Here is a 72,089-nt window from a genome sequence, read left to right as displayed (position 1 = left end):
GTAGGGGTGATGGAGGTCGTGGATCGGTGCCTACCATGACCACTATCACGATACTACCCACCCACCCCGTGATACATGCCACACCCACACACACACCACATGGGTCCCCGGAGAGACCGCGCCACTGGAACCACAGCTGTGGAATGAAGCTGAGCAGCAGATGCCAGGACTACAGTGGAGAACGATTGCTACGAATACACCGCACACCACACACAAACGGGACTAGCCCAAAAGCATAGCCGGTCCCACCCTGGGCAACTTCCATGCTGGTTTTCATCCAGGCAGTCCTCATGGGATGACCTTGCCATGGTTTCCAGGACATGGAAGGGGCAGCTGACCCAGGGTGAGAGAGCTGGAGGGGTCTGGTATGGACAATGGACGACACCTGCCACGTGGCAAGCCCCAGGGCCACCCTTTAAAAAAAAGGTTCAATACCATTGCTGTTAAATTTCGATTTAAAGCTATCGTGGCTGCAAGGATTCATCTTCTTTGGTTCTTTTGGTAAAGTCACGTAGAATGAGAATAAAATAATACATTGATCAAATAAAATAACACAATAAAATTTTCACGACGTTTCGGCCACAACACAAGCGGCCTTCATCAGGTGAAGGGACGAGACTGTCTGGAGGAAAGCGCTGGAGCCAACACAGCCAAGCTCAGATCGCGACCTTTAAGCTGTGTGAGAAGAAATAGAGCGCCTTGACAAACGAATTAGCATAGAATTTAGCATTGAAATAGCTGAGTGATTAGCTTGTGACTGGTCACAGAAATGGCTATGTTAAAGTCAAAGCCTACACATCCACAGAGGCACCTAGTACAAATCAAACAGGAGAATTTAGCATTGAAATAGCTGAGTGATTAGCTTGTGACTGGTCACAGAAATGGCTATGTTAAAGTCAAAGCTTGCAAGCAGAAATATCCCTGTGAAACTCGCACAGACAGACACACACACACAGATGCGCACACAAACAGGCACACAGGCGCACACAGACACTACTGCTACTAACTACTACTCAGTACTACCACTGCTGCTCCTACCACTAAGCGTTAAACATTCCCATCGTGATTGTGACTCCGACTGGCCGTGGCGGCGCTGCTGCTGCTGCTTCTTAGATACCACAGGAGCAGCTCCAATGCCGCTTCGAGGTGCGAGAGAAGATTGGCGAGGGAGGGCAGGGAGTGGTGCTGCGGTGCGTGGACCACAAGACGGGATTCCTGGTGGCTGTCAAGATGCTGGCACTGCCCATCAAGTAGGTTGGGGCAGGGGTGATGGGGTTGGTGGTGGTGGTGTGGGTGGGTGCTGGTGGTCTTAACACAGCGGCCATGGTCATAATTATAAATGAATACAATAATAGATAATAAATGGAAGTAAATACAATATGGTTACAAAATGATGAGTATAATAGTAAACAACAATGATAATAACCTCTGCAAAACTATCTCTAACTATAAACTGAAACTATCTCACTAAAAAATTAACCGTCGTAAAAGTACTATGAACTAGAGACCCACAGAGACCCACAGAGACCCACAGACTTTCTGTGTGCACACAGCCCTACCAAAATGGAGATGCAGAGGATGGAGTTGAAGGTGATCACGGAGCTGCAGGGGGAGGGCAGTGCTGAGCTGCACAGCGTCATCCGCATCCTGCACTCGTTCCACTTCCGCGGACACAACTGTCTCGTGCTGGAGCTGTTGAAGTACGCATCATCACCATTGTTATTATTGTCATCATTATCATCATTATCACCATCGTCATCATTATCGTCATTATCACTATCGTCATTAAAATTGATTAACACAGAAGTGTTGTGTTCTTTCCTGACATTTATGCATAAGAACTGTATTCTGTGCTGAGATCTGAACTTGGAGACCTGGCTGAACACACTAACACATACTCAGTAAATGTTAAAGCGAGAATAATTGTATTATACTGATCGATAGTACAAAGTTAAACAACACAGCCGAGTTTAATCTGACATGCTCAAGTACCTGCATAACTGCATATGATTAATTGCATTATCTCGATTGATAACCGACCCTCGTCAAGGAGGCGGGGCCTAATTATCATAAGGGCTCGCAGTAGCATAATCACACATACACTAGCATAAATTAATACGATTATCTCTCGCATTCGCATAGTTTATGCGCATAAAATACACCAAATTAACATATTTTCGGATAATTATGCAAATTTCAAATTTCATTTTATTTTTATTATTTTCATCAAATTTTCATAACCTACATATACAACAGACCGCAACCTCACCTCAACCGTGACACGTGTCGGAGAGCCCTCATGTCGTTGTTGTTGACTCCGTAGTACAGGTTTTGTTTGGGTTAGATCGCGTGAATATATAAATGTTGTGTGGTTATACCTCGCCACCACCCGACATGGCCATCACCACACAGAGACCCATAGACATCGTCACCACACAGAGACCCACAGACTCACCACACTGTCAACCACAGACTCAGCCCCTTTACCGTATTCACCTGATTAAGAGACTCAGTTTTTTATGTTCTTGTTACAACAAAGTATGGTTTGCGTCCTATAATCCGGTAGTAGGATAGATCGGATTGATTTAACTCACCCGTTTTGGGGTGCGTCTTACTTTACACACTAAGCTATTCATTGTTGTTATGTTTGTGTTATATTTTAAATACAAAATGTTTACATTTGTGGGACCTCTTTGGCCCAGAATTACAATTACAGAATAAGGGATATGGTGTTACCACCTCGTGGAAATAGAAAAACTTCTTCAGCAAAAAAGGAAAAGGAGGAGGGAGACACAGGGAGGAGGGAGACGGGGGAAGGAGGGAAACACGGGGAGCAGGAAGGAGACCGGGGGAGGAGGGAGACACAGGGAGGTAGAGGGAGACAGGGGGAGGATGAGGAGGAGGGAGATGAGGGGGAGGAAGAGAAGGAGGTGCTGCAGCTGCTGACCGTCTTGACAGCGAATTTGATCGCCGGCTTCATGGCTCACCTAGCGACACAGACGGAGTGGCTGCAGTTGCAGGAGCAGCTGCAGCAGGTGCAGAAGGTACTGCAGCTGCAGGAGGTTCAGCCAGCACAGCTTGTGCAGGAGGTGGTCAACTGCCTGGCAGACCTGTTCCTCGTGCGGTTCAGAGACTCCGTTCTGGACTTGGTGAGCCAAACAGAGGAGCGGGTGGTGCACCGAGGGCCCCGCCGGCTGCTCGTGGACGTGGCCTGGGAGGTCCTCCGCGACGGCTCCGCGAGCTGGGGCCGCGTGGTGGTCCTGGTGGTGCTCTGCTCGCTCCCCCCTCGCGAAGAGGCTGGTGGACTGCTTACGTCTGAGCGACGCGGAGAAGACGGTGGCCGTGACGGACGCGGTGGCCGACCTGCTGGTGAACGCGTGCGGGGCCTGGCTCGTTGAGCAGGGAGGCTGGGAGGGCTTCCGGCGAGAATTCGGGCTGGGGTCGCCCACCTAGGAGAGCGGCCGCGGATGCCGAGCTCCGACGATTGGCGACGGTGGAGACAAAAAGAGAGGAGAGAGCGAGAACGTCGCAGTCGGGAAAAGAAGAAACAATCCGTACGGAGGAGACGGCGCGACCTCACCCTCACCCCAACCGAGACGCGCGTCGGAGAGCCCTCATGTCGTTGTTGTTGACTCCCTAGTACAGGTTTTGTTTGGGTTAGATCTCGTGAATCTCATAATGTTGTGTTGTTAAACCCGCCACCACCCGACACGGCCATCATCACACAGAGACCCAGAGAGATCGTCACCACACAGAGACCCACAGACTCACCACACTGATACAACAAAGTTTGGTTTGCATCCTATAATCCGGTAATAGGAGAGATCGGATTTATTAAGCTCACCCGTTTTGGGGTGCGTCTTACTTTACCCACTAAGCCATTCATCATTGTTGTTATGTTTGTGTTATATTTTAAATACAACACGTTTACGTTTATGGGACCTCTTTGGCCCAGAATTAAAAAGACAGAATAAGGACACCCTGCAAGCCTCGCAGAGTGCTCTGCTACTGTGGAAGAGGCGTGTGGTAGCATTCCACCTGCCACGGCCCCTGGGGGAGGCCACATGGAGCCAACCATGGGCACCCGACTCGTGGCCCCCACATGCAGGGCATGGAAGCAATAAGGGGGACTCGGATTATGACCTCCGTGTGGGTAGCGAAACCAGCCAGGTCTCAAAGAGGTCATCTTCGCGGGCACCATCTTCTGCCAGGAAGACCTGTGGAGATTCTTCGAAGAGACCCACAGGAAACCAAACAAGGTGATGGAGGCCTTGTCAGGATGGCGAGCCAGACGCCATAGAAGTCTCCCTCAGACGCATCCTAGGGGAGCTCCAGCAGGAAGGACAACAATTGAGAGACCTGGAGAGGTCCAGGGTAAGGAGCCTTCTCAGCAAGGTGACTGATTGGAACAGGCAGGCCACTCGCTCACAATGACACTGCGCATCGCCTCCCTGAACATGAATGGGTGCCGAGAGGCGCTGAGAAGATACTACGCAGCGTCCCTTGCAAAGCAGCATAATGTCTCTGTGCTGTTCGTGCAGGAGACCCATCTCGCCATGGACGATGAGGTTGCCTGGAGGACGGAGTGGAAAATGGGAGCCTTTTTTCAGCCACTTCAGCAACACCTCCTCAGGAGTAGCAACCGTGCTGTCACCAAACTTCACTCCTGACACCGTCAGCCAGGTGGAGGTGATCAAGGGGAGGGTCCTGGACGTCCCGGCGCAGGTCGGCGACACCGCCATCCACCTCGTCAACGTGTACGCTCCCACCACTGACAGTGAGAGACCCGGGTTCCTGCAACTTCTGCGGAACCACCTCGGTGGCATTCCAGAGGACGAGTTTGTGGTCATGGGAGGTGACTACAACTGCACGCTGGATGCTCTCGACCGTACAGGGAAGGGTCACTGCAACGCCAAGCTCTGAGGAGAGCTCCAAGCCCTTCTGGACCCCTCCGATCTGGTGGACGTGTGGCAGCTTCACCACCCGAGGCGGCGAAGCTTCACCTACACGAGGACAAGGGGCAATGAACCAGCTACCCAGTCCAGGATCGACCGCTACTATATCTCCAGAAGTCTTGTCTCGAGCATTCTGCCTGCTGACATCAGGGCTGCACCACTAACAGACCACAGCCTGATCCTGCTGGACCTTAGGCTGCGTGGAACACCAAGTGCTGCGGCCTACTAGCACTTCAACAACGCCCTGCTGGAGGACAGTACGGTCACCGACCTCTTTAGGAAATTCTGGGCAGGCATAGACGTTTTATCAGGAGAGAAGAGGTCACTATAAAATTCCCAGGTTATTGATATTATGTCCTGACTCTTTGTTTTATGAGTGGAGGAGGAGGAAGAAGAAGGTGAGGGGGAGGAAGAAAAAGGAGGTGCTGCAGCTGTTGAATGTCTTGACAGCGAATCTGATCGCGGGCTTCATGGCTCACCTAGCAACACAGACAGAGTAGCTGCAGGTGCAGGAGCAGCTGCAGGTCCAGCAGCTGCAGAAGGTTCAGCCAGCACAGCTGGTGCAGGAGGTGGTCAACTGCCTGGGGACCTGTCCCTCGCGCGGTTCAGAGACTCTGTTCTGGTGAGCCACGCAGAGGAGCGGGTGGAGCACCGAGGGCCCCGCCGGCTGCTCGTGGACGTGGCCTGGGAGGTCCTCCGTGACGTCTTCGCGAGCTGGGGCCGCGTGGTGGTCCTGGTGGTGCTCTGCTCGCTCCTCCTTCGCGAAGAGGCTGGTGGACTGCGTACGTCTGAGCGATGCGGAGAAGACGGCGGCAGTGACGGACGTGGTGGCCGCCCTGCTGGTGAACGCGTGTGGGGCCTGGCTCGTCGAGCAGGGAGGCTGGGAGGGCTTCCTGCGAGAATTCGGGCTGGGGACGCCCACCTAGGAGAGGGGCCGCGGATGCCGAGCTCCGACGGTTGGCAACGGTGGAGACAAAAAGAGAGGAGAGAGCGAGAACATCGCAGTTGTGAAAGGAAGAAACAATCCGTACGGAGGAGACGGCGCGACCACACCCTCACCCCAACCGAGACGCGCGTCGGAGAACCCTCATGTTATTGTTGTTGAATCCGTAGTACAGGTTTTGTTTGGGTTAGATCGCGTAAATATATTAATTTTGTGTCGTTAAACCCGCCACCACCCAACACGGCCATCACCACACAGAGACCCACAGACTCACCACACTGGCACCCACAGACTCAGCCCCTTTACCGTATTCACCTGATTAAGAGACTCAGTTTTTTCTATGTTCTTGTTACAACAAAGTTTGGTTTGCGTCCGATAATCCGGTAATAGGAAAGATCAGATTTATTTAACTCAACCGTTTTGGGGTGCGTCTTACTTTACCCACTAAGCCATTCATTGCTGTTGTTTGTGTTATATTTTAAATACAACACGTTTACGTTGATGGGACCTCTTTGGCCCAGAATTAAAAAGACAGAATAAGGACACCCTGCAAACCTCGCAGAGTGCCCTGCTAATGTGGAAGAGGCGTGCGGTAGCATTCCACCTGCCACGGCCCCTGGGGGAGGCCATATAGAGCCAACCATGGGCCCCCGACTCTTGGCCCCCACATGCAGGGCATGGAAGCAAGAAGGGGGACTCGGATGATGACCTCCGTGTGGGTTGCGAAACCAGCCAGGTCTCAAAGAGGTCATCTTCGCGGGCACCCATCTTCTGCCAGGAAGACCTGTGGAGATTCTTCAAAGAGACCCCCAGGAAACCAAACAAGGTGATGGAGGCCTTGACAAGATGGCGAGCCAGACGCCATAGAGGTCTCCCTCTGACGCATCCTCACAGAGCTCCAGCAGGAAGGAAAACAATCGAGAGACCTGGAGAGGTCCAGGGTAAGGAGCCTCCTCAGCAAGGTGACTCATTGGAACAGGCGGGCGACTCACTCACAATGACGCTGCGCAACGCCTCCCTGAACATGAATGGGTGCAGAGGGGCGCTGAGAATATACTACGTAGCATACCTTGCAAAGCAGCATAAGGTCTCCGTGCTGTTCGTGCAGAAGACCCATCTCGCCATGGACAATGACGTTGCCTGGAGGACGGAGTGGAGAGCGAAGCCCTTCATCAGCCACTTCAGCAACACCTCCTCAGGAGTAGCAACCGTGCTGTCACCAAACTTTTCCCCCGACACCGTCAGCCAGGTGGAGTTGATCAAGGGGAGGGTCCTGGACCTCACGGTGCAGGTCGGCGTCACCGCCATCCACCTCGTCAACGTGTACGCTCCCACCACTGAGAGTGAGAGACCCGGGTTCCTGCAACTTCTGCGGAACCACCTCGGTGGCATTCCAGGGGACGAGTTTGTGGTCATTGGAGGTGACTACAACTGCACGCTGTATGCTCTCGACCACACAGGGAAGGGGCACTGCAACGCCAAACTCCGGGGAGAGCTCCAAGCCCTTCTGGACGCGTCCGATCTGGTGGACGTGTGGCGGCTTCACCACCCTAGGCGGCGAAGCTTCACCTTCACGCGGACACGGGGCAATGAACCAGCTACCCAGTCCAGGATCGACCGTTTCTACATCTCCAGAAGTCTTGTCTCGAGCATTCTGACTGCTGACATCAGGGGCTGCAACACTAACAGACCACAGCCTGATCCTGCTGGACCTCAGGCTGCGTGGAACACCAAGTGGTGAGGCCTACTGGCACTTCAACAACGCCCTGCTGGAGGACAGTACTCTCACCGGACTCTTTAGGAAATTCTGGGCAGGCATAGACGTTTTATCAGGAAAGAAGAGGTCACTATAAAATTCCCGGGTTATTGATATTATGTCCTCACTCTTTGTTTTGAGAGTGGAGGAGGAGGGGGAGGAGGAGGAGGAGGGGGAGGAGGAAAACGAGGGGGAGGAGGAAGGTGAGGAAGAGAAGGTGGCGCTGCAGCTGTTGAGCGTCTTGACAGCGAATCTGATCGCCCGCTACATGGCTCACCTGGCGACACAGACGGAGTAGCTGTAGGTGCAGGAGTAGCTGCAGGTGCAGGAGCAGCTGCAGCTCCAGCAGCTGCAGAAGGTTCAGCCAGCACAGCTGGCGCAGGAGGTGGTCAACTGCCTGGGAGACCTGTTCCTCGCACGGTTCAGAGACTCCGTTCTGGTGAGCCACGCGGAGGAGCGGGTGGAGCACCGAGGGCCCCGCCGGCTGCTCGTGGACGTGGCATGGGAAGTCCTCCACGACGGCTCCGCGAGCCGGGGCCGCCTGGTGGTCCTGGTGGTGCTCTGCTCGCTCCTCCCTCGCAAAGAGGCTGGTGGACTGCGTACGTCTGCGCGACTTGGAGAAGACGGCGGCCGTGATGGACGCGGTGGCCGCCCTGGTGGTGAACGCGTGCGGGGCCTGGCTCGTCGAGCAGGGAGGCTAGGAGGGCTTCCTGCGAGCATTCGGGCTGGGGACGCCCACTTAGGAGAGGGGCTGCGGATGCGGTGTGTTAAAGTGTAGGTACTACTTCCTCTTCTGAAACATCTGCCCAGTGTGGAAGAGTAGACCAAAACATCGGGTAAAGGGGTTCTCTAGAACTCCGTCTTGTAGAAATTCTTCCTGTCACCAGAGGTATGAGAAAGCAATTGCGGAATTGTGCCACCACTCCACAATAAACATTTTTTGGCAGAGTATTCAAAGAATGCTGCTGCCCACGATACAGGTTGCTGCTTATGTATTTGACATGGGGGGTGTTTGGAGGCGGCTCAGTGACCCAGAGGTCATAGCACTGACCAGGCACCACGGAGTACTTGGGTTTGAATCCACACCGCCTGTGATCAAAGCAGGTTCTCAAGTCTAGCGAGCTAATGATCTCAGCCCAGTCGTCATTGACAGCACAAAATAAACCATTACATGGCTGCAATGTGGTTCTGCACTTATTTTGGATAAATTTCAATCGAAAAGAACGTTATGACCAACGTTACTCCTACTTAAAGGACAGGTGGGAGTGTGCTGCTCTTTACTGTGGACCAGAGGGCACTTGAAGGGTAATTAGAAGTAGCTCTGTGATATCAGCATCAGTGAGCCATTCTCTAACACCAGGCCTGCAATGGTCTGCTGGAGACACGAATTAATAATTGGTTCCAGGGCAGGATGGCGACAGCCCAACCCAGGTTAAAATTTGGGAAAAATAAGAAAATGCAGGTTGATGAATAAAATGCGTTGCAGTTGTATTACCACTGCAGTGGCTTTTCGGCATGGAGCACGGAGGTAGGGTAGATGTAAAGTTTCACGTCATTGTGTACCCCATGCTGTTTAACGACACAGTAAAGACTCGGAGTGAATGCACATCTACTGTCGTTACTATCCACGTACAAATACAGAACACATACAGTGCATGGAATTGTCCATGTCTCTGACAAGCTCGCAGGAACATTCTCCTGCAGCCGGTGCCTCGGATGATTCCTCTGCTGCATTCGGTCGGTGCCTAGGGCGACACATTCACGGTGGTACAGGTGTTCCACTACATGGAACAGTACATCAAGCGGAGGCGACTTTACGATGAAGAGAGGCAGTACATGGTGAGGTGTGGCAGGGACCCCCTGGAGGAGGTGTTTTGTGTGGAGGGATTCTCACTCAGAGATCTCAGACACTCGGTGGCAGCGCTGCTCATTAAGTTATTCTCCGTAGTGACGGCCGACAACAGGCGAGCCGGTGCCAGCGTCAACACCACCTCCACCACTGCCTCTCCTTCTTACACTCCAGCCGGTAGCGGTGGTGGATGGTGATGGTGTGGGTGGTGTGGTTGGTGGTGGTGTAGGTAGTGGTGGCATGGGTGGTGGTGCTGGTGGTGTTGTGGGTGGTGTTGTGGGTGGTGGTGGTGGTGTTGTGGGTGGGTGCGTGGTGTGCCGGTGTGAGCCACGTAGCTGCACGTTGGTTCACGGCGACAGCGACCACCTTGCTACATGCCGCCACTGCGTCTTCGAGTTGCAGCGGCGCGGCATGGCCTGTCCACTGTACCGCAGGGAGATTCACTCTGTGGTGCACACATTCCTGGTCTGACAGAACACACACACAGACACACACACAGACACACACCAACCGCCAACTTGCTGGGCTTTTGGTGTGTGTAAAAAACACTCTTTGGTTGTTTCGGTAAAGAAAAAAAACATAGTTCATGATTTAAGTTGTTGTTGTCACGTCTGCAGCGATCCTGGCTCTCTTCGAGCCGCGCCTGACCGAGCGCCAGGAGGAGGAGCTGGCCGACGTCTGTCAAGTTTGGTTTTTCTCTATGGACGAGGGCAAATCCCGCGGTGGCATCTACAACGATGGCTACGACGACCAAAAAAACAAATACATCCCTGTGAGGCTCACAGAGACCCAGACATCCATAGATACACCCATTGAGACACCTATAGAGACCCATAGATAACACCCATAATGACCCACAACTACATCCCTGTGAGGCTCACAGAGACACCCACAGAGCCCAGCGCCGACACTCTTCTTCTCAATGTATGTATATTTTAAATCGGTAAAATATTGTGTGCATTCATTATCTTTTATTATTACAACAAAGTAAAACACATATGTCTTAAAAGTGGTGACATAGACGAGGAATGGGGGTGTCTAATTTTGCAGAGGTTTCGTGGTTCAATTTCAGTGGCCACCCCAGTTAATACCCCGGCCTCTGAGAAATATAGATTTTGTGGAGAAGCGATTTTTCCACCAATGATAAGATCAACAAAGTGGCTTATTACGTGGGAATGTATATTAGCTAAATACTCTAAACGCGTGATGTTGATGTGGATGGAAAAACCGAAAGACCCGGAGAAAAATCCATGCGACCATGGAGACAGACACGGAAACTCCAAATATGCAGGTGTCGTGGTTGGGATCGAACCCACAACCTTCTGCATACAAGGCGAGGGAGCAACATTTCACAACTGCGGCACCAATTAAGAGTGGACCTTGTGTATGTATACTCTTTGGTTCTTTCGGTAAAATCACGTAGGTAGAAAAATAAAACAAAATAAAAGTAATATTTCACGACGTTTCGATCGCAACACAAGCAGTCGTCCTCAGGCTGAAAAAATAATCCAGCAGTGGAACTGCTGAACCAGCGAGAGAGCTGTTACAACAAGTGGTTATATATGTGGCGATGGGCAAGCAAGCGGAGTCTGAGCTGGAAAGCAATTCCATCCGCAAGCACGTCAGTTGTGTTAATGGGGGAGATTTTTTTCCACCTGAGGACGACCGTTCGTGTTGCGATCGCAATGTCGTGATATATTATTTTTCATTTAGTTTAATTTTTCTACCTACGTGACTTTACAGAAAGAACAAAAGAGTATGGTTTCTTGCAATCACGAAAGCTTCAAATCAAGATTGTGTGTATATGTTGAACTTCTTAGCCAACCATACTAATCGGAGGTGTAGGCCAACATGCTGGTCCAAGTTTTGGCACATTTCAGAACTCTTCCGAAATCACCTCATCAGCAGTGAGTGTTTGAACAGTGGCCCTCAGCGAAATCCTAATGTGAGGGTTAGGCGATCGGCATGAAGTGCTATGACATTGGGATTTTATTTCAGTGTATTATTTTCCTACTGCCAAAATTATTTCAGAACGATTGATTTACTTAATATGAAACAACTTTCCATGAATAATGATAAAATACAATAAGGTACATATAGTAATACAAAAATACATTTACAATTGTTAATGTTGTGGGTATAGGCTCCTACATAGCCCACAATATTTACAACTAACGACACATTGTAAATTGTTAATTTTGGATGATAAAGCTTGACAATGATGTTGAATGATTAAACGTTTAAACTAAACTATTGCATTTGCTATGGAACACCTTCTAAGCTAATCGCTACTTTTTAGAAGCAACCTGGTGACAAATGATAACTCAACGTCGAAGCTCTTCACGTTGAAATTTATAGCAGCCAAATAATCTAAACGCATATTTGTAAATGTATAAGGGTAATGTGAACAGCAAGAGAAGGTAGTTTACATTTTAATGGAGCAGCCTTAATCGATAGTGGAGGCGAGTAAAACGACACATTTATATTCAAGAGACCTAACCCAAAAAACCTCTATTATGTAAAACAATGGTCACGAAAGCCGACATGTTAAATGGAATAAAAACAAACATTTGATTCCAGTGTAAAATAAATGTGCCCATTGATTTAATGATTATCAAATTTGCAATACAGAGGTTTCGTTGATCAAATCTAGTGTACATTAGTAAATGTTTTTTTTTCCCCCCAAACGAAATAATTACTGTGCAGTGGTGCTTGTGACGTCACAGGGGCTTTTCTAACCACGTGTCATCACAGGAAACCTGTAACAATGCGTCACGGCCGGAACTGATGACGTCACCACTGGGAGTGCTCTAAGCACGCACGCTCGCACTTGGCACTCACACGCGGACTTTGACAACACGAGCGGCAAGATGCTGATGCTACTGCTGCTGCTGTTGCAGTTCTGCATCAAATTTGTCCGGTTCCTCTTCTCCCTCTTCGTGGGCAACAGATGCAAAGCTTCACATCTCATCCCCAAGCCACCATGCCCGAACCCTGGCACGGATTCACTGGCATGGACTTTGGTATTGCTCATGATTGGGTTGATGGTCATGACGGTTTTCATTCAGGTCATGAAGCGGCGTCATTGGAAACATGGTAAGTAGAAACATGCAGTGTGGGTGTATGGGTCTTGATGTGAGGTTGTGGATCTCGATACATATATATCTGTCTGAAAGTGCGTGTGTATGTATTTGTGTGGGAGTGCGTGAAGTTTCGTGCTTTTATTTTTTCATCACGTTTCCTTCGTTGATTAAAAAGAAATTTGTAATAAGCGGAGTTGAAAAAAATTGAGCATAGCTGTAAACACATCTCATCATGTGCTGGCAACGTTACCCATTACATGCTTTAATTGTAAAGTTATCTTCTATATTACCCGCTGATAACTCAAGACACTTCAAATTTCAAATTTTATCGAGGGTAACTTTTCCACTAGTCTGTAAACAGACGTGGAGATATGTCAAATACAATACAGTTGCAAATAAAGTTATCACTACATTGCAGAGAAAGTACATTTTATATTTCAGTCCCTTTCCTAATGATGATCCCTGTTTCACACTTTACAGCCTTGTCAACGTTTGAAGTGCACAACGCGATGCTTCGACAGCAGAACGAGAATCTGGGGCGGAGAAGATCGAAGCTGCACGAGGAAAACACGACGCTACGTGCAGGGATGGAGGTGACTCGTCAGGAGTTTGTGGCGATGCAAGCGGAGACGATGCTACAAGAGCGAGCGATGTGGCAACATGAGATGCTGCGTCAAGGAAATGAGAGGCTGCATTTGGAGAACGTGGCGCTGCTTCGAAAGAAGGAGACCCTCCTTCAGGAGATTGAGACGCTTCGTCTTGCCACTGCCGCCGCCACAGCCGTTACCAACGCCACCCCCGCCAACACCGACACCAATGCCAAGGAAATCACCGCCACTGCCACCAGCACCGCTATCAATGCCACCAACAGTACCCCTATGGCCAAGAAGAAAAAATCTAAATTTTCTTGGTTCAAAAAACATTTTCATTAATTTATGATGGGGGCAATTTTGGGAATAATTTAGTTTTAAAATTACCCATTTAAAAAGTCACACACACTTACACACAAAAACATCGACAACCTTCAGCATAAAATACCCATACAGGTGCTTTGTTTTCGTGGGGCCGTGTGATGGTTGAGGCCCCACCACTGAGTGAAACTCTTCAGGTTCATCCGACTGGGCATTTGCTCTCATTACGAGACACACAGAGATACGGATATAGACATGGAGACAGTCAAGGAGACACACACACGGACACGGAGATGAAGACAAAGGTCCCCTATAGCCTTGTTGTATATGTTGTTTTGAAAAATGATAATAATAAAAAATAAATCTAAAATTGTAATTCTATCAAAATAAAATAGTTATTGAAGTATGCAAATATATTCAAATTATATAAATTAGGCTCGGCTTCGTTGTCTCGGGTGTATTACCGATACAATGATTTTCGCTTTAACTTTTACTGATTATGTTTTAGTGTTATTACGTCCGGTCTCAGAATTCAGAGCTCGCCACAGGATACAGTTCTTATAATTAAGATAATTACGCATGAACTTAGGAAGGAACCACTCAGACTCTTCTGTGTTAAGAAACTTTAATATCTAAAAACACTCTAATTTCCGAACACACTTAATGATCGAAATTGCCACCACAGTACTCCTGTATATGTCCTACTCATCGATCCATACAATTAACCCTCAATGGTTGCGTTGTTAAAACTGAGCAATAGAACAATAGGCTAACTCCTCACAGTAGCACGTCAATACACGACGATAGAAAAAGTCCTTAAAATGACGGAACCGTCCTCAAGAAACATGTGGCCAATGGCAAAAGTGGACATCAATGAATTAATTTGAAAGATTAAGCAATTAACAGAATGTCTCTAAACAATAGTGTATGTTCGGCTGTGTAGGTTTGCCTAACAGATGCTTATCAATTGGCTAATGGCACATCAATTAATTCGCCGGCAATATTCTGTGATCAAAATAAATATCTCAAAACAATGGTATTCATGTGAGTGTGTAGATTCATAACATAGATTATTATAAATGTTTAGTGTGTCATCAACGAAACCATTGGTAAGGTTAAGCGATAAAGAAAACGAATGACTAAAATAATTCCAAATGACCATATTCATGCAACTCAAGGGACAGAACAATGTTTTCACGATCAGCTAATAGTTAACACACCACCTTGAGATGGAAACCCTTTTAGAAACTTGGAACAATATTATTCGTACCGATATGCGTGAAGTGTGTGTGTGGGAGGGCAGTCACCAGGAGGTCCAATAATTATAGCGGACAGTATGGTTTGAGTTGTCCACCTACTATTACTGCTAACTGTGGTTCTTACGAATCAGTGGCTTCCGCGGTTCAGCATTCCTTGTACGGAAAATACCTCAAGTCCTCAGCAGGGGCGCCTGGTTGGCGTGTGTATGTGCATCGAACACACGGCGCTTTTGGCTGCACGCTGCTCACACTGGCGCCCGTGCCTGTGCTGGCAGGGATGATGGATCCGACTCCGTCTGCATCGATGTGCGCGATAGTCCCATCACAAGATAGCGCTCAGAGATCGTCCACTGGGCTGGAGCGCGTCACTCCACCCCCCCCCCCCCCCTTGGCACCAGACACTGTTGATCCTTGAGCTTGACCTTTGCTGGAGTGTGCTCGGGGCTTCCGAGTCAGCACGCTCGTGGTTAGTTGTTAGCCGCTGCACTGCTGGTCCTGTGAGTAGCAGCTGGCTTTGCACGACCAACCTTGGTGCCCCCCCTCTCTTCCTCCAGGAGGGCTCCTCCTTTGAGCTGCTCGTCGCTGCTCATCGCAGCTCCTCACTCATTTCTCCAAAACTCATAAAATGTTTTCGCACACCTCTTAGCTTCTCAAAACTCTTATAGCTTAGGAAAATACAACTTATCGCAGTCCTTGACTTTGCAAGGGACTCAAAACATCAGGATGAATGCAGAATAAAACTTTCGGCAATACTCCATCAGCGCCGAACTCAACACTTAGCCATACATCGCCACTCCTCTGCCAGACTTGACACCCAACAATGGCAGAGCCAGGATTTTCAAGTAGGGGGGGCAACCCCCCCCCAACAGTGAAAAATGATAGGAGTTGTTAGTAAGTAAGGACTTGTCCCTTGCTTTTTATTCGACGCATGTGCGGCGATGGCGCAGCCATCAATCGAAGGTCAAATTCGAACCGCGTTGTGTGATCGGCAACGCGCTCGCTGAAGGTGGATGCCTTCAGGGAAGTCGTGGACTGTGTACGTAACTGCGCACAATTCTGTATGTCACTTATAACTGCGTTGCCGTTACTTATTGCCAATTATGGACTAGGACTATTCTCCTATCATCTCATAGAGTCCCTGGCACTTAATAATATGCTACACAGTGGCAGTGGGGGTCGCAAAATACCGATGTATTGCCAATAAACCCCAATGATCCGATAGAAATTAGGGATTTCAATCGGATCATTTTGGGGGGCACGTGCCACTCCACCCCCCCCTACCACTGGCTCTGCCAGTGACACCCAAGGTTGATTTCGAGGACCATATCCAGAGCTTGCCGTTGCAAGACTGATTTGGGCAGTTTGGCTTCTCTATTTTATCCAAAATGTTTCGCCTCCGTCTCGTCTTCTCACAAAGGACCGGAATGCCTTTTATTTCGCTCCTCAGCCTGTGATTGGTCAGTTTCCTCTTACGACGTAACTGTCCTTTTGATTGTGACCATTTGTATGGTGAACGTGTGTGTCTGTCTGTTCTAATTTATTAAAGTAATTTCCTAAGTGACATCAAGGCCTGCCCCCCCCCCTCTCCCTTTCCTTCAGTCATATCATGGCCTGTGGTGGACACAGATGCTCTCAATTGTCCCTCCGTGTAGTTATTCCAGTTTTACAATTTTTTGCAGTAATTAACCGGGACCACAGCTCGGGGCAAAGATCACGTGTTGGAGACTCGTTGAGCGGAGAACGTAGAATGTTGATGAAGTTTTCTTCAGGATAAACAACAACGCCGGTCCCTCTGGGGACACGGCTTGCTTATATTCTATGCAACGTGGCTGGCTCCACCCTTGGCCACGACCAACTTCCAGAATCCTCGGGAAAAATCTGAATGTTCAGCACGTGACCAGCCCTCACTTTGGCCCCTTTGTAGACTTAACTGGTCACGTGTACTCTCGGGTCAACCAGAGTGCCATGGCCTTTAGAAACCTCATTCCTATGGCCGGCACACCCACACCCTGTACTGTAGGGCTGGCACTACACACCAAGCGTGGTGCTATCTAGCGCTATCAATAAGCATTAACCGGGCCCCTCTAGGGCCAGTACAACACCCACACCAATGTGGTGTCCGCGATGTCACTACATCAACCGACCCCCCCCCCCCCCCTACGTAGCACTCAGGCATCCCCCCTCAACACATGAACCAAACCCCATAGTGTGCCTCAACAAAAAAATACCACAACCCTTTCTATACAATATGTACACTACATACGGAATAAACAGTAATTAACGGGCAAAGGGGATGGAAGAACAGAACAATAATAGGCAAAAACAAAGGAAGAGAGAGAAGGGAACACAGAGAAAAAAACAAAACGCAGTAACACGCAAAACTTCGGGACCCCTCCAGCACCAGCATCTACCACCAACATCATGTAACAGCACCTGCAAGCACAATAAAGGCCAGGCCTGCCGAGTGTGACAACCAACTGATGGTGTGGGAGCGTGTTTGTATGGTGATCACGAAAACCGAGAGTCTTTGATCGAGTCCTTGTGGCCAGGCCCCGAGGGGAGGTGGGCTTACTCTGCCTGGGGGTCCCTGGGGGAATTTGAAAGTGTCCCATCGAAGTCAGAGTCCTGTGCAAGCACTCTACCATTCCATCCGTTTGTGGAAGATGTGGTGATGTACGTACTTTCTTTGTTCCCAATAAGTCACACACCTCCCGCAGCAATTTCGAAGAAAAAGTCTTACCCTGATCAGTCAGAAGATGCTCAGGGGCCCCCTTGTTCATCACATAGACATCGAGGAATGCCTCGGTGATGGCTAACACTGACAGGTTGGGAAGCGGCCAGACCATTGGCCAGCGTGAAAAATATTCGACGCCCACTAGTAAATACTTATTGCAACGAGGGAAATGGACCAAGGATATCAAGAGCGACTAGCTCATTTATGCGGGAGACCTGAATGGATTTCAACCGTGGCCAACAGGGTTTAGACGGGGGTTTCCACTGCGTGCACTGCACACACCCCTTCAATAAATGAGCGACATATTCCGCCAAGCCATGCTAGAAGAAGTCGAGCTTAAGTGTGGCGAGTATCTAATGCACACCAAGGTGCAACAGTGGCTCGTGCACTGCCCAGATGACTTCACTCTGTAAGGCTGTAGGCACGACAATGTTGTAACGGCGTAACCCTTGATCCCAATGCATGAGCAATCCGCCTCTGAGGATGACAGTGGCTACACCCCGTCGATCCCCAACCCCATCCGCCTCCTTGACACGGCGTCGTAACTTGAACAGGGAAGCCCCCTCAAGCTGGAGGCGCCCCCACTCAGCATTGTCCAAGCCAATGACAGCATCACGGGCCACATGACTCTCGACTTTCTCAGAGGTTTAAACCTCGGCCGACGCCGCAAGGGGAGGGGGCGAGTCCGTGGTAGGCGTCTTACAGTGCCCCGAGCCCAAGAAAAACGTGCACCCATCGTTCGTGTGTCGGGTACCTTTGCGATCAAAAACAGTAAAGCAATAGTCCTGGAAGACTGCCAACCATCGTGAAAGTTGGCCAGACGGCTGCTCAATACGCAGTGCATACTGTAGCTCTGCATGGTCAGAGTGCGCCTCAAAGCGTCTGACATAAAGATAGGGACAATACTGTTGCACAAAAAAACAATAGACAAAAGTTCCCGGCCTGTGTGACAGAGTACCGTTGTTTAGCCGGAGACAGCACTCTGCTGACATACAGTGAGGGAAAAAAGTATTTGACCCCCTGCTGATTTGTACGTTTGCCCACTGACAAAGAAATGATCAGTCTATAATTTTAATGGTAGGTTTATTTGAACAGTGAGAGACAGAATAACAACAACAAAATCCAGAAAAACGCATGTCAAACATGTTATAAATTTATTTGCATTTTAATGAGGGAAATCAGTATTTGACCCCTCTGCAAAACATGACTTAGTACTTGGTGGCAAAAACCCTTGTTGGCAATCACAGAGGTCAGACGTTTCTTGTAGTTGGCCACCAGGTTTGCATACATCTCAGGAGGGATTTTGTCCCACTCCTCTTTGCAGATCATCTCAAAGTCATTAAGGTTTCGAGGTTGACGTTTGGCAACTCGAACCTTCAGCTCCCTTCACAGATTTGGTCTGGAGACTGGCTAGGCCACTCCAGGACCTTAATGCGCTTCTTCTTGAGCCACTCCTGTGTTGCCTTGGCCGTGTGTCTTGGGTCATTGTCATGCTGGAATACCCATCCATGATCCTTTTTCAATGCCCTGGCTGAGGGACGGAGGTTCTCACCCAATATTTGACGGTACATGGACCCGTCCATCGTCCCTTTATTGCTGTGAAGTTGTCCTGTCCCCTTAGCAGAAAAACAGCCCCAAAGCATAATGTTTCCACCTCCATGTTTGACGATGGGGATGGTGTTCTTGGGGTCATAGGCAGCATTCCTCCTCCTCCAAACATGGAGAGTTGAGTTGATGCCAAAGAGCTCCATTTTGGTCTCATCTGACCACAACACTTTCACCTAGTTGTCCTCTGAATCATTCAGAAGTTAATTGGCAAACTTCGGACGGGCATGTATATGTGCTTTCTTGAGCAGGGGGACCTTACGGGTGCTGCAGGATTTCAGTCCTTCACGGCGTAGTGTGTTACCAATTGTTTTCTTGGTGACTATGGTCCTAGCTGTCTTGAGATCATTGATAAGATCCTCCCGTGTAGTTCTGGGCTGATTCCTCATCGTTCTCATGATCATTGCAACTCCACGAGGTGAGATCTTGCATGGAGCCTCAGGCCGAGGGAGATTGACAGTTATTTTGTGTTTCTTACATTTGCGAATAATCACACCAACTGTTGTCAACTTCTCACCAAGCTGCTTGGCAATGGTCTTGTAGCCCATTCCAGCCTTGTGTAGGTCTATAATCTTGTCCCTGACATCCTTGGAGAGCTCTTTCGTCTTGGCCATGATGGGCAGTTTGGAATCTGATTGATTTATTGCTTCTGTGGACAGGTGTTTTTTATACAGGTAACAAGCTGAGATTAGGAGCACTCCCTTTAAGAGTGTACTCCTAATCTTAGTTCGTTACCTGTATAAAGACACCAGGCGGTTTTGTGATGCACTGCGGCACATTCTCGGCAGCTCCTGCAGCCAAACTGGTACCAAACGTCATGCTACGTACCCCTGTGGACATCACCAGCAAGGCCGAGGGGGGGGATCCTGACGCATGGGCAACACCAGGATTTCCAGAAGTAACCTGGCCGGACATTGCGCCAATAAGAGGTGCAAAAATGGGGAGAGGACACTCCTCGGCCACCTAATCGTGGCCAAAAAACACGGATGGCAGCAGTCACGGGTTATAAGCTCATTTTAGATTGGCGTAGAAAATGGGCACAACGGGTTGCCATCGTCGGTGGTAGGGGTCATTGCACCCAATGGATAGCTACCGCCCGCCTCAAGCTGGGCTGCCCCCAGCCAATAAGTGCTTTCCCGCCACGGCTCACCTGCTCCAATGGGTGCTTGGAGCTTTTGGTTCACCACCAGACAAGTGGGCTGCAACACCTGCACCAGAGAAAAGCAAAACAAACGAAAGAAGGTTCCAGCCCTTCATTTTGCAAGCTGGAATGTACGTACAATGTGTTATGGACTCTCCGAAGATCTATTCCTGGTCGCCCAATCCTGCGCTTCAAAGATGTCTGGTAACGGGACATGAAGAGCTACGACATCAACCCAAATGACTGGAAGAAAACTGCCAGTCACCGACTCAGCTGGCAGCAGGCTGTGAAAACAGGCCTCAGGAGAGGCGAGGAGAAAAGACACACTGCTTGGCAGACCAAGAGGGAGAGACGTAAAGAAAAAGCAAACACCTCTGGAGCTGCCACCGCATTCACTTGCCATTGCTGTGGTAAGGATTGTCACTCAACAATTGGCCTATTAAGTCATTCTTGGCACTGCAAAACCTACAGCTGACCTCGTAAGGCACAATAGAATTGTCTCTCGAGACACAAAAGCCGATGATGAATCTATATATGTGTAGTGGTTGATTTTACTCGGACAACTTTTGTATTTCTTCCAACACCACTTTATTTACAGTTCTCCACATGTCCTCAATGCTTCACAGTTCCCTTGCTTGCCACGGCTCGCTCACCGTGCTTCACTCGACTCGCTCGCCGCCTTAGTCTCTCCAATCTCTACTTCTCCGTCTGCTCCGATGTCACTGTGCTCTCTCCACTGCTGGCTGCTTCGTCTCTGCTCTCCGCTCTATGCTATCACTGCACTCTCTCCACTGCTGGCTGCTTCTCTCTGCTCTCCGCTATCACTGTGCTTTCTCCACTACTGGCTGCTTCTCTCTGCTCTCTGCTATAACTGTGCTCTCTCCATTGCTGGCTGCTTCTCTCTTCAGCTCCTGCTTTCCTCTCTCCACTGCTCGCTGCCTTCACGCTTGTGGCCGTCAATATGCTGTCGCTGCCCTTGTGGTGAGTCGCACGGCCTTCCGCGGTGGCCCTCGCTCTTGGAAAATAATCATCAAATGATTGGAGGCACCACCTTGAAACTGCCACTAACTATGGACTCACTGACAAAATACTAACTGCCATAAAACTGCTGCTAACTATAAACTAACATAATTTTACTGTCATAAAACTGTTGCTAACTATAAACTAACAGAATACCAACTGCCAAAAAACTACTTCTAAATATGAACTGACAAATGTCTAACTGCCGTAAAACTTAATGCTAACTATGAACTCACCAAATAATAACCTGCCGTTAGACTACTGTTATGAACTTAAGTTAACTAACAAAATAATAACTGCCATACAACTATTGCTAACTCTAAACTAAAAACTAACAGACCCTTAGAGACCCACAGAGATATGCACAGAGACTCCCAGACCCTTAGAGACCTACAGAGACACCCAGACCCTTAGAGACCCGCAGAGTAACCCACAGAGACACCCAGACCTTTAGAGACCCACAAAAGGCACCCAGACTCAGAGACCAACAGAGACACCTGCCGAGACCCCCAGTCACCCACAGAGACCCCAAAGATACCCCTGCCGAGACCCCCAGTCACCCAAAGAAACCCCCACAGAGTCACCTACAGAGACTGCCACACAGACCCCCACAGTGTCACCCACAGAGACCCCCACAGACTCAGCCACATAGACCACCACAGAGTCACCCACAGAGACCCCCCAAGAAACCCCCACAGAGACCCCCACAGAGACCCCCACTTAGACATCCACAGACACCCCCACAAAGTCACCCAGAGACACCGACAGAGTCTCCCACAGAGACATACCTACAGAGAACCACAGTGACCCAGAGAGTCACCCAAAGAGACCCCCACAGAGACCGCCACAGAGACTCTCACAGAGTCACCAACAGAGACACCCACAGTTACCCACAGAGACACCCACAGAGACCCCACAGGGTCACCCACAGAGTCAACCACAGAGACACCCACAGAATCACTCACAGAGACCACCAAAGAGTCACCCACAGAGTCACCCAAAGAGCCACCCACAGAGTCACCCACAGGGTCACACACAGAGACACCCACAGTGTCACCTATAGAGACACCCACAGAGTCACCGACATAGTCACCCACAGAGACACCCGCAGAGTCACCCACAGAGACACCAACAGAGTCACCCACAGAGTCACCCACAGAGACACCCACAGAGTCACCCACAGAGTCACCCACAAAGACACCCACAGAGTCACCGACATAGTCACCACAGAGACACCCACAGACTCACCCACAGAGACACCCACAGAGTCACCCACAGAGTCACCCACAAAGACACCCACAGAGTCACCGACATAGTCACCCACATTGGCATCCACAGAGTCACCGACAGAGACACCCACAGAGTCACCCACAAAGACACCCACAGAGTCACTGACATAGTCACCCACAGAGACACCCACAGAGTCACCCACAGAGTCACCCACAAAGACACCCACAGAGTCACCGACATAGTCACCCACAGAGGCACCCACAGAGTCACCCACAGAGTCACACACAAAGACACCCACAGAGTCACCGACATAGTCACACAGAGACACCCACAGACTCACCCACAGAGACACCCACAGAGTCACCCACAGAGTCACCCACAAAGACACCCACAGAGTCACCGACATAGTCACCCACAGAGGCACCCACAGAGTCACCGACGGAGACACCCACAGAGTCACCCACAAAGACACCCACAGAGTCACTGACATAGTCACCAACAGAGAGAGCCACAGAGTCACCCACAGAGACACCCACAGAGTCACCCACAGAGTCACCCACACAGAGTCACCCACAGAGACACCCACACACAGTCACCCACAGAGTCACCCACACAGAGTCACCCAGAAAGACACCCACAGAGTCACCGACATAGTCACCCACAGAGACACCACCCACAGAATCACCCACAGAGACACCCACAGAGTCACCCACAGAGTCACCCACAAAGACATCCACAGAGTCACCGACGTAGTCACCCACACAGAGTCACCCACAGAGACACCCACAGAGTCACCCACAGAGTCACCCACACAGAGTCACCAACAGTGACACCCACACAGAGTCACCCACAGAGTCACCCACACGGAGTCACCCAGAAAGACACCCACAGTGTCACCCACAAAGACACCCACAGAGTCACCGACATAGTCACCCACAGAGCCACCCACAGAGTCACTCATAGAGACACCCACAGAGTCACCCACAGAGTCACACACAGAGACACCCAGAGAGACAACCACACAGAGTCACCCACAGAGACACCCACAGAGACACCCACACAGAGCCACCCACAGAGACACCCAAACAGTCACCCACAGAGTCACCCACACAGAGTCACCCATAGAGACACCCACACAGAGTCACCCATAGAGTCACCCACACAGAGTCACCCAGAAAGACACCCGCAGAGACACCCACAGAATCACCCACAGAGCCACCCACAGAGTCACCCACAGAGTCACCCACAAAGACATCCACAGAGTCACCGACGTAGTCACCCACAGAGTCACCCACAGTGTCACCCACAAAGACACCCACAGAGTCACTGACATAGTCACCCACAGAGACACCCACAGAGTCACCCACAGAGACACCCATAGAGTCACCCACAGAGTCACACACAGAGACACCCAGAGAGTCACCCACAGAGTCACCCACACAGAGTCACCCACACAGAGTCACCCACAGAGATACCCACACAGAGTCAGCCACACAGAGTCACCCACAGATAGTCACCCACACAGAGTCACCCACAGAGAGTCACCGTTGATTTCGTGGCCTTCCACCTCCCGCTGCACAGCTCCTCGACAGCGGCCCGCCAGAGGATGGAGCTGGAGGTGGCCACGGAGCTGCAGGGCAGGGCCAGCGATGAGCGCTACGGAGTCATCCGGGTCCTGGACACGTTCGAATTCCGCGGCCACAATTGCCTCGTCGTCGAGCTTTTGAAGTACATGAACATTCTCCACCCCCCCACCTCCCACCCACGTGCGTGCGCATGTCCATTGCTCCGCTTGATTGTTGATTTATTTCGGAATTAATATTTATTTAATATTTGATCAAGCAACTAGATTAATCGATTTATCACATTTATTAAGGCCTTTCGCGACCAATATCATCCATAATAGAGGTATGTTTGGGTTAGATCACTTAAATATATACATGTTGTGTCATTAAACCCGCCACCACCTGACACAGTCAACTAGTAAGGGTTGTCACGCAAACAGAACGTGCCAATTCGTTACTAGTACAGCACTAGTGTGTAGAGTATAGTAGTGTAGTGTATAGTGCAGTGTATAGTGCAGTATAATGGTACAGCACAACGATGTGTTGGAGAGCCATGCCACAACATTTACAATCTCTGAGTATGACGTTTCGCCAGTAATTACAACCAGCTTCATCAGGCGACAGCTAGATTTTGTGGATAATTCCACCTGTTTCGTTCCTTATGTAGAGGCTCAGATCTGGTAACCACACTTCTGTGCTCTTGCGCAGAGTGGGGGGGGGGGGGGGGATTGATTTTCTAATTTGTTCCCCAATAGCTTTATTTAATAACTTTCATAATTATCTTCTTTTGCAGTTTCTTTTATGAGTTTAAAGATAGTTAACAATTCATCAAAATATGTCTCGCCTCGTTAAATAAATTAACTTCATTGAATACATAACTTATTTAATTGCTATTTTTATAATTAATTTATTCAATAATTAAGCTGACAATTTTACAATCACAATTTGTTTGGCAACCGAGTCTCCAAAGCTCTGGGAAGTGGAGCAGCACGCGCCCACGTGGCCCCGTGGGTCAAGCAGCTGAGCGCGGAGAACCGCTGCGTTATCGATAACCACAGAACACCGTGGCGACAAAGCAGACGCAGGAAGCCCCCCGGTTGCGGAAGACGCGACTCACGGAAACGCTCCCCATAAATCACACATTCGATTTTTTCATGAGAATCTATGTACATATAAAAGGGAAATTTGTGAATGTGTGACTGTTCGAAATGTTTAGCATACTTGCCAACATGCAACAAACTTTAAATTTAAGAAATGTTGATAATAAGGTAATGATAAAAAATAATACATTTATTATTAAATTGTGATATGATAGTAATAAAATGATAGTAATGAATTAATAAAATAGAAATTGTAATAATAACATATTCATGATGAAATTATAATAAAATCATAATAATGAAATTATTATCATAAAATATTCCACGCGCGGCAATGTTTTGTGCGCGTTAGTTCCCTCGGCTCTATTGCGGCACGGTGAGGCCGTGGATGAATACCGCGGAGCGACGAGGCGTTTCATGACCCCACCCCCCAAAACTAACCAAGTGGCACAGTCGGTTTGGAGTCTGGGTCGTGGACGTCATCGGAACGGGAAAAGGGTTTTAACGTCATTGTCGTTGTGGTGCCAGGAAGAGCCTCTACGACGTCATAAGCAAAGGGAGCATCGGGCGAATCTGCGTGAGGCGGTTGAGGGAGTACACCAGGGCCATCCTCGACTTCCTGTTGTACGCCAAGGGGCTTGGCATTGTCCACGTGGACATCAAGCCGGTGAGCGGAGCAGGCGCGATGGTCGCACCCTCTCGTCGGGGCGCTCGGTTAGCTGGCGCGGAGGCAGTCCGGCTACTGTTGATCGCAGGGTCAATGCGGTGGCTCAGTCCATCTGGAGGGAGGTGGTGGTAGCGGTGGTGGTGGGGTCACGGTACCGTCAGCGAAGACGATCCGGGACGAGGTGGACACTCGTACCGAAGAGGCAGCCCGGCCACGGTTGATCGTAGGGTCAACGTGCTGGCTCCGTCCATCTACTGTGACTCTGCCACCTCCTCCTTCCAGATGGAGGTAGCAGGTTGATGGTAGGCCGCGGTGGGTAGGATATGTTAACTACCTCGTCTGGTATACAGGGGTCGTGGGTTCGATCCCCACCCCGACACCTGCTGTATATTTGGAGTCTGGGTCTCTCTCTTCCCGTGGTGGTCACGTGGATTTTTCTCCAGGTCCTCCGGTTTTTCCCTCCACGTTCAGAATCAACATCACCAAGCGTTTAGAGTATTTGACCGCTGCTGTAACAATTCCCCGTGATGATGATGATATCAGCCCACTTCGTTGAGCTATCATTTGTAATGGCCAGGTCACTTCTGTGACAAAAGAGCTGCACAGCGGCACAGACTGGGGCCTTACCAGCAGTAAAGTAAAACATAGCTTAGGTTTAGTTTGGGTCTCTCTATGTCTGTGTGGGTCTCTATGAGTATGGGTCTCTCTATGTCTGTGTGTGTCTCTATGAGTATGGATCTCTGTGGGACTGGATGGGTCTCTATGAGTATGGGTATCTGTGGGTGTGTACAGGTCTCTATGAGTATGGGTCTCTGTGGGTCTGTATGGGTCTCTATGAGTATGGGTTTCTGTAGGTCTTTATGGGTCTCTATGTGTATGGGTTTCTATATTTCTGTGTGGGACTCTATGAGTATGGGTCTCTGTTGGTCTATGTGGGTCTCTATGAGTATGAGTCTTTGGGTATGGGTCTCTGTGGTTATGTTTGGGTCTCTATGGGCCTGTTGAAACACGTCTCCAGAGTGTTTGGCTGTGTTGTATATGTGGGTGTGTGAAAATTGATGAAAAATAATTTAAATTAAATGAAATTCGAAATTTGCATAATTAATCCGAAACTATGCTAATTCGTGTAATTATGCGTGTAACTATGCTAATTAGAGAGGTAATCGTATTAATTTATACGAGTGGGTGTGGTTGTGTTAATGATAGCCTTTATGATAATCAGGCCCCGCCTCGTTGACGAGGTGGGGTTATCAATCAGGATAATGGAATCAATCGTGTGCAGTTACGCTAGTGTCAATTCGGCCTCGTTGTCTAACTTCGTATTATTGTCTTCTTTGGTTCTTTCGGTAAAGTCACGTAGAATGAGAATAAAATAATAAATTGATAAAATAAAATAACACAATAATATTCTCACGACGTTTCGGCCACAACACAAGCGGCCTTCATCAGGTGAAGGGACGAGACTGTCTGGTAGGACAGCGCTGAAGTGAAAGAGACACGTTCAGATCACGGCCTTTAAGCTGTGTGAGAGGAACAAAGCGCCTTGACAAAGGAATTAGCATATAATTTAGCATTGAAATGGCTGAATGATTAGCTTGTGACTGGTCACAGAAATAGCTATGTTAAATGTTAAAGCATACACATCCCCAGAGGCACCCCTTGATAAAGGAATTAGCATAGAATTTAGCAATGAAATAGCTAAGTTAAAGCATACACATCCGCAGAGGCACCCCTTGACAAAGGAATTAGCATAGAATTTAGCATTGAAATAGCTGAATGATTAGCTTGTAACTGGTCACAGAAATAGCTACGTTAAAGTCAGAGCATACACATTCACCGAGGCACTTAGTACAAATCAAACAGGAGAATTTAGCATTGAAATAAATAGGCGAATTTAGCATTGAAATAACTGAGTGATTAGCTAGTGACTGGTCACAGAAATGACTATGTTGAAGTCAAGGCCTACACAGCCAGAATCCATCTTCTCGGTTGAAATTGTCTCTGTGCTTGTATATGTGAATGGCCTCATGAACGAATCTCTCATGGTAGCCGGTTGGTTTGCAAAGAACCTCCGTCTTGGAGAAGTCAATGTCATGTGAGCCCACTGAATTATAACAGTGATCTGCCACGGCAGAGGAGTTCGTCCTACCGTGTTTCAAGTCTGCTTTATGTTCGCGGATGCGGTCCGAGATATGTCGTTTGGTTTCTCCAATGTGGCTACTACCACAGAGGCACTTTAGTTTGTAAACGCCCGGGTACTGTATGTCTGGAACAGCATCTTTTACAGATGGAACTAAATCACGGATTTTATGTACTGTGTTGAATCGGACCTGGATCTTGTGTTTATTCAGGATTTTGGAGATCTTTTTAGTGACCCCTGCAATGTAGGGTAAGGTGATGGTTTTGAGTGGCTCCACAAGAGGATCCTTCTTCATGACTGGAGTGATGGCTTTGCGTATTGTGTAGTCGGAGTAACCATTAGCCCTGAGAGCCTGGTGTACGTTCTTGAGTTCACTGGTAATGTGTTCCTGGTCGGAAATGCATTGGGCTCTATGGTATAGAGTCTTGATGAGGGAGTTCTTCTGGGATGGATGGTGGTAGGAATCCGGTTTCAAGTAAGCATCTGTATGGGTAGCTTTCCTGTAGACAAAGTGGCTTATTGAACCATCATGTTTCCTTTTAATTAAGACATCCAAAAAGGGTAGTTTCCCATCTTTTTCGACCTCCATGGTAAATCTGATGGGTGGGTGTATGGGATTGATGTGGTCGCGGAATTGGTCTAGAGCAGGCTGGCCATGTGGCCAGATGACAAAGGTGTCATTAACGTACCTCTTCCATAAGGTCAGGCGTAGAGTGGCAGTCTGGATGGCGTCAGTTTCAAATTTTTCCATGAATACGTTGGCTACAACCAGAGATAGGGGGGTGCCCATTGGGGTGCCCTCAGTTTGTTTGTAGAAAGTTCCATTCCAGGTGAAGTATGTGTTGGTTAAGCAATGTCTTACCAGGGGGGGTACATCAGTATGCAGTCCTTGATGAACCAGGTCTTCAATGATAGCGATGGTGTCAGGTAGCGGGACTTTGGTGAACAAGGACACCACATCAAAACTGACAAGCAGGTTGTCTGGGGACAGGGAAATGCCTTTGATTGTCGATACCAGGTGAGTAGAATTTAGTATCGCAGAGGTGGTTTTTCCATTGAAAGGTCGCAGTATATCAGCAAGAAAACGTGCCAGTTTGTAGGTGGGGGAGTTGATAGAAGAGACGATGGGACGAAAGGGTGCATCTTCTTTGTGTATCTTTTGATAACATTAAGGTAATTTATATTTTAGTTTTTTATTGGTTCACTATATAGTACTGTGAATAGCTCAGATGTGTAGGCCTTGACTTCAACATAGTCATTTCTGCGACCAGTCACTAGCTAATCACTCAGTTATTTCAATGCTAAATTCGCCTAGTTATTTCAATGCTAAATTCTCCTGTTTGATTTGTACTAAGTGCCTCGGTGAATGTGTATGCTCTGACTTTAACGTAGCTATTTCTGTGACCAGCTACAAGCTAATCACTCAGCTATTTCAATGCTAAATTCTATGCTAATTCCTTTGTCAAGGGGTGCCTCTGCGGATCTGTATGCTTTAACTTAGCTATTTCAATGCTAAATTCTATGCTAATTCCTTTATCAAGGGGTGCCTCTCCGGATGTGTATGCTTTAACTTTTAACATAGCTATTTCTGTGACCAGTCACAAGCTAATCATTCAGCCATTTCAATGCTAAATTATATGCTAATTCCTTTGTCAAGGCGCTTTGTTCCTCTCACACAGCTTAAAGGCCGTGATCTGAACGTGGTTCTTTCACTCCAGCGCTGTCCTACCAGACAGTCTCGTCCCTTCACCTGATGAAGGCCGCTTGTGTTGTGGCCGAAACGTCGTGAGAATATTATTGTGTTATTTTATTTTATCTATTTATTATTTTATTCTCATTCTACGTGACTTTACCGAAAGAACCAAAGAAGATTAATCATTGCAGTCACGAAAGCTTTAAATCAAAATTCGTATTATTGATCAGCATAATACAATGATTCTCGCTTTAACACTCCCCGAGTGTTCATATTTTAGGACCCATGTTCATATCGTTCGCTTTAGTTTAATGAGTGTGTATTGGTGTGTTTATAGTTTTGGTTCCCGAATTCCTATCTCGTCGCAGGATACAGATCTTATGCAAAAATTTCAGGAAATAATCACACGACCACTTCTGTATTAATCAATTTATTTTCTAATTAAACCTTAACTATAATATGTATGTGAACTCTCAATCTCGGAACTTCATCACGGTATCCACACGGTATCAAGACAGTATCATCAACGACTGTACGATTTCACTTTGATAACACATGCACCCCGCATAAAGCGATTGCTGTTAGTGAGAGAGTGAGTCAGGACATGCAAATGCTATGCTACACAAAAGCTTATACATTATAATATGAACGATCATTATGCTTGAAATGGTCAGCACATTATCACAGGCGATTGATTAACATGCAACGTTATTCATATAAAAAGACAATCAAACAGTTATTATTTCCAAAGGCATAAATGTAACAACAGATCCACCGGACAGACTATAAGATTACCGAAATGGCTTAGTGTGAGGGTATGCGGTGGAACGTGTTATCTCACGGGAGATTAATTAATTAATTCGTGAATAAGATTGTATGATCAGAAAATCGGTTTAGCACGATTCCTCCCCGGGAGCGTAGCTCCGTGGCGAAGGTGCAAGGGTTTATTCGCATTGATGGATCGGTTGGTAACTTATGCGATTAGAAGTACAGTCCAAAACAAAATATTAAAGAGGGAAATTATGAATATACTTATAAACGACGGACTGTTATCACACGGTTGATGCTTCCACGGCCAGATGGTTCACGGACTTGAGTGTTCGCTTCTGGTTAAGGACCCGTGTATGTTTCAGTGATATGAATTGTTTTGAATAGTCAGTGTTTGGAATTAATTATTTGCGTTGCCATACGCTGAAGTTGGCATCGCTTGTAGGAGAAGTAGCCTCGCTCCCTTTAGAGCGGTGAGGTGTGTGGGAGTGCATCATTCGTATCGCCGCCCTCCTCCACGCAGCAGCCAGCCTCTGTCCACGGGGGAGAGTTGCTTGATCGCTCTCAGTTCTGCTCAGTGGACACCTCTCTCCACTGCTGGATGAGCTGCGCGATCACGCTCGTGCTGGTTCGCTGACAGCAGTTGCTCTCCGCTGTTGGATGATCTGCATCGACACGCTCCCTCTCTCTCTGTGTGGAGAACTCGAACGTACTCGTTGCTGGTTTGCTGAAAGCAGGTTTCTCTCCGCTGCTGGATGACTCAGGTCGCACGCGCTCGTACTGGTTCTCTGACAGCAGGTTTTTCGTTGCCATACGCTGAAGTTGGCATCGCTTGTAGGAGAAGTAGCCTCGCTCCCTTTAGAGCGGTGAGGTGTGTGGGAGTGCATCATTCGTATCGCCGCCCTCCTCCACGCAGCAGCCAGCCTCTGTCCACGGGGGAGAGTTGCTTGATCGCTCTCAGTTCTGCTCAGTGGACACCTCTCTCCACTGCTGGATGAGCTGCGCGATCACGCTCGTGCTGGTTCGCTGACAGCAGTTGCTCTCCGCTGTTGGATGATCTGCATCGACACGCTCCCTCTCTCTCTGTGTGGAGAACTCGAACGTACTCGTTGCTGGTTTGCTGAAAGCAGGTTTCTCTCCGCTGCTGGATGACTCAGGTCGCACGCGCTCGTACTGGTTCTCTGACAGCAGGTTTTTCTCCACTGCTGGATGACTCAAGTCGCACGTACTCTTGCTCTGGTTTGCAGAAGCTCTTGCTTGGTGCGTCGGTCGATCTGCAGCTGGACTCAATGTAAATTAAACTTTCAGCAATACTCTGTCTTTCAGCTCTTGGAAATCACACTAGGTGATGCCTCACTACCCTGCGAGTCTTGCCAACGTCAGTGGGTAGCGACGGGGCCAGTTTGGCTTCTGCTCGCCGCCCCCTGCTCTGCAGCTCGCCGGCTGGCGACCTGTTGCTCTCGTTCCCGATTGGAACTGCTCCTGAGCCGACCCACTGGTCGAACTCCCCGCGTTCCGACCTCCTCCAAGTCGAACTCCCCGAGTTCCGACCCCCTGGTCGAACTCTTCCGAGTTGCTCCTCCGAGTCGAACTATTTCCCGAGAGTCGACCCCCCGGTCGAACTCTGGTGAGCCGACCGCCCCCCCCCCCCCCCCCCCCCGCGGTCGAACTGAGGTTTCAATGCTCAGGATACTCTTTTTATGCCCAAAAATCCCTTCACTCGGATCCTGTCCACAAGGCGGGGTTTCTTTCGATTTTTGCTGTGTCAGGATTTGTCCGTATGTATCTGCGTCCGTGTGTGTGTCCGTACATGTGTCAGTGTGTGTACTTGTGCATCACCCACGGTATATTCCGTTGTCATACTCCTACCATAAAACCCACAAGTAAAACAATCAAATGTTATAAATTGTCTCGAAGGCGCCTCTCTGTCTGGGTGCACAACCTGGAGAGAGGGGCGATATTCCCTCCGACTTTCACCGACGCACAAAGAAATGGTTAAACAGTTTTAAGTTAACATTTCATTTCATCAGAGTTCCACAGTTATGATTCTGTATTAATCCAAGGTCTGAGTCAGCTTCTCGTTGTGGTGTTTGACTCGTGTTTCCCCAAGCGTATACACACTCCTACCCCGCGCTGCAGGGATACAAAGACGCCCGGGATTTCCCTTTCTCTCCGACCCTGGGTTTAACATCGCCCTTTGCTTACGTTGCAGTTTTGCTGTGCGCTTGCATTTCTTTTCCTCTCTACTCTTACTTTAACCCTGCTTATTATTTGCGTATGGATGGAGGCTAGAGCATTTATGTTGACTTAGGAAAACCTGATTGTTATAGGCTTCGGGTCAAGTCGTATAGAAATTATTAAAATATGGAAATACATTTCATATTAAATTAATAGACGGGTGATGGTTACATTGACGTAGCTTGTGGCAGGGTTCAATAGAAGTGGGTGTGAAGATCAATAACTTTAGCCTACCCTGTCGTTAAATTCCGACTTTAAGTTACTTTAATGGTAATGCAGAACCAATTAGCTTTTTTGACTTAACTAGATCTAGGCTAACGCAACCTCCCAGTGACCCTGGCTTTGTGTTTACGTCAGCCTCTTTCAATCCGCTGCGCTCTGCTCTCTATCTGCTCCCTCTGACCCTGGGAGGGCTCTGAACGTCAAAATCGTGTTAGTAGGTCAAGGTAAATATGACCTCCACATGCCATGCTGAGGCCTGGTTTGGTGTTTTTATTCATTATTAAAATTAAAAGAAACAATAGAAATATGTATCTATATGTATTGAAAAAATACTTTTTAATATTAAGATGGAACGGGGGCATATACAACAGCTGCTGTTATAAATGTCCACGCAATGATGATGATGCTGATGATGCTGATGATGATGATGCTGATGATGATGGTGATATCAGCTACTTGATTGAGATTATGTTATTACGTGATGGCCAGGTCGTTTCCGACAAATTAGCTACACAGCAGCATAGTAGTAAAATAAAACAAATAAGTTTAGTTCTTTATTAAAACGACATTGACCAGGTCTCAGGCACATAGCCCATGCCGACAGTGGGCTGGGGGGTGGGGGGGGGCTGCCCGTGTGGGTGTAAATGCGTCACTTTGCGTGATCGACCCACTGCTGGCTGGACACTCTTGCCGTAACCTCAGAGCATGGAATTCCTTCTCTGTCTCTCCCCTTTGTCCAGGACAACATTCTGTTCACCGCGGCTGGCAAAGTGAGGGTCACCGACCTCGGGTGCAGCTGCTACCTGAAGCATAAAAGTGCGTGGCTTTGCGTGCATGGAGTATTTTTTTCAGGGTTAGCATCACCATAAACGTTGCGTTGTCAAACCCACCGCCATCCGATTCAGCCAGCCAGTGAGGTTCAGCGTCATGTAAACAGGACGCTCCAATGCGCCACTTGCACAGCACTAACCAGTGTGCTGGAGATGTAAACCCACTACGACGTTTACAATTCGAGCGATTACAGCCGAGCATCATCATCAGGCGGGCAGCCAGAGTACACGGTCCAGCCCAAAATCTCGCCTCCGCCGTGAAATATTGGTCGCAGAAGCCGACTATGCGTTTAACCGAACGAAAAAAGAAAAAAACCTGTTCAACCCACGTCACTGTTGATTGAGGGACTACTTTATATTCATCGTCCATGTTGTTTTTGTTGCTGTGCAGCCCAAAACGTGGGCGGGACGTTGCCCTACATTGCCCCGGAACTGCTGCTGGGCTACCGTGTCACCTGCGCTGTGGACATGTGGGCCCTGGGCTGCACCTTGGCCGAGTTTGCTACCGGCAAGGTGCTCTTCGATTTACCGACCGACGAAGAACACCTGCCTTGCTGCATCGAGGTACGGACAGTGGGGTGGTATGGTGGGTATAGTGGGTTGGCATGGTGGGTGGGTATGGTGGGTGGGTACGGTGGGTATAGTGGGTGGGCAGGCAGGTCTCTATGTGTATGGGTCTCTGTTGGTCTGCACAGAGACCCATGCTCATCGAGACCATACAGACCCACAGAGACTTATACTCATAGAGACCCATACAGACCCACAGAAACCTATACTCATAGAGACCCATACAGACCCACAGAAACCCATACTTATGGAGATCCATGCAGACCCACACTCATAGAGACCCATACAGACCCACAGAAACCTATACTCATAGAGACCCATGCACACCCACAGAGACCCATACTCAAAGAGACCCATACAGACCCCCAGAAACCCATACTCATAGAGACCCATGCAGATCTACAGAGACCCATACTCATAGAGACCCATACAGACCCACAGAAACCCATACTCATAGAGACCCATGCAGACCGACAGATACCCATTCTTATGAATTTTTATTCCCTGTCACGGCCACAGAACACCAGCGAGGAATATCTGAACTGGTCAATGGCCTCTCATAGGTTGACTCAGCCTCAAACGAGTACCTGGTGTAGCAATGTGTAGTAAACATTTCCACTGGGGGAGACAAAGGTGGCCAGGCGTGGTGCTGGGCACCCACCCCCTTGTGTGTCATTCCGGCCTTCAAAGGTGCTCCTCGCTGTTAACAGCCTTTGCCCTAGCAATGAGATGAGGCTAATACGGCGAGGGGGGATTGTTGTCTTTGTACACAGCGCGGCCTTCATTAGTGCTGCTCGCGACTAACAGCACTTGCCCCAGCAATGAGATAAAGCTAAGACTAGGAGGGGAGGGATTGTTGTCTTTGTAACAGTGCTGGCCTCCACACGCGCTGCCTTCGCCACTACTCACCGCTGACAGACGGCACTTGCCCCAATGGGCCCGCTGAGGCTACACCGGCTGTAACCCCCCCTCCCCCCACTCCTCCTTTTGTCTTCGTCCGAAACCGTGCGCAGACCCTGGGCATGCCCCCGAAAAAGATGGTGGACGAAGCCCCAATCAGGACAATTTTATTTGGTGAGTCGAGGGGCTTGGGCAGGCTTGTGCAAGCGACGTAACCCATTCCATTTTGTTAGGTGGGGGTAGCAGTGAGGCTCTTTTGTGGCGGGGTGGGGCTGGGGAGGGCTCTGATTTCCCGGGGGTGGGGGGTGGGGTTTGGTTTGGGGCTCTCAGTAGCAGTCGTTAGGAAGCAAAGGTGGGTGGGTGAGTGAGTGGGTAGGTGAGTGGGTGGGTGAGTGGGTGGGTGAGTGGGTGGATGAGTGAGTGGTTGGGTAGGTGAGTAGGTAGGTAAGTGGGTGGTGGGTAGGTGAGTGGGTGGGTGGGTGCGTGGATGGGTAGGTGAGTGGGTGGGTAGATGAGTGAGGGGTGGGTGAGTGGGTATGAAGGTGTTTGAGTGGGTGAGTAAGTGGATAGGAAGGTGGGTAGTTAAGTGGATGAGGGGGTATTTGGGAGAAGTGGTGGTTGCCGACTCTACGTGCGTCTCTCTGTCCCTCTGCAGACTCTGAGGGACTCCCCTACAACCTGTCCAAGCAGCGGCCACCAGGAAGCCTCCCCCTGCACCGCGCACTGCAGGGCCACCACCCTCAGCTGGTCGACTTCGTCAGCCGAAGCCTGCAGTACGAACCAAACTCACCCCTCGCTCACCCCCACTCATCCCCACACCACTCACCCCCACTCACTGACCCCCACTCACCACCCCATACCAGTCAACACCTTATCACTGCCCACCTTACTACAGACCCAACTCAGACATTAGTGGTCACTCTGTGACCCTTATAAATCTCAACGTTCATTCTGCAAAGTCCCATCACAAGGGAAAAACACAAACAAATAGACACGAATTATTGTTATTACCCAGAATGTAAACGGCTGCACTCTGCACGGACCTAAAAACTCAATTACCCTGCAAAAGAATATCGAATAAACCGTACGGGTTGACAGCTCTGCCACCAATCCACACCACCTACTCACTACCCACCAATACTCCCTCCCACCTTCTCCATCTCTTCCACCCCCCCCCCCCCCGCCGCTGCATCTCCCCAGTCTCCCTCCACTTCCCAACTTGTCAAGTCATCTCACCATGCCCCTCTCACAACGTGTGCGTCTCGACCCCCACCCCTCCCTCACCGTACGTCTCCCAACAGATGGGATCCGAATCTCCGGATGACGCCTGAGCAGGCGCTGGCTCACAGTTAGCTCCAAACCACCACCATCACAAGCACCCGGGCCACCACCAGCAGGGCCACCCCCACAATTAGCGAGGCCACCCCCACCACTGCCACCATCCGGGCCACCACCACCACCATCAGGGGCACCACCACCACCCGGGCCACCACCAGCAGCTGGGCCACCCCCACCGCCAGCAAGACCACCCCCACCTCCAGCGTGACCACCCCTACCACCACCCGGGCCACCACCACCAGCTGGGTCACCCCCACCACCAGCGAGGCCACTCCCACCATCACCCGGGCCACCATCACCAGCTGGGCCACCCCCACCACCAGCGAGGCCACCACCACCACTGCCACCATCCGGGCCACCACCACCACCATCAGGGGCACCACCACCACCCAGGCCACCACCAGCAGCTGGGCCACCCCCACCGCCAGCAAGACCACCCCCACCTCCAGCGTGACCACTCCTACCACCACCCGGGCCACCACCACCAGCTGGGTTACCCCCACCACCAGCGAGGCCACTCCCACCATCACCCGGGCCACCATCACCAGCTGGGCCACCCCCACCACCAGCGAGGCCACCACCGCCACCATCCGGGCCACCACCATCACCCGGGCCACTACCACCAGCGAGGCCACTCCCACCACTGGCGAGGCCACCCCCACCGCCAGCGAGGCCACTCCCACCACCATCACTATCCGGGCCACCACCACCAGCTGGGCCACGACCAACATGAGCAGCAGCGTCGGCACCACTCCTGAGCAGGACTCTGCAGCTGCTGAGCCACGGTGAGCCTCTCTCTGTGTTCCTCGCCTGGTACATAGGAGGACGTGAGTTCGATCCTGATCTTAATGAGACGTTAACTACCTCACTTAGTATACAGGAGGTCATAGGCTCGATCCCGACCCGGATGAGATGTTAACTACCTCGCCTGGTACGCAGGAGGTCGTGAGTTTGATCCTGATCCTGATGAGATGTTAACTACCTCGCCTGGTATACAGGAGGTCGTAGGCTCGATCCCGACCCTGATGAGATGTTAACTACCTCGCCTGGTTCGCAGGACGTCGTGAGTTTGATCCTGATCTTGACGAGATGTTAAATACCTCGCCTGGCATACATGAGGTTGTGGGCTCGATCCCGCTGCTGCTGTATATTTGCAGTCTGCGTTTGTCTCCCCGTGGTGGTCACCACGTGGATTCTTCTCAGGGTCCTCCAGATTTTCCCCTCCACGTTGAGATTCGGCGTCACACACTTCGAGTATTTGACTGCCGCTATGAATGTCCCCGCGATGAAGATGATGTTGTCAGCCCTCTTTATTCGGCTATCAGCTGAGATTGCCATGTCGCTTCTGGTCTACGTTGGACTATAGGTATCTGTGGTTCTATGGGTCTCTGTGATTATGGATCTCTGTGGGTCTATGGGTCTCTGCGGGTCTATGGGTCTCTGCGGGTCTATGGGTCTCTGGGGTCTGTATGGGTCTCTATGACTATGGGTCTCTTTGGGTCTGATGATGACGATGACGATGATGACAATGATGACGATGAGGATGAGGATGACGATGATGATGATGACGATGAGGATGACGATCATGTTGACGATGATGATGACGATGATGGCGATAACGATGTTGATGATGATGATGTACTGCTGTGGTGATGCTGCCTCTCTCTTCATAGAGCGGAGCCGGAGGAGAAGCTCCCATCGCCATCGTCACCGCTCACCCAGATATTTGGAGAGAGGATGGAGGTGGTGGAGGTGGTGGAGACCCAGGAGGAGGATGATGACAACGAGGAGGAGGAGGATAAAGAGAAGGAGGATGGAGAGGAGAAGGAGGAAGATGAGGAGGAGAGGGAGCGAGGGTCCTAGCGCGTGTGGGCAGGGCGCTCCGCTCACTCCGCTCGCTGCTCAGCCGCCTGCTGCTCTGTGGTGGGCGGCCCACGGCAGAGTTGCGGAGTGGACCCCAATCACCACCCACACTCACCACTCACACTCACCACCCACACTCACCACTCACATTCACCACCCACACTCACCACTCACATTCACCACCCACATTCACCACCCCACAATCATCAACCACACTCACCACTCACATTCACCACCCACACTCACCATCCACACTCGCCACCCCACACTCACCACCCATACTCACCACCCACAATCACCACCCACACTCACCACACTCACCACCCACACTCACCACCCACACTCACCACACTCACCACTCACCACCCACACTCACCACACTCACCACACCACACTCACCACCTACACTCACCATCCACACTCACCACACAATGGACTAGAGCCTGCCTAGCCACGTGCGTGTGTGAAGAGTTAGGATAGAGATACAAAATAGTTTATAATGTAATAATGTGTACATATTCTTTGGTTCTTTCGGTAAAGTCACGTAGAATGAGAATAAAAAAATAAATTGATAAAATAAAATAACACAGAATATTATTGTGTTATTTTATTTTATCAATTTATTATTTTATTCTCATTCTACGTGACTTTACCGAAATAACCAAAGAAGATGAATCCTTGCAGTCACGAAAGCTTTAAATCGAAATTTAATGTGTACATATATATCTAGACCATTGTTTGTTTATCGATTGTTGTTGTTGTTAATAAATAAGCGGACTCAACAGAACGTTCCAGTTGTGTTTGTTGTGGCGAGTTGCGGCTGCCTGGGGTCTCAGGTGACTTGGATCCAGATGTTGACTACCTCGCCTGGTACACAGGAGGTCGTGGGTTCAATTCCGACCCTAATGAGATATTAACTCCCTCACCTGGTTACGCAGGTTGTGGGATAGATCCCGGACCCTGATGAGATGTTAACTACCTCTCCTGGTTACGCAGGAGGTGGTGGGTTCGATCCCGACCCTGGTGAGATGTTGACTACCTCGCCTGGTATACAGGAGGTCGTGGGTTTCTGTACCGACCCTGACGATTCCTGCTGCTTTATATTTGGAATCTACGTCTCTCTCTCTCATCATCACAGTGGCTTGGAAATGTTAATTACCTCGCCTAGTGTACAGGAGGTCGTGGGTTCAATTCCGACCCTGATGAGATGTTAACTACCTCGCCTGGTACGCAGGAGATCGTGGGTTCAATTCCGACCCTGATGAGATGCTAACTACCTCGCCTGGTTACACAGGTGGCGGGTTCGATCCCGACCCTGATGAGATTTAACTACCTCGCCTGGTACGCAATAGATCGTGGGTTCCATCCCGACCCTGAAGATGCCTGCTGCTGCTTTGTATTTGGAGTCTGCGCAGCTCCGTGTCTCATCAGCAGAAGTAAGAGACAGGCTTTGCTTGAACCAATGGTGGTGAACTGCCCAGATGTTTGTAGTCAGATGCACCTAGCCTGGTACAGCAGTGAACCCATGGCACCTGCTGGGTCTGCCCGTGAGCTCCTACTCCACCTAGCCTGGCATGGCAGTCAACCCATGGCACCTGCTGGGTCTGTCCCGTGACCTCCAATTGCACCTAGCCTGGCACAGCAGTCAACCCATTGCACCTGTTGGGTCTGTCCCGTGACCTCTGGCACCTAGCCTGGCACAGCAGTCAACCCATGGCACCTGCTGGGTCTGTCCCGTGGCCTCCTCCTGCACCTAGCCTGGCACAGCAGTCAACCCATGGCACCTGCTGGGTCTGTTCCGTAACCTCCTCCTTCATCTAGCCTGGCACAGCAGTCAACCCATGGCACCTGCTGGGTCTATCCCGTGACCTCCTCCTGCACCTAGCATGGCAAAGCAGTCAACTAATGGCACCTGCTAGGTCTGTCCCGTGATCTCCCCCTGCACCTAGCCTGGCACAGCAGTCAACCCATGGCACCTGCTGGGTCTGTACCGTGACCTCCTCTTCCACTTAGCCTGGCACGGCAGTCAACCCATAGCACCTGCAGGGTCTGTCCCGTGACCTCCTCCTCCACCTAGCCTGGCACAGCAGTCAACCCATGTCACCTGCTGGGTCTGTCCCATGACCTCCTCTTTCACCTAGCCTGGCACAGCAGTCAACCCATGGCACCTGCTGGGTCTGTCCCGTGACCTCCCCCTGCACCTAGCCTGGCACAGCAGTCAACCGATGGCACCTGCTGGGTCTGTTCCGTGACCTCCTCCTGCACCTAGCCTGGCACAGCAGTCAACCCATGGCACCTGCTGGGTCTGTCCTGTGGCCTCCTCCTGCACCTAGCCTGGCACAGCAGTACAAGCAATAGCACCTGCTGGGTCTGTCCCGTGACCTTCTCCTGCACCTAGCCTGGCACAGCAGTCAACCCATGGCACCTGCTGGGTCTGTCCCGTGACCTCTTCCTGTACCTAGCCTGGCACAGCAATCAACCAATGGCACCTGCTGAGTCTGTCCCTTGACCCCCTCCTGCAACGAGCCTGGCACAGCAGTCAACCAATGGCACCTGCTGGGTCTGTCCCGTCACCTCCTCCTGCACCTAGCCTGGCACAGCAGTCAACCCATAGCACCTGCTGGATCTGTCCCGTGACCTGCCAGCAGCGACCCTTCGACACTTCACATGGCCTCATAAGTGCCGTGGTGACGTCACAAGGCGGATGGGACACGTGTCTGAGTTACAATTAATGAGTTCTGCACGGGTCGTCATTAACAAAGCTTACCTAACCTATCCACACTACAAATTGCAATCATCTTTACTGGCTACTCCTATAGGCTTCTATAGGTTTTACATCAAACCTTCCACCACATTTCCTACACGACATAACCATCTTCTTATCCACACTACAAATTACAATCACCTTCACTGGCTATTCCCATAGTCTCCATTACCTGTCCCCACATTCCCCAATTTGCTTAATAAACCACGCTTATCCGCACTATGCATTAAAATCTCCCTCGCCGGCCAATCAAATAGAGCTCCCATAGGCTATCACGTTTCCTGCCCTCCACATTCCCTACATGACATAAGCTTCTCTACCTATCCGCACTACAATTGCCTTCGCCGGCAAACTCCCATAGAGCTCCCATCGTCTCCTATGTTAAGCTACCACCACATTCCCCAGTTTTCGCTTAAGAAACCACGCTTATCCATAGAGACACACAGAGACCCATAGTTCAGTTCAGTTCATGTATTAGGTATAGCCCTGTGAGCCATTCAGCTCTTGAATCGGGTGCAACCGCAACAAACTAGAAAAAGAACAAGAAACATCTTAAAGTGACTACGTGCAACAGAAAAAAATCCAGGAAAAAACAGCAAAGTCTTCCAGAAAAAGCACCGCATATCAACGCTGTGTGCAAAAAATCCCATTGGGATGCTTGTCAAACAATACCAACCATAAGACAATTTCAATTACAGTTACCAGTCTAACTCTGTGTACTTCAACAAACAAATATGGCTAAACCAGAACCTTTTCGAAATCACTAAAATAAAGCTATAAAAACAATGTAACAGTGATCACAGGAACTATGATTACAATTTAACAATAAACAATATACGTGACATGCACGACCAATTCTAAATTTGAAGCTTTCGTGACTGCATGGATCCATACTCTTTGGTTCTATTGGGTAAAGTCACGTAGGTAAAAAATAAAACAACTATAATCACGACGTTTCGGCCACAACACAAGCGGCCTTCATCAGGTGAAGGGACCGTGCCGTCATGAGGACAGCATTGGAGTGAAAACAGCCAAGCCCAGGTCGCGTCCTTTAAGCTCTAAAATCTAGAATCCACAAACTTACCTCACACAGAGACCCACAAACTAACTTCACACAGAGACCCACACACTGAGACCCACACACTCACCACACACAGACAAACATTGAGACCCACAAACTCACAACACAGAGACCCACAGCCTCACCTCACACAGAGACCCACAGACTCACCACACACAGACACCCACACTCACCTCACAGACACCCACACACTCACCACACACAGACACACACAGATTCACCACACAGACAAACACAGAGACCCACAGACTCACCTCACACACAGACACACAAAGACCCACAGACTCACCTCACACAGAGACTCACAGACGCACCACACACAGACACCCACACTCAAACCACACAGACACCCACAGACTCACCTCACACAGAGACCCACAGGGCCACAGACTCACCACACACAGACACGCACACTCACCTCACAGATACCCACAGACTCACCTCACACAGACACCCACACTCAAACCACACAGACACCCACAGACTCACCTCACACAGAGGCAAAGAGACTCACCACACAGACACACAAAGAGACTCACAGACTCACCACACACAAACACCCACACTCAAACCATACAGAGACCCACAGACTCACCACATAGATACCCACACACACACCACACTGAGACCCACACACTCACCACACACAGGCACACAAACTTACCACACACAGACCGACACATAGACCCACAGACTAACCTCACACAGACACACACAAAGACCCACACACTCACCGCACAGAGACCCACAGAATCACCACATAGATACCCACACACACACTACACTGAGACCCACACACTCACCACACACAGGCACACAAACTTACCACACACAGACCGACACATAGACCCACAGACTAACCTTACACAGACACACACAGAGACCCACACACTCACCACACAGCGAACCCACAGACTCATCACTTAGAGACCCGCAGACTCTCCACACAAAGACCCACAAACTCACCTCCCACAGAGACCCACAGACTCACTACACAGAGACCCCCAAACTCACCACACAGAGACCCACAAACTCACCACACAGGGGCCCACAAACTCACTTCACACAGAGTCCCACATACTACCACACCGCTGTCATCGCACCAACACCACAGTGTGTCACTTGACACCGTCAAACTACTACCACTACCACACCGCTGTTATTGCACCAGCACCACGGCGTGTCTTCCACTACCACACCGCTGGTCATCTCACTACGACACGTTAATTTCTAAATGTATGCACACGTATACAGTAAAACCTTGGATAGCGAGCATAATCTGTTCCGGAAACGTGTTTGTAATCCAAAGCACTCGTATATCAAGGCACTCGTATATCAGTTGTGATCACGTGACGCTCGTTAGACAAAGCGTATACGTACTACTCGTATTGCAAGACCTCGCTCGTTTATCAAATTAACATTTATTTAAAAATTTTGCTAGTCTTGCAAAACACTCGCAGACCAAGACCAAGTTTCTCGCAATTCAAGGTTTTACTGTATTTATATTTTTATACGTAAAATGTTCAACTTTTTTTTACGTGCTTATATAAGTACTTGTGGTAAGTACCCGGCGTTACCCGGGCGACAAAGGCAGACACACACATGGACTTACACACAAACATCGACCCACACACATAGAAAACATCGACTTAGATGCACACACACACGCATGGTTAAACCCAGGATGGATCGTGAGCAGGCCAGCCTAAATGTTTCTAACCGGCGAAAATGTTCCATTAAGGGGGTGCACGTGTCGCAAGCGTAGAGAAGGGAGGGAATTACCGTGGCCGGGAAGACCTGGAGCTTCATGCTGAGCGAGAGACCAGGTAGCTTCCACACATCATAACTCAGCCGATGAAAAGATAATGGCGCTCGACTGATTTGGAGTGAGACCTCTGCTGCTAAACCGGAGCCGGTCATGAGTACACTGGGCAGGTATGGGAATCTCTGCAATCTCTGCACAACTGCCGCGTCACCAATTGTGAGTTGTGGCGGTGGATTGTCCGATGGTACAAAATACCCAGGCAGGTGCTTAGCTTTGGTAGGGCTGATGGTAAGACCCCACCTCTTAGTGGCACGCTCCAGGTTCAGCAGCAGCGCCTCCAACTCCTCCTTTGAGTGAGTAGCAATCACCAGAGCATCGGCATACATAACATGGTTGAGAAATAGGGAGCCATCCCTTGACCACACCCGGGCATCGATCAGCCTCCCATTGTATCTGTATCATATGGTAATTCCTCCGGTACAGCCATTGAAGGCTTCACCAACTACGTGGTCAAAAGATATGTTAAATAATGTGGGAGCCAGAGGACATCCCAGTCACACCCCAAGGTGTAGAGGGAATGGCTGTGACTGACGGCCTGTAGTTTGAAGCGGGGCTGCTCACCATCATAACGGTCCTTAAGGATCGTGAGCAAAGGGGGAGGGACTCTGAAAGCATGAAGAACACCAAAGGCCTGGCCTACTGATAGTATCATAGGCCTTGACCAGGTCAATAAAACAGACACATAGACTCACGCGCACACATGGTCCTACAGACATGCAAAGAAATGGACTCACACTAACTCACATGGAGCCACACACACAAAGCGACTATCAAACACGCCTATGGACGTACACACACACACATATGGAGTCACACACGCATAGACATGCACTTTAGATACGCACACATGGAGTTACACACGCATATATCGACGTACACACATACAAAAAAGACAAACAAAGATCCCCCATATAGCCTTAACAGAATGTAGGGGCAAGTGCTGTTAGCGAGCACCTATGAAGGCCGGAACGGTACACGAGGGGGTGGGTGGCCAGCACCACGCCCGACCGCCTTTGTCTCCCTAGTGGCGATGTTTACACACCGCACCAGGTACTCATTTTGAGGCTGAGTCGACCTAGGGGAGGCCCGGGACCGGTTCAGATAATCGTCACTGGTGTTGGCCGTGAGCGGGAATCGAACCCGGGTCGCCAGGTTCATACCGCAGCGCACTAACCGCTACACTATCGCTCCCCAACCACACATACAGCAACTCACACGCACACATCGACTTACACACGGACATACGTGGACTCAAACACACATTGACGTAAAGTACACATATGTACTTACACGCATATCGACTAAGACACACACACGCATTGACTTACACACACACATCGAGTGACACACACACACACATGTATGGATTTACACACACATGTGGACTACAACACACATATGGACTGACAACACACATACACAGCGACGTACACACACACACATCGACTGACAAACATAGACACACAAACGCACATTAACTTACACACTCAGATGGAGCCATGCACACACATCGACTAGCACACAAAAATGGACTAACACACACAGAGAGTGACTGTTACGCACACAAATGAACTGACACGCACACTTGGACTGACACACACAAACACTTCGACATACACACACATATCGGGTGTTGTCCGTTCGAAAAAGACAGACACACACATGGACTTAAACACACGTATGGACCTAGACGCACACAAATGGACTCAAACACACACACACAACTCGACTCAAACACAAACACATTGACTTACATACACACATATGAACTTACACACACATATGGACTAACACACACATGGACTAACACACACACACATTTGGAGGTTTGATTGATGAGCTGGCACTGCTAAGGTTCTGGATTCGAAATTAGGTCAGCACTCAGACCTCTGAGCGATGTGGCCATATCTCTCTTGCGAGAATCGAGAATATAGGTTTATCATGCGCGATTGAAATTATATCTAAAAACCAAGATCTCACTTCTGCCACGCGTTATCTGCACACATACTAGCTTACGTTTTGATAACTGTGATGGAAGGGGTTATCTTCGTGCAGTCATTCGTGACCGGGTTGAGACCATCAACTCACCACACTTGACTGTGCAGTTTCATTACAGGCGAATGCCTGGATTCGAACAAAGGTTTTCAGTGATGCTGGCTCAAAGGGGTTGTGGATGTGATGATGATGACACTGAATGCAAACACAATCCAATGAATTTTTAAAGATATTTTATTTTGCATCACAAGCCCAAAGCATTGCATAACATGCAACTGACTAGTTGCATGCAATTCCCTATAATTAAAGAGCATGCAATTGTAGTCTAAATACATTAATCCAGATGGTGGTGAGATTAATTCCTGATAGTACTACTCTTGTAGTACTATCAGGAAATGATAGTACTACAAGAGAAGTTCTTTAATTTTCTGGTGTCACCTTTGGAGAAATTGTTGGTGATTCGAGGCCAGTTATCATTATTTGTATTTTCATTGTAGTGTGAAATGGAAAACAAATATGAGCGTTTCTGAAAATAGGTGTCCCAACACAAATGAAGATTGGTTGATTGTTTGAGGAATCTTTATCTTTCCGTCATCGTTTTGTTGGTATCATTCACACGTGGATGTCTTCTCTCTATAATTTTAGTAGAAATGTTGGTCAAGTCCATCGATTATTCTGTTCGTGGCAGCATGCAGAAACTGTATTGTCAAGATATATGTTTGTATGATTTTGCCGTGGAGAATGTCCTTAGCTGTGTGCTTCGTGTGGGTTTTCACTCTTAACCTTCTCATTTCTGAAGCCCATAAAGCTTCACCTCTTTTACCTCCTTCCAGTCATTTATGTCGGTCATCCAACTTGTACTTTGATGTTTCGAACCCCTCCAGATTTGCACTCTACCGATCAGCGTTTCCTATGCCAGTGTGTATTGTCTTGTACATTGCCCAAACCACTGCAGGAAGTTTATTTCCATTTGCTTTTGCTAGTTGGGGCTCATTCTCACGTAAGTAAATGGCAAAAGTGACGTTTAAAATGATTTCTTATCTGTGAAATGATAGATTGTAAAATCAAATATTATGAAGATACCCTCTGCTGTGTTGGTTTGATCTGGAACTGTTTTTGTTGTCGTTTTGTTGCTTGCCCAAGTTTGCATTTAGTGTTGAAAAGCAACAGGAATGTACTTATGCTATTTGTACTTATATACTTTATTCTTATTTCTTTATATAAGTTTTAGCTACTGGCTTACCATTAATCTACTTTTCCTCCTATTGTGTTGTGTATTGTTTGTTGTTGTAACTTGCTGACTGGCCCCTACTGGACATCTGTAAAAAAGAGATTAATTTATCGTCGGATTCCTCCGGGATAAAGACAGATTATGATAATTCCATTGTGATTTCTGAGCGAACAGACTCAATTATGTACGGTATGTGCGAGAAATAATCGTTGAAATAACTGCATCTCCGTGTTAATTATTTTTTCACCGATTCAAAGGTTCCTTAATTGCACCAACTGAACTCTCCCAAATGGCATATGTATTGCATCATATTTTATACCGCAGGGTTCAATAAACTATTAAATAAAGATAGGCAGCGTTGACTGCAGCATGCAGCTAGTAAAGCGCAGCACGTGCGTGCTTTTCCGATGCCGTTTCACTTTTCGTTTGTTACTACAGTCGCCTTGGTGTAGGCGAGGCCCTTGTAGACACCCTCCATTGGGATGTCGTAGGTGGCGCCGTTCAATAAGGAGATGCGCACCGTACCCTTGTACGGGAGGTCGATTTCCGCGCGACCGATATTGATGTCGATCGAAGTGGTCTTGCGTGGAGGAACCGTGACGTCGAATGAGAGGAGCTCGGTTTTCGATTCTGAATTCTCCACGGCGTGCGTACTCTCGGTGCTAACGGTAAAACTAAACCCATATTCAACCTCCACGACATCCGGAACGCCGGCTGAGACGCTGATGCTCACGGTTGCCTCCAGCTTGTTTGTGATCGACCAGGAGGAGGTTTTGGTGACGGTCTTCGAGGTTTCAATTTTATAGGTTTGGGGGACAGAACCAGTATTCTTGTAACTGAGTGATTTGATCTCTTCCATCTGGACTTTTGGAAGCTCCCTGTGCAGTGTAGGGTATGTCACGTTGATCAATGCTGAACTTTTAACCGAATTGATGAAGAGGAAGCCCATGCTGTCGATGTCTGAACCGCCTTTGCCCATAATTCCAAGGCAGATTCCAGAGCGGATGTCGACTGGGTACTCGGTCTTTAGGCCCCAGTCTGTCATCTTCACGAAGAATTCCCTGCCTTTGGTTGTCCTGAACTTGAAGGCGCCCAGGCGTGAGCCAGCCCCATTCCCCCACAGTGAGAGGGACGAAAACAGCTCCCCGGGCTGGAACACAAACTCTTTGTGAGATCCCGAGGGACTGCCGTACTGTGCAGTCCTTCCGTCCGTCAGCCAGGCCTTCACGCACTTGATCTGCCACCCTCCAACCCACACCCAGATTTTTTCCAGCGTTGCTCCATTTTTCCTCCCATCAAAACTGAAGGCTGTTCCTCCTTGTCCTCCACAGGTGTGTAAGGCCAATGCATAAGGCATTTTCTCCTCTCTTCCTGCACATTACAAAATACAGATTTGTTTAAATTATGAAAGGTGTGATATTCACAGTTTGACTTTCAAAACCACATTTTATTGACACATTTGTAATAGTTATGCACTTCTAAATTTGCATGTCGACTCAGATGTTAACGATAATTCAATAACAAATATCACTATTGCGAAAAAACGGTGAAAAAGCAGTACATCATCATGTTGGGAAATTCTAAAAAAACACACATTGGATCAGATTATTAACTCGTAATGGCTAACTTACAGCTAAAGACAATGAAAGAAGAGCAGACAGTGACAAGGTTAGATAATTTACAAGAATAACTGTTTGAGGTTAAGAGAGCCTTGTCTGCAAGAGAAATACAGCTTCTCTGAAATAAAAGTTGACACAACACAGTACAGCAAATCCTTCCCTCGAGGTTTACTGTTTTGGGCCAAATTTATTGAGGTACTGTTCGCCGATTGTGCCCCTGTGGCTCGACCATTCGCAGTTGATCTAGAGATTCCTGTATGCATGGTAAATTTACTGCTCGCGATTATGCTGCCATGAAAGTACACAATGCGCCATCTTGTCCCCATCTCATTGCCCAAGTGGCCCATCGTGGTATCCCAGGCCACGTGGTGTTCCTAGATTCCAGTGGATAGACAGTGAGGTTCAGCCGCTCACGATTTTAACTTCCTGCAGTGAACAGTACTGTACACGGTTACCTATATAATACATCTACGAATAGCCCCTCCTGTATTCAAAAAGCTTTCTTTAAGATGTTTGATTCAAGCATAGCCTCATCCATATGGAATCACAAATTAGCGCAAATAGATTTTCATTCCCTTACGTTACTTAAGAGACATCGGGGCCTGACCCTTTTCAGATTTCCTAAAATAGAACAAAGCAATCGCTTTCAGAACTTTATTCAATAGAGCAACAAGAAAAAGTATAGGACATGGAAAAACTGGGAGAAGGCTCGGTGAGCTGCTGGTTATTTGCTGCCGTTACCTAAGCTCCTGTCAAATATAGATCGCGGGTCCTGAAACCATAATTCACGGTTTCTAACACATTGGGGAAATGCAACCACAGGTGAATCTCATTCCACTCCTTAAACACATTGGGGAAATGCAACCACAGGTGAATCTCATTCCACTCCTTCATATGTAGACAATCGCCTCTGTGGGGCAACCAATCACTAACAATAGGACGCACAAGGGCTAACTGGCCTGGCTGGAGAGAGATAGGCTTGGAAAGGGTGGGGGACCTTCCAAATAAGGTTACCAAAATATCAGGGACACCATCCAAAGCTACAAACAAAAACTTTTACCACATCACTCACCCAATCTTGGATGGTCTGGTGGAAAAAAAGGAAATGAAAAGTTCGTGCAGGAGATTGAGACCGGGTTAGAGCCAAAACTAGAAAGCTGACTGGGAAAGGCTGCTGGGACAGGACATTCCTCACCAGAAATGGACTCAAATATGGTTGGGCTCTGACAGCAGGCCGCAGGTCCCTTCCTCTAAACATAATTTAGTTCAAATTCACACATTCCTCTCCTAATTGCCCTAGATACCACAATGCACGATACAGATGTAACTGAATGCCTTCTGGACGTGCCCAGATATTTTAGAATTTTACGAGAATTTAACGGATTATTTTAATCGGAACTTGGCACAGAGCTGAGCCCCTCAGTGGACTAAACTTTGCGGGGCTTGAAACCAAAAGGGCTATCGGTACGCCAATATGCCTTACTGAAAACCGGCTATATTGTAGCAAGAAAGACAATACTAGCAAATTGGAAACAAGAACCTCCTCTTGGGGACTCTGGCACAGAACTATCCGTGCCTTGGCGGGAATCAGCTCCTTAACCAGGATCTTCCAGGGATATAATAAGAGTAAGAGGCAATGTGGTCCCCATTTTTATTGACCCTGCGTGAATAACCAGAAAAGTAGGGAGCGGGGCAAGGGGATGAACTCCAGACACTGAAACATTGCAATAGTCACCGTTGCTCCTAGGGGAAAATAAGAAGGATAAGCCCAGACATCACGCTTATGTTACTTTGTTTCCTGTCAAGTTTGGATAAATTATTCCCCTTCCTCACCCTTGTCCTTCTTCTTCCCCTTCCCAGTTAATCTGCTGCTCCTGATCGTTGCCTCTGTGGTAGGTCAGCGAGCCCAAGGGCATCCAGACGAGTCCCCATTTAAGGATGTATTGCACCGGGTTCGACACACGTTCGTAATTGGTATCTCCCTCTGTGATGGCCATGTTCTGGACTCTTACAAAAAAACATGCATTGGATAAATAAAGGGTGGACGATTGACCCAGGACATCAAGAGTCGTGTTTTTCTTCTTCTTCTTCATGTGATGCAGTGTGGATATCAAAGAGAGAGAGAGAGAGAGGAGGGAGACAGGAAGAGAGCAAAGGTAGAGGGGAGGCACGAGTATTGCGCAATCGACGTCACTTTTACACAGACAAACGTCATCAATGCATTTGTATGTAAAGTTTTTTTCTTGAACATTTAAACCAACGTTGTATGATTGTCAATTGAATTCACATCTTTATATTTTTTAGGAGTTGCTTGCTGCTGATGCTGTTATACGTTTTTTTTTCACTGATTTGTGACAGTACCTTACAGAACGGATTTGTAGTGAAAATAAACACAGAAATCCGATAGCATCTTGTTTTGCCAACATCACACCAAACAGGCAGGTTCTCAAGGGGTGCCAGCTCAGAAGGACTTACCTGGGAGTCACCTGTCCAACACACACACCACCTGAATTTTTAAGAACGAGACCAGTCAGGAGTAACCCACATACTCACCTTAAGGTTCTCTTCCCAGAGCATGATTTTCTATCACCAGAACACTGTCATTTATACTACTGTTGCACAGGCCACGTGATCCAACTGCAGCCTAAATTATAGATCGCTTCTCATCACTCACGTCAGAATAGTTTATGTAAATATAGTTTGGCATATTTCCAGAAATTATGAATATTTAATCTATCATACATTGATATGTTTTTCAAACTTGAACCTCTCTTTCTTTTTCATGATGACGAGGTGGAGTGAATCAATGAGTGGTGTATTATCAAACAAGGTCCTTCTAACATTATGGAACCTTGTTTCCGTGCCAAACATCGTAATCCTTCCATAAAAAATATATATTCTGAAGCAGAAAGTTAGTAGTGCCAGATACACCAGCCACATTTGCTACCGTGTAGCAATATTTTAATGTCGATGTAAAATTCAATTGAGGGACATGATTATTTTGGTGTGTTCTGGGACTGTTGTTGTACATATCCGGGAAAGATCTAGATTGTTGTTGTTGTCTTGGTGAGGGACTGTTGTTGCTGTTGTCTTGGAGTTGTCTGGGACTGTTGTTGTTGTTTTGGTGTATAACTCTTGTACTTGTCATGGTGTTGTCTTGGACGCTTGATGTTGTTTTTGTCCTTTTGCTGTTTTGCCCCAGGCGTGCATTTGGTGTCAAAAAATTGGCAGGAATGTATGTTCTTGTGCAATTTCTACATCTATACAGGAGTATCTCACTTAACGAGCATTCTGTCTCTGCTAATTCGAGCGATTTCAATACAGATTATTTTGTTCCAAAACGAGCAACACTCTCAAGGCACTACTTTTAGTTGCAAAAATGATCATCTTAAGCAGCGTTAAAACAAGTATAGCCAAAACATAACCCTCGTGCTCCTCCCAAGAGACCTCATTAGTTAACGTGTGTTGGGCTTAAACAAGCGTTCTATAACTCCTCGTTGGGTAAGGATTTCGCGTATTCATATTCTGTTGTTGTACCCAGAAAATCCTTACTGACTCTCAAGATACATTTTCGAAAGGGCCTCTCTAAGTTTCACAGTAGGGGGCGATTTAGCTGCTCTGTGTAATCTCAATTGAGTAATTTTGCCGATACATTTTCAACATTGGAATGTTCGGCCACACCAGAAACATTTACAAAGAAATTGTGAAAGAAGAAAAGCAGAGAACCCATAGAAAACCCATCCAGGAGCTGCTCAGAAATCGAACAAAGGACGTCTAAACTGTGAGGCACAAGTGTTAAAACTCTGCCACCCCGCCTACAGTATCAAATTGAATCCACGAATTGAAATAGAATTGGAAAGAAAAAAAGCCCGCTTCAACTACAATGGAAGTCAAATGGTAATACATTTTAATTATGACTAAAGTTTGTCATCAGAATCCCTATAAATATGACGAAAAATGTAGTGCATTTAGTGAAACAGTTAAGCCATAACTGGTTTATTAGATTAATCTGATATACCAGTCGTTCCCAACCAGTGTGTTTGATGTGTACACCTCCCAGCCTAATATCTTGTCCTCATTCCCTGACCAGCACATAATCTACTGCGAATCATCCCTAACTTTACTTTACAATCCCTGTTCGTACCCCCTTTGGAGATGGTACACCAGATAGCCACTAACAGAAGATTAATGCAGTAATTTATACAAACGTTTAGGCTCCACAGTCCCAGAGTGTCAGGCTACTTTATTCCCAATAATTCGTTTGGTGCGACTGAGTAGTTTCTACTTCGAAAATAACCTTTAAAAATACACAGACCATGAAAACGAGACGTGACAAATGAAACATTACAATCGAGCAGACAGAGGTTACGAATCAAGCCATATTACACAATACAAATAAGTAAGACTTGCACGTGTAAGATACACGATATAGAAAATTAGCCAATGCAAATGAGACAAACAGCAGAGACAGTTCATAAGATTCAGGGCATTTTAGATGAGTTATTACGAATTGGATATTAGATGGGCAAAGGGAGTAGGTAGGATATGTTAAACAGTAACAATTGAGGGCGAAGTATAAAGTAAATAATCATGAGCATCCCCACGCTGAGAAACATGCAAGGAAAGCAATCTTGCTAGCAAGCTGTTATGAGTAGCAAAAACATGTTGCGTAAAGCAGACGTGTTACGTAAGAAGTACCGATATAGATGTCTCTTCTCTTCCATCAGCTGTCAACAGGTGGTTGACAACGAGGCTGAATGAAATGGTTCCTTTGATTTTGGTCACTGGACACGACATTCGCTGTGCCGTGAGGTATGGTGAATTGAATATTGGCTTGGCAACATTGATCGGTAATATTTAACGAATAAATAGTCAATAAATAACCGTGATAGTGTTAATGTATTGAGCCTATCATTTTTAATTAGATTGTATTTTTTGGGGTTTTTTTGGAAGCGGAAATGCCTTAGCCCACAAAAAAAGCATCATGGAGAAGGAAGTGAAGTGGCACTGCTGTGACTCTGCTTATCTGAAACCCGATTCACACCACCATCCATCACAGAAGAATTCTCTCATCAAGACTCTGTACCATAGAGCCCAATGCATATCCGACCAGGAAGACATAGGCAGTGAACTCAAGCACGTACACCAAGCTCTTAAGGCAAATGGTTACTCCGACTAAACAATCCGCAAAGCTATCACTTAAACCATGAAGAAGGACCCTCTTGAGGAGCCTTTCAATACCATCACTTTACCCTACATTGCGGGGATCACAAAAAAGATCTCCAAAATCTTGAATAAACACAAGATCAAGGTCCGTTTCAACACATTACATAAAATCCGTGATCTGGTTCCGTCTGTAAAAAGATGTGATTCCGGACATACGGTACCCTGGTGTCTACAAACTAAGTTGCCTCTGTGGTAGTAGTTACATTGGAGAAACCAAACGCCATGTCTCGGACCGCATTCGTGAACACGAAGCAGACCATAAACACGGTAGGACCAACACCTCGGCCATGGCAGATCATTGTTATAATTCAGTAGGCTCACATGACATTGACTTTTCCAAGACAGAGGTTCTTTGTAAGCCATCTGGCTACCATGAGAGATTCGTTCATGAGGCTATCCACATATACAAGCACAAAGACAATTTCAACCAAGAGGATGGATTCTGGCTTAGCAATCATTGGAAAGATTTGATTAACAATTTCAGGTCTTAATTGATTGTTCACGTTTACAGTGGCTTTCAGACATCATACATTAATTTTTCGTCTCCCCCCTCCTCTTTTCAGAACATAGATGGACTAGTGATTGATATGGCGATCGGAACCGTCTCATAAACGCCGTCCAATTGCCAACTTTGGCCTAAAAGCATTGAACGTGAAGTCGCTGTCCCGCTCTCGATGGTGGTGCTCCATCATCGTCCGATTCAGCTGGCCGTTCCCCGGAGGGTGCGGGTCCATCGTCGGCGTGTTCCAATGCCGTGGGAACAGCTGCAGGACAACTTAACACCGTCAATAGCACCCGCTCCGTCGTCATAGAGCGGTCAAATGCCTCCGTCAATGTCGCCAGCCTGGCCTCCCACTGGGCCATGAGGACTCTCCAGTCACCCGTCGGCCCCGGGATCTCGGCCCTGCTTGAGCCACCATCCCGCTCTCTAGACACTTGCTCGACCAGGTCCTCCGGAGGAGTAACAGCCACTTGGCCAGACACGGGAATCACGTCCAAGTCGTTGCTGTTGTCGGACGAGTCCATCAGCACGTTCTTCCTCTTGGCCGATTTCTTCGACATGTCGGCGTGGTTTTGTAGTCACCTCTGCCACCAAATGTAGTGGTTGATTTCACTTGGACAACTTTTGTTTTTCTTCCAACACCACTTCATTTACAGTTCCCCAAATGTCCTCAATACTTCACAGTTCCTTTGCTTGCCATGGCTCGCTCGCCGTGATTCACACGACTCGCTCGCCACCTTTGTCTCTCCAATCTCTACTTCTCCGTCAGCTCCGATATCACGGTGCTCTCTCCACTGCTGGCTGCTTCGTCTCTGCTCTCCGCTCTGCGCGATCACTGTGCTCTCTCCGCTGCTGGCTGCTTCTTCTCTGCTCTCCACTCTCCGCTATCACTGTGCTCTCTCCACTGCTGGCTGATTCTCTCTGCTCCCCACTCTCCGCTATCACTGCACTCTCTCCACTGCTGGCTGCTTCTCTCTACTCTCCTCTCTCTGCTATCACTGTGCTCTCTCCACTGCTGGCTGCTTCTCTCTGCTCTCCTCTCTCCGCTATCACTGTGCTCTCTCCACTGCTTGCTGCTTCTCTCTTCAGCTCCTGCTTTCCTCTCTCCCTGCTGGCTGCCTTCACTTCAGCTCTGCTCCACGTCCTGCTTCGTCCAGCCCCCGAATCCAACCCCCCTTTCTCCTCGCGTCTCCCCAGTTTGTCCCTGCTCTCATTACTCTCCAATTAATTAACCCGCGTCCCAACGACGCTCCGCGTGCCCATGCACCTGTTACTTCTCCAGACTTTAAGACGCCACTTCAGCCCTGACAACAACACCAGCCAATCACAGCCGTCTCTGGCTCCATAGCTTAATTGGCCTAATCATGACATCATTGTCCCAACCATCGCATATGTTTGTCCCAATATGACCCATACTCTCCTGCCCCCGCGCCATCTCACCATTTACCCTCATGCGCCTATTTGTTCCACTACATATGTATGTATGTGTGAGTCGATATGTGTGTGTAAGTATATGTGTGTGTGTGAGTCCATTTGTGTGTGTAACTACATATGTGTGTGTCTAAAATCGATGCCTGTGTGTGTGCGTGTAAGTCGATGTGTTTCTATGTGTGTGAGTCGATGTCTGTGTGTAAGTCCAGGTGTGTGTCAGCCTTTTTCACCCGGGCACCACCGGGTACTTACCGCTAGTTAGATATAAATCTAACAATGAATCCAATTTTTGTTTCATGTACAGCATATACAGTACATACAAATACATATTTAGTTAATCGGTACTAATATATTAGGGGCCATCCATAAATTATGTCATGCACTTGGGGGGAGGGGTCAGACATTTGTGACGATGTTTGACGAGGGGATAGGGGTTTGAGAAATGTGACGTCACATCAAAATGCGCAACTTTAAATAAATATAGGCAGCACCTTCTACTTAATTAATTATACGTTTTAATAAGTGTGTTTTCCTACAACATCAGAGTGCAGTGCCACATTAAAAATGCACTACAATGACAATAGTTTAAAGCGGTTTGAAGCATGTTTTACATCTTTTTTGGGGGGGGGGGGCAGAGCTTCGTGACGTCATATTTGAGGGGGGTCTGACTTTGCGTGACGCCGCGTGACGAAGGGGGCGGGGGGTCAAAAATTGTCCAAAATCGCGTGACGTCATTTGGACGGCCCCTTAGTCGAGTGTCATAGCAGGTGAAAAGTCGTCTCTTGTCCGTGCGCCTCCACCCATCACACATGCGCCAAGTGATCTGGCTAACCGAATCAAGTAAAACTTCCTAAACGCTTGATTTCGTATGAAATTTTGTATTTCATATGCCAGATAGCAGACCAGCCAGCCAATCACAATGGTGGCTAATTCTGTCAGCCTTTGATGTTCCAGAGTCACAGCAGTGCCACTTCACTTCCTTCTCCATGATGCTTTTTTTGTGGGCTAAGGAATTTCCGCTTCCAAAAAAAACCCCAAAAATTGTATCTAAATAAAAAGTATAGGCTCAATACATCAACACTATCACGGTTATTTATTGATTATTTATTCGTTAAATATTACAGATCAATGTTGCCAAGCCAATATTCAATTCACCATACCTCACGGCATAGCGAATGTCGTGTCCAGTGACCGAAATCAAAGGAACCATTTCATTCAGCCTCGTTGTCAACCACCTGTTGACAGCTGATGGAAGAGAAGAGACATCTATATCGGTACTTCTTATGTAACACGTCTGCTTTACGCAACATGTTTTTGCTACTCATAACAGCTTGCTCGTAAGATTGCTTTCCTTGCATGTTTCTCAGCGTGGGGATGCTCATGATTATTTACTTTATAATTCGCCGTCAATTGTTACTGTTTAACATATCCTACGTATTCCCTTTGCCCATGTAATATCCAATTCGTAATAAGTCATCTAAAATGACCTGAATCTTATGAACTGTCTCTGCTGTTTGTCTCATTTGGATTGGCTTATTTTCTATACCGTGTATCTTACACGTGCATGTCTTACTTATTTGTATTGTGTAATATGGCTTGATTCGTAACCTCTGTCTGCTCGATTGTAGTGTTTCATTTGTCACGTCTCGTTTTTATGGTCTGTGTATTTTTAAAGGTTATTTTCGAAGTAGAAACTACTCAGTAGCACCAAACGAATTATTGGGAATAAAGTAGCCTGACACTCTGGGACTGCGGAGCCTAAACGTTTGGATAAATTCCTGCATTAATCTTCTGTTAGTGGCTGCCTGGTGTACCATCTCCAAAGGGGGTACGAACAGGGATTGTAAAGTAAAGTTAGGGATGATTCGCAGTAGATTATGTGCTGGTCAGGGAATGAGGAAAAGTTATTAGGCTGGGAGGTGTACACATCAAACACACTGGTTGGGAACGACTGGTATATCAGATTAATATAATAAACCAGTTATGGCTTAACTGTTTTAAAAAATGCACTACATTATACGTCATATTTTTAGGCATTCCGATGACAAACTTTAGTTATAATTAAAATTCATTACCATTTGACTTCCATTGTAGTTGAAGCGGGCTTTTTTTCTTTCCAATTCTATTTCAATTCGTGGATTCAATTTGATACTGTAGGCGGGGTGGCAGAGTTTTAACACTTGTGCCTCACAGTTTAGACGTCCTTTCGTCGATTTCTGACCCGCTCCTGGATGGGTTTCCTATGGGTTCTCTGCTTTTCTTCTCTCACAATTTATTTGTAAATGTTTCTGATGTGACCGAACATTCCAATGTTGAAAATGTATCTGCAAAATCACTCAATTGGGATTACACAGAGCAGCTACATCGCCCCCTACTGTGAAACTTAGAGAGGCCCTTTCGAAAATGTATCTTGAGAGTCAGTAAGGATTTTCTGGGTACACCAACAGAATACAAATACATGAAATCCTTACCCAACGAAGAGTTATCGAACACTTGTTTCAGCCCAACACGCGTTACCTAATGAGTCTCTTTGGAGGAACACGAGGGTTATGTTTTGGTCATACGTGTTTTAACGCTGCTTAAGATGATCATATTCGCAACTAAAAGTAGTGCCGTGAGAGTGTTGCTCGTTTTGGAACGAATTAATCTGTATTGAAATCGCTCGAATTAGCAGAGAAAGAATGCTCGTTAAGTGAGATACTGCTGTATAGATGTACAAATTGCACAAGAACATACATTCCTGCCAATTTTTTGACACCAAATGCACGCCTGGGGCAAAACAGCAAAAGGACAAAAACAACAGCAAGAGTCCAAGACAACACCATGACAAGTACAATAGTTACACACCAAAACAACAACGACAACAGTCCCAGACAACTCCAAGACAACATTAACAACAGTCCCTCACCAAGACAACAACAACAACAATCTCAGATCTCTCCCGGATATGTACAACAACAGTCTCAGAACACACCTAGATAATCACGTCCCTCATTGAATTTTACATCTACATTAAAATATTGCTACACGGTGAGTAAGGATCTATGTTACACAACATATTTATAAATGTGGCTGGTGTATCTGGCACTACTAATTTTCTGCTTCAGAATATTTTTTTATGGAAGGTTTACGATTTCGATTTAAAGCTTTCGTGACTGCAATGATTCATCTTCTTTGGTTCTTTCGGTAAAGTCACGTAGAATGAGTGGTGTATTATCAAACAAGGTTCTTCCAACATTATGGAACCTTGTTTCCGCGCCAAACATCGTAAACCTTCTTCTTTGGTTCTTTCGGTAAAGTCACGTAGAATGAGAATAAAATAATAAATTGATAAAATAAAATAACACAATAATATTCTCACGACGTTTCGGCCACTTGTGTTGTGGCCGAAACGTCGTGAGAATATTATTTTCGGCCACTTGTGTTGTGGCCGAAACGTCGTGAGAATATTATTGTGTTATTTTATTTTATCAATTTATTATTTTATTCTCATTCTACGTGACTTTACCGAAAGAACCAAAGAAGAAGGTTTACGATGTTTGGCGCGGAAACAAGGTTCCATAATGTTGGAAGAACCTTGTTTGATAATACACCACTCATTGATTCACTCCACGTCGTCATCATGAAAAAGAAAGAGAGGTTCAACTTTGAAAATTATATATGTATGATAGATTAAATATTCATAATTTCTGTAAATATGCCAAACTATATTTACATAAACTATTCTGACGTAAGTGATGCGAAGCGATGTATAATTTAGGCTGTGGCTCGATCACGTGGCCTGTGCAACAGTAGTATAAATGACAGTGTTCTGGTGATAGAAAAGCATGCTCTGGGAAGAGAACCTTAAGGTGAGTGTGTGGGTTACTCCTGACTGGTCTCGTTCTTAAAAATTCAGGTGGTGTGTGTGGTGGACAGGTGACTCCCAGGTAAGTGCCTCTGAGCTGGCACCCCTTGAGAACCTGCCTGCTTGGTGTGATGTTGGCAAAACAAGATGCTATCGGATTTCTGTGTTTATTTTCACTAAAAATCCGTTCTGTAAGGTACTGTCACAAATCAGTGAAAAAACAACGTATAACAGCATCAGCAGCAAGCAACTCCTAAAAATATAAAGATGTTAATTCAATTGACAATCATGCAACGTTGGTTTAAATGTTCAGGAAAAACTTTACATACAAATGCATTGATGACGTTTGTCTGTCTAAAAGTGACGTCGATTGCGCAATACTCGTGCCTCCCCTCTCACTTTGCTCTTTTCCTGTCTCCCTCTCTCTCTCTCTCTTTGATATCCACACTGCATCACATGAAGAAGAAAAACACGACTCTTGATGTCCTGGGTCAATCTTCCACCCTTTTTTATCCAATGCATGTTTTTTTGTAAGAGTCCAGAACATGGCCATCACAGAGGGAGATACCAATTACGAACGTGTGTCGAACCCGGTGCAATAAATCCTTAAATGGGGACCCGTCTGGATGCCATTGGGCTCGCTGACTTACCACAGAGGCAACGATCACGAGCAGCAGATTAACTGGGAAGGGGAAGAAGAGGACAAGGGGGAGGAAGGGGAATAATTTATCCAAACTAGACAGGAAACAAAGTAAAATAAGCGTGATGTCTGGGCTTATCCTTCTTATTTTCCCCTAGGAGCAACGGTGCCTATTGGAATGTTTCAGTGTCTGGAGTTCATCCCCTTGCCCCGCTCCCTACTTTTCTGGTTATTCACGCAGGGTCAATAAAAATGGGGACCACATTGCCTCTTACTCTTATTATATCCCTGGTAGATCCTGGTTAAGGAGCTGATTCCCGCCAAGGCACGAATAGTTCTGTGCCAGAGTCTCCAAGAGGGCGTTCTTGTTTCCAATTTGCTAGTATTGTCTTTCTTGCTACAATATATCCGGTTTTCAGTAAGGCATATTGGCGTACCGATAGCCCTTTTGGTTTCAAGCCTCGCAAAGTTTAGTCCACTGAGGGGCTCAGCTCTGTGCCAAGTTCCGATTAAAATAATCCGATAAATTCTCGTATAATTCTAAAATATCTGGGCACGGCCAGAAGGCATTCAGTTACATCTGTACCGTCCATTGTGGTATCTAGGGCAATTAGGAGAGGAATGTGTGAATTTGAACTAAATTATGTTTAGAGGAAGGGACCTGCGGCCTGCTGTCTGAGCCCAACCATATTTGAGTCCATTTCTGGTGAGGAATGTCCTGTCCCAGCAGCCTTTCCCCCTCAGCTTTCTAGTTTTGGCTCTAACCCTGTCTCAATCTCCTGCACGAACTTTTCATTTCCTTTTTTTCCACCAGACCATCCAAGATTGGGTGAGTGATGTGGTCAAAGTTTTTGTTTGTAGCTTTGGATGGTGTCCCTGATATTTTGGTAACCTTATTTGGAAGGTCCCCCACCCTTTCCAAGCCTATCACTCTCCAGCCAGGCCAGTTACCCCTTGTGCATTCTATTGTTAGTGATTGGTCGCCCCACAGAGGCGATTGTCTACATATGAAGGAGTGGAATGAGATTCACCTGTGGTTGCATTTCCCCAATGTGTTAGAAACCGTGAATAATGGTTTCAGGACACGCGATCTATATTTGATAGGAGCTTAGGTAACCGCAGCAAATAACCAGCACCTCACCGAGCCTTCTCCCAGTTTTTCCATGTCCTTTACTTTTTCTTGTTGATCTATTGAATAAAGTTCTGAAAGCGATTGCTTTGTTCTATTTTAGGAAATCTGCAAAGGGTCAGGCCCCGATCTCTCCTAAGTAACGTAAGGGAATGAAAATCTATTTGCGCTATTTTGTGATCCCATATGGATGAGGCTATGCTTGAATCAAACATCTTAAAGAAAGCTTTTTGAATACAGGAGGGGCTATTCGTAGATGTACTGTATAGGTAACCGTGTACAGTACTGTTCACTGCAGGAAGTTAAAATCGTGAGCGGCTGAACCTCACTGTCCACCCACTGGAATCTAGGAACACCACGTGGCCTGGGATACCACGATGGGCCACTTGGGCAATAAGATGGGGACAAGATGGCGCATTGTGTACTTTCATGGCAGCATAATCGCGAGCAGTACATTTATCATGCATACAGGAATCTCTAGATCAACTGCGAATGTTCGAGCCACAGGGGCACAATCGGCGAACAGTACCTCAATAAATTTGGCCCAAAACAGTAAAACCTCGATGGAAGGATTTGCTGTACTGTGTTTGTCAACTTTTATTTCAGAGAAGCTGTATTTCTCTTGCAGACAAGGCTCTCTTAACCTCAAACAGTTATTCTTGTAAATTATCTAACCTTGTCACTGTCTGCTCCTCTTTCATTGTCTTTAGCTGTAAGTTAGGCATTACGAATTAATAATCTGATACAATGTGTGTTTTTTTTTACAATTTCCCAACATGATGATGTACTGCTTTATCACCGTTTTTTCGCAATAGTGATATTTGTTATTGAATTGTCGATAAAGTCTGAGTCGACATGCAAATTTAGAATTGCATAACTATTACAGAGGTTTTGATTTAAAGCTTTCGTGACTGCAGTAATTCATATTCTTAGTTTTTTCGGTAAAGTCACGTTGAAGAGAAACAACAAAATAACAAAATATATATAAAACAATAAAAAAAAATTCTCACGACGTTTCGACCATAACTCAAACGGTCATCATCAGGTGTGTCGGTATGCATAAATTTATTTTGAAAAGGCATATTTATTTATTTATTTATATAAAAAATAACGTTTGCGTCACGCGCAACGATTGGCAGTTTGCCAGGACTAGTCCATCTATTTTTTGAAAAGAGGAGGGGGGAGACGAAATTTGTTTTTATGTATGTTGTCTGAAAGCCACTGTAAGCGTGAACAATCAATCAAGAACTGAAATGATTTATCAAATCTTTCCAATGATTGCTAAGATAGAATCCATCTTCTCGGTTGAAATTGTCTCTGTGCTTGTATATGTGGATAGCCTCATGAACGAATCTCTCATGGAAGCCAGATGGCTTACAAAGAACCTCCGTCTTGGAAAAGTCAATGGCATGTGAGCCTACTGAATTAGAACAATGATCTGCTACGGCCGAGGTGTTGGTCCTACCGTGTTTAAGGTCTGCTTTATGTTCACGAATGCGGTCCGAGATATGGCGTTTGGTTTCTCCAATGTAACTACTGCCACAGAGGCAACTTAGTTTGTAGACACCAGGGTATTGTCTGTCCGGAATCACATCTTTTACAGACGGAACCAGATCACGGATTTTATGTAATGTGTTGAAACGGACCTGGATCTTGTGTTTATTCAAGATTTTGGAGATCTTTTTTGTGATCCCAGCAATGTAGGGTAAAGTGATGGTTTTGAAAGGCTCCTCAAGAGGGTTTTTCTTCATGGTTTGAGTGATAGCTTTGCGGATTGTATAGTCGGAGTAACCATTAGCCCTAAGAGCTTGGTGTACGTGCTTGAGTTCACTGCTTATGTGTTCCTGGTCGGATATGCATTGGGCTCTATGATACAGAGTCTTGATGAGAGAATTCTTCTGTGATGGATGGTGGTGGGAATCCGGTTTCAGATAAGCATCCGTATGGGTAGCTTTCCTGTAGACAGAGTGGCTCATTGAACCATCAGGTCTCTTTTTAATTAGGACATCCAAAAAAGGTATCTTGCCATCTATTTCGACTTCCATGGTAAATCTAAACACTGAGGTACCCCCCCTGGTGAGACACTGTTTAACCAATACATACTTCACTTGGAATGGAACTTTCTACAAACAAACTGAGGGCACCCCAATGGGCTCCCCCCTTTCTCCAGTTATAGCTAACATTTTCATGGAGAAATTTGAGACTGACGCCATCCAGACTGCCACTCTGCGCCCAACCTTATGGAAGAGGTACGTGGATGACACTTTTGTCATCTGGCCACATGGCCGGCCTGCTCTAGACCAATTCTTCGACCACATCAATTCCATACACCCAGCCATCAGATTTACCATGGAAGTCGAAATAGATGGCAAGATACCTTTTTTGGATGTCCTAATTAAAAAGAGACCTGATGGTTCAATGAGCCACTCTGTCTACAGGAAAGCTACCCATACGGATGCTTATCTGAAACCGGATTCCCACCACCATCCATCACAGAAGAATTCTCTCATCAAGACTCTGTATCATAGAGCCCAATGCATATCCGACCAGGAACACATAAGCAGTGAACTCAAGCACGTACACCAAGCTCTTAGGGCTAATGGTTACTCCGACTATACAATCCGCAAAGCTATCACTCAAACCATGAAGAAAAACCCTCTTGAGGAGCCTTTCAAAACCATCACTTTACCCTACATTGCTGGGATCACAAAAAAGATCTCCAAAATCTTGAATAAACACAAGATCCAGGTCCGTTTCAACACATTACATAAAATCCGTGATCTGGTTCTGTCTGTAAAAGATGTGATTCCGGACAGACAATACCCTGGTGTCTACAAACTAAGTTGCCTCTGTGGTAGTAGTTACATTGGAGAAACCAAACGCCATATCTCGGACCGCATTCGTGAACATAAAGCAGACCTTAAACACGGTAGGACCAACACCTCGGCCGTAGCAGATCATTGTTCTAATTCAGTAGGCTCACATGCCATTGACTTTTCCAAGACGGAGGTTCTTTGTAAGCCATCTGGCTTCCATGAGAGATTCGTTCATGAGGCTATCCACATATACAAGCACAGAGACAATTTCAACCGAGAAGATGGATTCTATCTTAGCAATCATTGGAAAGATTTGATAAATCATTTCAGTTCTTGATTGATTGTTCACGCTTACAGTGGCTTTCAGACAACATACATAAAAACAAATTTCGTCTCCCCCCTCCTCTTTTCAAAAAATAGATGGACTAGTCCTGGCAAACTGCCAATCGTTGCGCGTGACGCAAACGTTATTTTTTATATATATAAATAAATAAATATGCCGTTTTCAAAATAAATTTATGCAAACCGACACACCTGATGATGACCGTTTGAGTTATGGTCGAAACGTCGTGAGAATTTTTTTTATTGTTTTATATATATTTTGTTATTTTGTTGTTTCTCTTCAACGTGACTTTACCGAAAAAAACTAAGAATATGTATTACAGAGGTGTCAATAAAATGTGGTTTTGAAAGTTAAACTGTGAATATCACAATGTTTGACCTTTCATAATTTAAACAAATCTGTATCTTGTAACGTGCAGGAAGAAAGGAGAAAATGCCTTATGCATTGGCCTTACACACCTGTGGAGGACAAGGAGGAACAGCCTTCAGTTTTGATGGGAGGAAAAATGGAGCAACGCTGGAAAAAATCTGGGTGTGGGTTGGAGGGTGGCAGATCAAGTGCGTGAAGGCCTGGCTGACGGACGGAAGGACTGCACAGTACGGCAGTCCCTCGGGATCTCACAAAGAGTTTGTGTTCCAGCCCGGGGAGCTGTTTTCGTCCCTCTCACTGTGGGGGAATGGGGCTGGCTCACGCCTGGGCGCCTTCAAGTTCAGGACAACCAAAGGCAGGGAATTCTTCGTGAAGATGACAGACTGGGGCCTAAAGACCGAGTACCCAGTTGACATCCGCTCTGGAATCTGCCTTGGAATTATGGGCAAAGGCGGTTCAGACATCGACAGCATGGGCTTCCTCTTCATCAATTCGGTTAAAAGTTCAGAATTGATCAACGTGACATACCCTACACTGCACAGGGAGCTTCCAAAAGTCCAGATGGAAGAGATCAAATCACTCAGTTACAAGAATACTGGTTCTGTCCCCCAAACCTATAAAATTGAAACCTCCAAGACCGTGACCAAAACCTCCTCCTGGTCGATCACAAACAGTCTGGAGGCAACCGTGAGCCTCACCGTCTCAGCCGGCGTTCCGGATGTCGTGGATGTTGAAGCTGGCTTTAGTTTTACCGTTAGCACCGAGAGTACGCACGCCGTGGAGAATTCAGAATCGAAAACCGAGCTCCTTTCATTCAACGTCACGGTTCCTCCACACAAGACCACTGCGATCGACATCAATATCGGTCGCGCGGAAATCGACCTCCCGTACAAGGGTACGGTGCGCATCTCCTTATTGAACGGCGCCACCTACGACATCCCAATGGAGGGTGTCTACAAGGGCCTCGCCTACACCAAGGCGACTGTAGTAACAAAGGAAAAGTGAAACGGCACCGGAAAAGCACGCACGTGCTGCGCTTTACTAACTGCATGCTGCATTCAACGCTGCCTATCTTTATTTAATAGTTTATTGAACCCTGCGGTATAAAATATGATGCAATACATATGCCATTTGGGAGATTTCAGTTCGTGCAATTAAGGAACCTTTGAATCGGTGAAAAAATAATTAACACGGAGATGCAGTTATTTCAACGAATTTTTCTCGCACATACCGTACATAATTGAGTCTGTTCGCTCAGAAATCACAATGGAATAATCATAATCTGTCTTTATCCCGGAGGAATCCGACGATAAATTAATCTCTTTTTTACAGATGTCCAGTAGGGGCGATTCAGCAAGTTACAACAACAAACAATACAAAACACGATAGGAGTAAAAAGTAGATCAATGGTAAGCCAGTAGCTTAAAGTTATATAAAGAAATACGAATAAATAAAGTATATAAGTACAAATAGCATAAGTACATTCCTGCCGATTTTTCAACACTAAATGCAAACTTGGGCAAGGCAACAAAACGACGACAAAAACAGTTCCAGATCAAACCAACACAGGAGAGGGTATCTTCATAATATTTGATTTTACAATCTAACTATCATTTCACAGATAATAAATCATTTTTAACGTTACTTTTGCCATTTACTTACGTGAGAATGAGCCCGAACTAGCAAAAGCAAATGGAAAAAAAAAACTTCCTGCAGTGGTTTGGGCAATGTAACAAGACAATACACCCTGGCATAGGCAACGCTGATCGGTAGAGTGCAAATCTGGAGGGGTTCAAAACATCAAAGTACAAGTTGGATGACCGACATAAATGACTGGAAGGAGGTAAAAGAGGTGAAACTTTATGGGCTTCAGAAATGAGAAGCTGAAGAGTGAAAACTCACACGAAGCACACAGCTAACGACATTCTCCACGGAAAAATCATACAACCATATATCTTGACAATACAGTTTCTGCATGCTGCCACGAACAGAATAATCGATGGACTTGACCAACATTTCTACTAAAATTATAGAGAGAAGACATCCACGTGTGAATGATACCAAACAAAACGATGACGGAAAGATAAAGATTCCTCAAACAATCAACCAATCTTCATTTGTGTTGGGACACCTATTTTCAAAAACGCTCATATTTGTTTTCCATTTCACACTACAATGAATATACAAATAATGATAACTGGCCTCGAATTACCAACAATTTCTCCAAACGTGACACCAGAAAATTAAAGAACTTCTCTTGCAGTGCTATCATTTCCATCAGCACCACCATCTGGATTAATGTATTTAGATTACAATTGCATGCTCTTTAATTATAGGAAATTGCATGCAACTAGTCAGTTGCATGTTCTGCAATGCTTTGGGCTTGTGATGCAAAATAAAATATCTTTAAAAAATCATTGGATTGTGTTTGCATTCAGTATCATCATTATCACATCCACAACCCCTTTGAGCCAGCATCACTGAAAACCTTTGTTCAAATACAGGCATTCGCCTGTAATGAAACTGCACAGTCAAGTGTGGTGAGTTGATGGTCTCAACCCGGTCACGAATGACTGCACGAAGATAACCCCTCCATCACAGTTATCAAAACGTAAGCTAGTATGTGTGCAGATAACGCGTAGCAGAAGTGAGATCTTGGTTTTTAGATATAACTTCAATCGCGTATGATAAACCTATATTCTCGATTCTCGCAAGAGAGATATGGCCACATCACTCAGAGGTCTGAGTGCTGACCTAATTTCGAATCCAGAACCTTAGCAGTGCCAGCTCATCAATCAAAAATCCAAATGTGTGTGTGTGTGTTAGTCCATGTGTGTGTTAGGCCATATGTGTGTGTAAGTTCATATGTGTGTATGTAAGTCAATGTGTTTGTGTTTGAACGAGTTGTGTGTGTGTTTGAGTCCATATGTGTACGTTTAGGTCCATACGTGTGTTTAAGTCCATGTGTGTGTCTGTCTTTTTCGAACGGACAACACCCGATGTGTGTGTGTACGTCGAAGTGTTTGTGTGTGTCAGTCCAAGTGTGCGTGTCAGTCCATTTGTGTGCGTATCAGTCACTCTATGTGTGTGTTAGTCCATGTTTGTATGCTAGTCGATGTGTGTGCATGGCACCATCTGAGTGTGTAAGTTAACGTGCGTTTGTGTGTCTATGTTTGTCAGTCGATGTGTGTGTGTGTGTACGTCGCTGTGTATGTGTGTTGTCAGTCCATATGTGTGTTGTAGTCCACATGTGTGTGTAAATCCATACATGTGTGTGTGTGTCACTCGATATGTGTGTGTAAGTCAATGCGTGTGTGTGTCTTAGTTGATATGCGTGTAAGTACATCAGTGTACTATACGTCAATGTGTGTTTTTTAGTCCACGTATGTCCGTGTGTAAGTCGATGTGTGTGTGTGAGTTGCTGTATGTGTGTACGTCGATATATATGTGTGTAACTCCATGTGTGCGTATCTAAAGTGGATGTCTATGCATGTGTGACTCCATATGTGTGTGTGTGTACGTCTATGTGTTTGTGTGTGTGAGTCAATATGTCTGTGTGTGTCAGTCCATGGGCGTGTGTGATAGTCGCTTTGTGTGTGTGGCTCCATGTGAGTTAGTGTGAGTCCATTTCTTTGCATGTCTGTAGCTCCATGTGTGCGTGTGAGTCTATGTGTCTGTTTTATTGACCTGGTCAAGGCCTATGATACTATCAGTAGGCCAGGCCTTTGGTGTTCTTCATGCTTTCGGAGTCCCTCCCCATTTGCTCACGATACTTAAGGACCGTTATGATATTGAGCGGCCCCGCGTCAAACTACAGGCCGTCAGTCACAGCCATTCCCTCTACACCTTGGGGTGTGACAGGGATGTACTCTGGCTCCCACATTATTTAACATATCTTTTGACCACGTAGTTGGTGAAGCCTTCAATGGCTGTACCGGAGGAATTACCATGTGATACAGATACAATGGGAGGCTGATCGATGCCCGGGTGCGGTCAAGGGATGGCTCCCTTTTCTCAACCATGTTATGTATGCCGATGCTCTGGTGATTGCTACTCACTCAGAGGAGGAGTTGGAGTCGCAGCTGCTGAACCTGGAGCGTGCCACTAAGAGGTTGGGCCTTACCATCAGCCCTACCAAAACTAAGCACCTGCCTGGGTATTTTGTACCATTGGACAATCCACCGCCACAACTCACAATTGGTGATGCGGCAGTTGTGCAGATATTGCAGAGATTCCCATACCTGCCCAGTGTACTCATGACCAGCTCCGGTTAAACAGCAGAGGTCCCACTCCAAATCAGTCGAGCGTCATTATATTTTCATCGGCTGCGTTATGCTGTGTGGAAGGTACCTGGTCTCTCGCTCCGCATGAAGCTCCAGGTCTTCTCTTCCACGGTAATTCCCTCCCTTCTCTACGCTTGCGACACGTGCACCCCCTTAATGGAACATCTTCGCCGGTTCGAAACATTTAAGCTGGCCTGCTCACGATCCATCCTGGGTTTAACCGTGTGTGTGTGCATCTAAGTCGATGTTTTCTATGTGTGTGGGTCGATGTCCGTGTGTAAGTCCATGTGTTTGTCTGCCTTTGTCGCCCGGGCAACGCCGGGTACTTACCACAAGTAGTTATATGAACACGTAAAAAAATAATTGAACATTTTACGTATAAAAATATAAATACAGTAAAACCTTGAATTGCGAGAAACTTGGTCTTGGTCTGCGAGTGTTTTGCAAGACGAGCAAAATTTTTAAATAAATATTAATTTGATAAACGAACGAGGTCTTGCAATACGAGTAGTACGTATACGCTTTGTCTAACGAGCGTCACATGATCACAACTGATATACGAGTGCCTTGATATACGAGTGCTTTGGATTACAAACACGTTTCCGGAACAGATTATGCTCGCAATCCAAGGTTTTACTGTATACGTGTGCATACATTTAAAAATTAACGTGTCGTAGTGCGATGACCAGCGGTGTGGTAGTGGTAGACACGCCGTGGTGCTGGTGCGATAACAGCGGTGTTGTAGTGGTAACAGCTAGACGGTGCCACGTGACGCACCGTGGTGCTGGTTGCGATGACAGAGGTGTGGTAGTGGTAGTAGCTAGGCGGTGCCACGTGATGCACCGTGGTGCTGGTGCGATGACAGCGGTGTGGTAGTATGTGGGACTCTGTGTTAAGTGAGTTTGTGGGTCTCTGTGTGGTGAGTTTGTGGGTCTCTGTGTAGTGAGTCTGTGGGTCTCTGTGTGAGGTGAGTTTGTGGGTCTTTGTGTGGAGAGTCTGCGGGTCTCTAAGTGATGAGTCTCTGGGTGCTCTGTGTGGTGATTGTGTGGGTCACTTTGTGTGTCTGTGTAAGGTTAGTCTGTGGGTCTCTGTATGGTTTGAGTGTGGGTGTCTGTGTGTGGTGAGTCTGTGAGTCTCTTTGTGTGTCTGTGTGGTGAGTCTGTGTGCCTCTGTGTGAGGTGAGTCTGTGGGTGTCTGTGTGGTTTGAGTGTTGGTGTCTGTGTGTGGAGAGTCTGTGAGTCTCTGTGAGAGGTGAGTCTGCGGGTCTCTGTGTGCCTCTGTGTGAGGTGAATCTGTGGGTGTCTGTGTGGTTTGAGTGTGGGTGTCTGTGTGTGGAGAGTCTGTGAGTCTCTGTGAGAGGTGAGTCTGTGGGTATCTGTGAGGTGAGTGTGCGTGTCTGTGTGTGGTGAGTCTGTGGCCCTGTGGGTCTCTGTGTGAGGTGAGTCTGTGGGTGTCTGTGTGGTTTGAGTGTGGGTATCTGTGTGAGGTGAGTCTGTGGTCTCTTTGTATGTCTGTGTGGTGAGTCTGTGGGTCTCTGTGTGAGGTGAGTCTGTGGTCTCTTTGTGTGTCTGTGTGGTGAGTCTGTGTGTGTCTGTGTGAGGTTAATCTGTGGGTCTCTGTGTGGTTTGAGTGTGGGTGTCTGTGTGTGTCTGTGTGTGGTGAGTCTGTGGGTGTCTGTGAGGTGAGTGTGCGTGTCTGTGTGTGGTGAGTCTGTGGGTCTCTGTGTGAGGTGAGTCTGTGGTCTCTTTGTGTGTTTGTGTGGTGAGTCTGTGTGTCTCAGTGTGAGGTGAGCCTGTGGGTCTCTGTGTGTCTCTGTGTGAGGTGAGTCTGTGGGTGTCTGTGAGGTGAGTGTGGGTGTCTGTGTGTGGTGAGTCTGGGGGTCTCTGTGTGAGGTGAGTCTGTGGGTCTCTGTGTTGTGAGTTTGTGGGTCTCAATGTGTGTCTGTGTGTGGTGAGTGTGTAGGTCTCAGTGTGTGGGTCTCTGTGTGAAGTGAGTTTGTGCGTCTCTATGTGAGGTAAGTTTTGTGGATTCTAGATTTTACAGCTTAACGGACGCGACCTCGGCTTGGCTGTTTTCACTCCAACGCTGTCCTCATGACAACACAGTCCCTTCACCTGATGAAGGCTGCTTGTGTTGTGGCCGAAACGTCGTGATTTTTGTTGTTTTATTTTTTACCTACGTGACTTTACCGAATAGAACCAAAGAGTATGGATCCTTGCAGTCACGAAAGCTTCAAATCTAGAATTGGTCGTGCATGTCACGTATATCGTTTATTGTTAAATTGTAATCACAATTCCTGTGATCACTGTTAAATTGTTTTTATAGCTTTATTTTGGTGATTTCGAAAAGGTTCTGGTTTAGCCATATTTGTTTGTTGAAATACACAGAGTTAGACTGGTAACTGCAATTGAAATTGTCTTATGGTTGTTATTGTTTGACAAGCATCCCACTGGGATTTTTGCACACAGCGTTGATATGCGGTGCTTTTTCTGGAAGACTTTGCTGTTTTTTTCCTGGATTTTTTCTGTTGCATGTAGTCACTTTAAGATGTTTCTTGTTCTTTTTTTAGTTGGTTGTGGTTGCACCCGATTCAAGAGCTGAATGGCTCACA

General features: G+C 47.3%; 2 protein-coding genes across 2 annotated transcripts; one reads left to right on the top strand and one right to left on the bottom strand.

Moving 5' to 3' along the window:
• Positions 1-46,258: 46,258 nt before the first annotated feature.
• On the bottom strand, positions 46,259-48,640 carry LOC142908036 (aerolysin-like protein). The gene has a single exon (XM_076058171.1). It carries the CDS (start codon positions 48,628-48,630, stop codon positions 47,689-47,691), a length of 942 nt encoding a protein of 313 aa, XP_075914286.1. The 5' UTR covers positions 48,631-48,640; the 3' UTR covers positions 46,259-47,688.
• An 11,215-nt stretch (positions 48,641-59,855) lies between these two features.
• LOC116957940 (aerolysin-like protein) lies at positions 59,856-67,612 on the top strand. Its single transcript, XM_032980398.2, has 2 exons — positions 59,856-59,902; positions 65,245-67,612. Exon 2 carries the CDS (start codon positions 65,259-65,261, stop codon positions 66,198-66,200), a length of 942 nt encoding a protein of 313 aa, XP_032836289.2. The 5' UTR covers positions 59,856-59,902; positions 65,245-65,258; the 3' UTR covers positions 66,201-67,612.
• Positions 67,613-72,089: the final 4,477 nt, after the last annotated feature.

The sequence above is a fragment of the Petromyzon marinus genome (genome assembly GCF_048934315.1).
Source record: "Petromyzon marinus isolate PM22_M1 ecotype Great Lakes invasive population chromosome 68 unlocalized genomic scaffold, UKy_Petmar_22M1.pri1.0 chr68_unloc.1, whole genome shotgun sequence".
NCBI lineage: Eukaryota > Metazoa > Chordata > Hyperoartia > Petromyzontiformes > Petromyzontidae > Petromyzon > Petromyzon marinus.
The sequence above is the reverse complement of the archived record's forward strand: the minus strand, read 5'-3'. Positions and strand labels throughout refer to the sequence as shown.

Bases quoted from the DNA above. Each gene is read 5' to 3' on its own strand.
- LOC142908036 (XM_076058171.1), bottom strand. From the start codon at position 48,630: ATGCCTTATGCATTGGCCTTACACACCTGTGGAGGACAAGGAGGAACA.
- LOC116957940 (XM_032980398.2), top strand. From the start codon at position 65,259: ATGCCTTATGCATTGGCCTTACACACCTGTGGAGGACAAGGAGGAACA.